This window comes from Megascapheus bottae, chromosome 3 (genome assembly GCF_031878675.1).
Source record: "Megascapheus bottae isolate mThoBot1 chromosome 3, mThoBot2.hap1, whole genome shotgun sequence".
Classification (NCBI taxonomy): Eukaryota; Metazoa; Chordata; class Mammalia; order Rodentia; family Geomyidae; genus Megascapheus; species Megascapheus bottae.
Window position 1 is genome coordinate 22,000,817 of NC_143511.1, and position 72,089 is coordinate 22,072,905.

The 72,089-nt window shown below is 35.7% G+C and overlaps 1 protein-coding gene and 1 non-coding gene across 2 annotated transcripts; both read left to right on the forward strand.

Annotated features, from left to right (window-relative positions):
• Positions 1–12,937: 12,937 nt before the first annotated feature.
• Positions 12,938–57,292, forward strand: LOC150065052 (aldehyde dehydrogenase, cytosolic 1). Its single transcript, XM_090329634.1, has 13 exons — positions 12,938–13,063; positions 22,142–22,246; positions 29,060–29,200; positions 32,227–32,356; positions 34,241–34,302; positions 35,896–36,024; positions 37,589–37,702; positions 41,220–41,322; positions 43,714–43,898; positions 46,532–46,696; positions 48,989–49,146; positions 51,051–51,125; positions 56,295–57,292. The coding sequence occupies exons 1-13, from the start codon at positions 13,001–13,003 to the stop codon at positions 56,365–56,367; spliced, it is 1,503 nt and encodes a 500-aa protein (XP_090185760.1). The 5' UTR covers positions 12,938–13,000; the 3' UTR covers positions 56,368–57,292.
• Positions 29,423–29,529, forward strand: LOC150065053 (U6 spliceosomal RNA). Its single transcript, XR_016535077.1, has one exon. It is a non-coding gene; the product is annotated as a U6 spliceosomal RNA (small nuclear RNA).
• Positions 57,293–72,089: the final 14,797 nt, after the last annotated feature.

Sequence of the window (72,089 nt, forward strand, 5' to 3'; positions counted from 1 at the left end):
AGCTCCCTGGCAGTTAACCAATGGGAAGAAGCAGAGACTGTGTATGCACCCTTCCCATGGGCTCCCAGAGCCAGGTTCCAAGCTTCATGTCAACAAATCCCACAGTGCAGGAGGAGGGTGAGTTGTTATGCTAAGCCTCTGTACGAGCACTTTGAGTAAAATAGAAACTTAAACCTTCATCTTTGAAGTAGTTTTTGTGGGTAACTCCAAGCTAGACAGTAATTCTATCTGCTGTTCCCAGAGGTATAAATGATAGTGGCTTCTGAGAGATGATGTCACTTTCCAGCCAGAATGCAGCTGGGAAAGGGCTCCATGGCCTTTTCTCAAATACACAGGATTTTTCAAGTATGGTTTGTGTCCTCTGAAAGAAATAACTGAGGCAAGCTTAAAACAAATAACACTCCCAGGAGGAAAACTATGTATTATTTTTATAGGTCTGAAACACTGAAGAGCTGGTTTAAATAGTGATGTCAACACCAAGACATTGCGGTAAAGAAAGAAGTGTGTTGGTACACATTCCAGCCATACTGGAGGTATAGGTTCGAGGATCTTGGCTGAGATGAGCTCTAAGTAAAATACAGTCTATTCAAACATAAATAAAGAAAATAATGTCTGGGGGCATAGCTCAAGCGGAAGAGTGCCTACTTATAAATTGTGAAATACAAAGTTATAACCCTCGTACCACCCCAAAGAAGGAAAGTAGTCACAGTTTTGGAAATAGAAAAACAATACCAAAAAAGTGTGATATGTTGTTTAAACATATATATTTGTACACCGTAGTTAAATAAAATAACCCAGCATAAGCAAAATAATTTTCATATTAAGTTTGAATTCAAAATTAAGTAAGACTGAAATAAGAAAGGAAGAGTTATTTAATAAATATTGCTTGGACAGCAAAAATGCAAAATCAATTCTAGATAAATTATAATTATGGTATGTATACCTTTTTTGGAGATATCTTAGGAATAAGTTTTATGGACTTAGGACAGCAATGTCACACTTAAAATTACACAAAGTGCATTTATAATAAAAATGATGTAATTGTTCTCATAAATATAGGGAATTTTTGTTAACTGAAAGATACCCTCAGAGTAAGTTTGAAAGGTCCAAAATGAAGAAATAAATACTTGCAACACAAAAATATTTGCAAAGGATTAGTGCAGTTTTTAAAAAAGTAAATGGTGAGACAAAGAATGAACCAATTCTGCAGTGAAACCCAACTTTGAGTGGAGAGGAACCGGGAGAGGAAACACTGGGTGTGAATTGGGACAGGGGTGACCCTGTTCAAAAGGAAATGTACTCAGTACCTGACTCAGTAATTTTAACCCCTCTGTTTACTACCCTGACAAGAAAAAAGAGTTAAGAACAAAAGTCATAAACACACTTTACAGATGAAGAAAAATAATCATTCAACAAATCAAATAAGTATCAAACTTGTGAGTCCTCAAGCCACATTTTTTTACATTAAAATGATATTGAGAAATGTTTCAGATCACAGTTGCTATATCCAGCTCCCTGGCTTGAATATGGCTCATTTCAGAGGTCACCATCCATTGTTGTCTGCTATGAAGCAGCCCTACAAGTTGCCAGTGAATTGGTCTTATTTCCTAACCACTCACTGCTGAAACCTAAATGTCCTTTGCAGGAGATTTTGACAAGGATGCAAAACAACTGGATCCACGATTACTGTGCATTAAAGTAAAAACTGGCCCAACTCCTTCAAACACAGTAATCATCTTCAATGACTGAGTAGGAGACTCTAAAGAGATTAAATGGGTTGATTAGGAATGAACAAAAACAATGTGTGGTGATCCAGTAATATTCCTGGTAGAAAGGATGAAGCAGCATCCCTAGAAATGATATTTTTCAGATGTACTTACTAACTGGTAGCCAAGATGAAGAAAACAGGACAAGAAATACTAATATATAGATTGTCATAGCAAGTAATGTTCAAATACTGGATCACTCCACAATTGAAGACACAGGGAGAAGTGAAGTGAAAATAATTATCCTGTAAGTATATGAAAGCTATGGTTCAACAAACGACAACATTTAAGCTAAATCTCTCTCTAAAGCTGTTCTTGTAAATAAAGTTTATTGTAACATAGCCATAACTCATTCATGTCCATAAAGCTTGTACTTGTGTTTTCTTTTTTAATAACCAGAAAAGTCAATAAGCTAGCAATGTATCATCCTCATTTACTAATGCTGTTAGAGATGAAGGTGATAGGTTTTGGTGAGAGTCTTGTTTCTAACAAAGGGATGGATGCCAGTGTATCTACACACACTACAGAAACCTAAAAAGCGTGATTCCATTGAGGGAGATCATAATATAAATTAATTACTGTTGCTTAGAAGAAAATCTATCAGAAAAAATTTATTCAGGGCTTTCTTTTTTGTAAATGGAGTGATGAGAGCAATTTTATTGCAAAATCAAATTGATTCACTTCTATAGGACAAGTCTTTTGTTGACAAGTCTACAAAAGTAGGGATATTGGGAAGGCTTGAGATGGCAGCAAGAATTCCAAGATACTATTAATACCAAATATTAGTATTCTTCTCTGTCCAACATGAAAGTTAATTATTAGTATTCACCAAGCTTTGTGCAACGCTTAGAGCAGAATTGTGCTCATAATAATTACAAATAAATCTAGGTATCATAGTGACATTTTGTGACAGTCAATAGAATGCTTTGAAAGTCTGACTGTGAATAATGAACAATATTCCAACTACTGAAAATGATGGGATGTGGAACCCAATGGTGAAGGCCTGGAAGCCTCAGATATTTTGAGAGGGTGGGTTCAGAATGCAGCAGGATTTAGCATGGATTTAAAAAGCCAAATGCCTTTCTTAATCCAGAAGCTTATGTGGAATTCTGAGGTACTAGGGACTTTTGAACTTGATTCTATATTTAGAAATAATCGTTTGTTTATCCAAATTAAAAAAAAATTCCTCTTTTACCCATTAGAGGGAGAAGTCCACCATCTTCTTTGTATATGACTGTGTCAACTAATTTTGCTACAAACTTTAATATTGATAATCCAGATATGGAATCTCATGGAAAGAAGAGCAATTGTTGAATATCCTTTTAATACCCCACTTGAAGTGGTACACTTGAGTCAATTGATGAAGAACGAATAATACACAATTTTATGGATGCAAAGTGTTATCTATACTCTCAGTGCTTAAATTCCAAGGAAATTATGTTTGGCCTCACCTGAGTGATTCTTAGAATTTTTCAGTTTGGAGAGATTGAATTGCAGACCTAATTTCATATTTAAACAGCAACAACAACAACAACAACAACAAAAAACAAATCACCTAGTAAACGCTAAATAAGCTTTCCATACTCTTTCCAGAACTTTGAACTCTTGAATGTCATTTCCACGAGCAAACAGTTTGGATGGCTCAAAGATTCATTTCTGCAAGCAAACGATTTGGATGGCTCACAGATACTTCTAGGAAATTGTATATGTTCATGACCCATGCATTTGGAGAAACTAGTTTTTCTACAGGAATGTACAGAAAAGAAATGTTTCATCGTTTTCCTGGAAGGAAAGTTATATCATTGTAGAACTATCCCTCCATGGCTCAAAGGAGCTTTTGAAATCTGGGTCCAGGATGAACCATGATACCATCTCCTAGAAAAAAAAAATTCTATTTCCTATGTTTACACACCATTTGTTTTTAAAATGTTTGAAGTCTGACAATTAAATTGCTGTTCTATGGTGTAAAGTTATAGTGGTTTAACTTCAAACATTCATGATTCTCAGGGTATTACCCAAAACCTTTCAAAAACTAATCAGGGCCAGTGGATAATGTTTTCAATTAATAGCTACTTTTGTTTCTCTAGAAAGGAATAATATAAGGGAAATCCTCTCATATCCTTTAGACTATGCTCAGAAACAATGAGGAAAATATACAAATGTTTTCTTTGCAGAATATTCTTGGGGGGCTATCCAATAGGGTAATTGTTATTTAGGATGTCTCAGCATCTTACAGCTATAAATGAAACAATTGTGCATGGCAGCAACATATATTAAGTGCTGTGAAATTCATATTTCCCAAAGGCATCTACTAATTCCCAGGTCAGGTTGAATGTAGTAAAAACAAATTATGTCTTAGATGAGCCTGGTGATATATGCGTGTAATCCTAGCTAATCAGGAGGCAGAGATCTTAAGAACCATAGTTTTGGAACCAATTTAAGCAAAAGGTTAGGGAAGACTTAAATGAATCAGGCATGGTAGCTGTTCTGTAATTCTCGACATGATGGCAGCGGAGATAGGAATAATATTGCTCTCCTATTTAATTAGTATTATAGGATTATATTTTTGTGTTTAAAATACATAAAATAAGATTATGTGTTTATAAAAGTATAGTTCTGATTTCCATTATATATTTACAGTTATATATTTAATATGTTTATACAACATATGTTTATATATGTTGATTATTTACAAAAATAAGGCTGGACTGTGGGAACAAAGTGCTTCAGAAGGGCTATCTATTCAAGGGAAAGTTTTTAAACAAGTTTATACTTTCCCACTCTGGAACTTAGGTGAGGTTTTGCTTTGCTCCCAGCCTTCCTTAATGCTCCTCCATTCTCCCCTTTAGAAATGTTTATTTACTCTGAAGCATTTATGTTGGAAATCTGTCTAATCTGTTTTTAACATTGTAGTACATTATTAGCATTTTAGAGGCAATTAAGACTAATCTGTAAAGATTCAAAACAAAGAAAAACAAAAAAATAATGATGTGAGCATGGCCTAGTGATTGCTTAGCATGCATGAAGCCCTGGGTTCATTCCTCAGTACTACCTATACAGGAGCAAGCCAGAAGTGGTGCTGTGGCTCAAATGATAGAGCCCTAGCCTTGAGAAAAACCCAAGGGTGATGCCCAGGCCCCGAGTTCAAGCCCTGGGAGCAAAGAAAATGGATTTAAAATAATTCAGCTGCATTTGTAGCAGTTGCAGTGTGGGGTACCTATTACACTTTCATGCTCTTTACTTTGCCCTTTATTTGGATGGTTTCTTTGTATTTGTTGGTCCCTACCTACACTCTCCACCTCCTGAAAATCCTGTGTCATCTGCTTCATCCATTACATTTAGTAAAAAATTGACCAGGCTTTTGCTTTTCCATAAAAATCATCTGGCAACACCCAGATATTGCCATTTAGAATATCCTTGAGATACTACCAGATCTAAGAGCACAGTCTCTCTTGGTGGTCACTAAGCCCCCACTCATTATCCCTCTGCATTCTTGCTGCTGTACTATGTCCTCTGGATGTCCTCTCTGCTGATCATTACTGCAGTCTCATATCTCTGCCACTATAAGCGAAATGCACAAGTTTTCAAAAAAATACCAATAAGAATGTGTTTCCTATTTCATTTGCCATCTTTAAGCCACTGAAGGGAGATAACATCTGTCTTTCTTTTCGACTTTCTCATATCCTGTGGGCATCAGATACATTGAATAAAATGCTTCTTATCAATTAACTTTCTATTACTTCATTTCCTTCTACTCTATTCTAGTCCCATCACTGTGATCAGAGACCATGTTTGGAAGAGGAACACTGGCTCAGAAGCAAATATCAATTGTAGGTGTCCAAATGGAATTAGATTCAACTTCATCTCTGATATACAAAACATTATTGAAGGTTAAGTGCACTTGTATGACACTGCGTATACTTCCAGAGTGACAATTCTGAGAAGCTGGTCTTCCCTTCCTTAAAAATACTCCTGATAGCCTAGCACTGAAGGCTCTTTACTGTAATCCTAGCTACTTAGGGAAATGTGATATGCACATCAGAGCTCTAAGCCAGACAGGACAACAAAGTATCTGAGATACTTACTACAAAATAAGGAGCAAAAAGACAGACATGGAACTATGGCTCAAATGGTAAAGTGCCAATCTTAAGCATTAAAGCTAAAGAACAGTGCACAGGTCCTGATCTCAAGCCCCCATACTGGCACCAAAAAACTAAAAGTGTAATTACTACTAATTATGCCTGGACACATCCAAAAATTATAACATCATAGTGGATTTTCATTTGAATTAAGTTCAACCTAGATCTTTAAATATAACACTAGATAAAGTAACAAACATGATTTTGTAATATTAAGTGGACTGAGTATCCGTGAAAGGGAAGAACTGAAATGGCTCAAATTCATATTGAGAGAGGTACTTCAACACACACAGACCGAGATATAGACACACACACACACACACACACACACACACACACACACACACACACACACCACACCATCTATTCATGTAAGCAAAAGATAGGCCCAAACAAATTAAAATGTGGAATAGTAAATATCTCTTTAGAAATGGATTGATATTTGTAAGGAAAACATGCAAAATTAAAAATGTGAAAAACTAAAAAATGAATAAACCATAGAAATCTGGTTTTATGAACCACTCAAGTTATTTTTAATGACTATGGGTTCTCTTCTGATTGAAAAAAATTTACTTTGGTTTTATATAACATAAGAATTTGGCTTCTAAAACACAACTAATATAATGGTATGAATTTCATTAGTAGCTATCAAATGTACATTTGGTCCATTAAAAATAAGGAGAAATCTTCAGCTGGCCAGAGAACAATGATAAAACTAAAAATTAGGAGGTAAACAAGCTGTTTCTGTCATTGAGAATTTGCAGTCCAGATAAAGTAAGGTTTTAATAGCCAAAAAGAAATAGAAATCAAGTTTCTTTTACTAGGAGAGGAGTCCTACATTGATCAATGACTAGGACCCACTGAGCAATATGAGAGAAAAATGTTTTTGAATGCCTGGATAGGGAAGCAACATTATGTAGATGGAAAATAATCTTCCTTCTTGTTATTATATAAACAAAGCTTAAAATCCATTACCTGTCTTTTAGCACTTAGAGTTTAAATTGTAGTCTTTCCCACCTGAAAGATATGATAAACATATATTCTTTTTTCCCATACAGTGAGAGAGTTATAGATACATAATTTCATATGTTGCACTTAGGTTGGACAAAGAGATAAGTTGACAGCATTTAGGAACATCTCAATACATTTCTCCCTTCACTCATGGAGACCACCAGTATTGAAACAGATTTTAGTCTTGCCCAATTTGCTAATACATTCCCTCAGAAGTTTAATTATAATGAATGAGCAATCTAAAAGCATTCACACTTTAGAGAGGCTTAAACTAAGGGCCTGGGCACTGTGCTTAGCATTCTACCATTTGAGCCAGAGCTCTCCTTCCAATTTGGGGGGTAGTTAATTGGAAATAAGAGTCTCACAGGAATTCCTTTTTTTCTTTTTTTTTTTTGTTTGCCAGTCGTAGGCTTGGGCTCAGGGCCTGAGCACTGACCTTGGACTTTCTCAAGGCTAGAGCTCTACTGCTTGAGCCACAGCACCACTTCTGGCTTTTTTCAATGTATGTGGTACTGAGGAATCGAACCTGGATCTTAGTGCATGCTAGGCAAGCACTCTACCACTAGGCCAAACTCCTAGAATTTTTAAATAAATACAATCACATAGAGTTTAGGGTGAGAAGAGCCAATGTATATGTAATAGAAATGAAAACTTCAGTCTACAAAAGCAGCAAAGGTAATTAGACATAAATTTACGTATCGAAATGAATCCTAAAACAGACATTAATGAAGTATACTTTTAGGCATGGCCTAATAAAGATGGTAATATCATCTGTAAAATAATATCATCATTTGTAAAATGGCTGAAAAGCAGTACAATAGTAACATACAATTATCATTTACTCTCAATTTTGTTTCCAGAAAATTTCAGGACAACACAAGAATATTTTCTCAACTTCCATTTCTACTAATGGCAGAATCTATAACTTCCACTGGATGTCCTGGAAAAAAACTGCTAGAATAACCAGTCAAACTGTGTCTACAACAAGCAAATGGTAGTAATGCATAAAGGTGTGTCATTGGCCAACTAGACAGTGAAGTTTTTCTTAACCATATTCTAGGTTGCATAGCCGTTCAAACACGGAATCCCATTGTTTAGGCTGATTTTCCCTTGGGTGTTTTCTGGTTGTAAAAAACAAAGTTGAGAAGGTTCAAGGCTGTGTTAAACAACACCTTGTGGTATCAAAACATTTCAAGTGGATCATAGTCCTGATTTGAGGCTCCATCTTTGATCCTGGCACACTAAGGTCCACTGTTGTTTGAAAGAGCTAGATGTTATAATACCAAGTCCCATTAAAAAGAAAATAGAGGCTGAAGGCATGGCTCAACTGGTAGAGTATGGGGTGTAAGCAAGAAGATAGAAGAATGTATTTCTGCTTCCAACCAAGATGAAAGAAAAAGATTTAATCTGCCTTCTGGCCTCTGCTAAGTTAATCTTCAGATAATATAGCAAAAATACTTGACATATTCTACTTGAAAGGAGAAAATGGTTATTGGGGCTTGCATTTTGGGACTGTGCATGCCCGTGGTTGACTGGCTTCACTGCTTTTAATCTTATGACAAGGTAGTAGGTCTTGGCAGGAGTGTGTAGAAGAGGAAGCTGCTCAGGAAGTGAAAGAAATGCAGGAAAAGGAAGTGGACAGGACTCCCCCAATCACATTTTAAAGGCATACATTCTAGACCTCATACTTCATCTTGTTAAAATTTCTACTTCCTGTCAATAGTGCCAAGCTGGATACTAAGCCTTCGCATGAGCCTGTAAAGTATTCTACACACAAACTATAGTAAACCTTTTATTTTAATTTATTCTATTTTAGTCAGTCTTGAGGCTTGAACTCTGGGTCTGGGCAGTATCCTCAGGTTCTTCAGCTCTAAGATAACACTCCACCACTCTAAGCCACAGCACCACTTCTGGTTTTCGGGTGGAAAAGTGGAGGTAAGAGGCTCATGAATTTTGAATTTTCTGAATTTCCCTGTCCTGGGTTGGTATTCTATGTGATATGCAGAGGGGTTACAGTTACATAAGTCAGGTAACTAGTGTATTTCTTTTTGAGTAGTGTCACCCTCCCTTTTTTTCCTTCCAGTTTTTTCCTCCCAAGTCCCTCCCCCAAGCTGTATAGTTCATTTCCAACATAGTATCTAGTGAGTATCACTTCTTAATTGGTTCCTTCTTTGTCAAGTAGGCCTTTTACAAACAAATTTATAATTCCTATAGAAAGTTAAAGAGAATAGAATATATGAAATTGATTTTCTTAAGCAAAGATCATTCTTGATGTTTAAAAAGAGGAGAATGAAGACAAAGAAAAGCCCAACAAAGACACATCAGAAAAAGAAAGAAAGGAAGGAAGAAGGAAGGACAAAAAGAAAGAAAAAGAGAGGAAGGAAGGAAGGAAGGAAGGAAGGAAGGAAGGAAGGAAGGAAGGAAGGAAGGAAGGAAGGAGGGAGGGAGGGGGGAGGGAAGGAGGAGGAAAGAAGAGAGAGGAAAAGACAAAAAACTGCAGACCAATATCCTTCTGAAACAGGATGCATAACATTAGGAATACAATTATAATCCCAGCACTTGAGAGACTGGGAAAGGTGGTGAATTTGAAGCCAACCTGGGCTACATATTGAGTTCCAGACCAGTCTGTCTACATAATATAACAGTTTTAAGCCAAAACAAAACAAAATGAAACAACAACAAAAAGCAACCAAAAGACAAAAGATCTTTTTTTTTAAATTTTTTTCTTTTGTACAGAATAAGTGTACTTGAGATATTACTACTCTTCGTAGTTATTTTTTGTTGTTGTTAAGTATTTATCAACACACCACAGGACCTACATATAAAAAAGTATACTCTTCCAGTAGCAACTACAGTTAATCATTATATGAGAGCATGTATATATGGATATATTTACCCATGGAACAAGTTGAAAAATTAGCATTATTTGAATCAAAATCTTCTCAGATTAAAAAAGCGAGGATTATTTCAAGATGATTTCTGATATATACATTAAAAACTTAAAGTTAGTAATATCAAGATAGTAAGTACTATTAATGATAAATGTAGGAACATATTTCTGAAATATCCACTATCATCATCATCGTCACCCTCACAGATAAGTTGTCATTTTCTCCCACAATTAATTATGTTTCTCCCTGTTTTTTTAAGTGTTAGCCTATGTAAACTGTACAAAAGAATTTCACTGAGGTGTGAAACCACATCAGTTCACTCTCTGTATATGTATATATACATATATGTGTGTATGTGTGCATGTGTGTATGTATATATGTGCATATATGTGTGTATATATATGTGTGTGTTTGTGTTTATGTATGTAATTGTATGCTGGGTATACCTTGAAAATGCAAGTTATCTCAAGATTCCTGATTTAAAAACTTTATTTTGCCATGTAACATTCTGTTTCCCAGATTTGGAGAGGTGCAGGTGCAATAGTCAGTCTGGTAAATTGTATAAAACCTACACATTGTCATCACACCATTTTTTTTTGTCCAGACATGAATTTAGAATGTCAGAAGTAACACTGAAGTAGAATTTTAGTGATTTGAAGCAGAGGGAAAACTGATTAAACTCTTCTACTTGTTTCTTTAGTTACTTGATTTATGGCTGGCTTTCAAAATCACTAGTATTGGCAGTCACACACTTGAATGATATGTGATTCATAGCCCACTGGTTTTGCGGTAGATCATAACTCTCATGTGTGCCCTTGTTGATAAAGAGGCATGAGGTAATGGATTTTTACAAGTGCACACATCGAGATTGCTTCATCTCCTGACACCTGCCTCTAGGCCTTTAATCACCCTACTTCTTTATGCTGTGACTACCATCAAATCCTTCCTGCAGGAGATGCACTCAAGTCGTGTATTTTCATAGCCAGATATGGCCAATTTAAGGAATAATTTCTCCCACATAGGACAGAAAAACAGACACACTTTGTTAACACATTTAACTTTTCAGTTAATGAGGTTGAAAGTGAAAGAGAAATTGAAGATATGGGCAAAATACCAAGAAGTCACATAATTTCTTCATATCTTGTAAATAGTATACAAGTTTATGAATTGCTTTTAAACAGTCTGAGAAAATAATCACAAAAATTTGCAAAGGTTCTCCAAAATAGTTGCTTACTCTTTTTTTTTTCTAAATCAGGATTTAATTTACCACCTGAATATTTTCCAGTGTTAAAAACAGTATTAAAATTGATGACTGGAGGCTCACATCTGTAATACTAGCTCCTCAGGAGGCTGAGATCTGAGGATCAAGGTTAAAAGCTAGCCTAGGCACAAAATAGGCAGTGTGAATCCACGAACAACTGTGAGGCTGGGAGCAGAAGAAAGCAAGAAAACACAGATGTTAGGGTGGCTGGAGTGCTATTCTGCCTGTTACGTAACAGCTCTTGTGTAAATGTGCAGTTAACTCAAAACATATTTGTGAAAAAGAAACCAATCAGTTTACTTTTTAAAGAAAAGGAATTGAGAGGGAGAATAGGAAATGTTAAATGAGGTATAGCATAGTCAAGGACATTGAAAATGCATTGCCTTAAAAGCTATAGGACTGTTCCTTGCACTCATGTTTGGCCTCACCAATTGTTTCTTTTTTTCTTTTCTTTTGGGGGAGGCATAGAATTTTATTTAGAAACTGACTCATATATTAACTTGCCTACTGTTGATAGTTTCTTTTAACCAGACTGGCAAAAATTGCAACAGAGATTATCCATCCGAGAAAGATGAAAATAATTTACTTGTTCTGTCCTGAAAGTTTTCTAATCTCAGCCTTTGATGAAATAAAAGCTTATGTCTAAGGATCTGGCTATCCACTTATGGAGCAGAGGGAAAACAGGAAAGGATGAGTGCAGTTTTGGGAATTGGTGTGGGCTATAAGGAGATGTTGCCCTTATTAAACTTTTTACATCTGTGATCATATATAAGCTGCTCTGCTTGTCAAAATCTATAAAATGACAGTAGCAAATGAAGAGAAAGAGAAACTGAGGCTTCAACACTTGATTCTTAGTTTCCTCACCTGAGTTTCATATTCCCAGAGCTGCCAATTTTTATCAGAAAAAAAGTTGTTATGATTCAGCAGAACACCCAGAGAATTTTATGTTCCCTTTGTAACTTTTGCTGAAGCTTCAACACAAGAGAACATTGTACTTAAAATGGGAGTAATACTGTTACAAGTCACTGGCTCTGAAAGTTCCCATCTTGAAACATTTAAGTTATTGGGGAGTGTTGGCTTAATTCTTTCTTATACAGTTGTGACTGGCAAATACAGATTACCTTCCCAAATCATAAGTTATTTTCATTTTACTTGAATTTTTTTCAAATGACACTGCCATGTTAATTGCTACCTACAGTGACTGTATATTACTGTGTTCTCTAAGTTTCCTAGCAGCCCTGGTCTCTTTTCTTTTATAGTATGAAAAATAAAAAACAATTGAGAGCCTCTGAAATCACACCAGCCCATTTACTCAGCACTGAAAAGACTGATATATTTTGGTTTCTTGTTTGATTGTTTGTTTGTTTGTTTTTAACTGTTTTAGGGTCAGGTCTAGATAGAGGGTATCTCTTTTCCCACCCTCAGCTAACTTTATGGATCAATAGATAGATCAATGTGCTGACAGTTTTACCTTAAGACTCTAGAATCATCTCCTCCTCTATACAAGAGCCCCTGTACAATCACTTCTGAAATTCTCTGATTCCAAGTCTGTCAGCATGAAAAAAAGCATAAAAAGCTAAACTAAATCATAATATAACTGGCTTTATTGGCCAGAACAGCTGCATCCCACTTTCTTATCACAGTCTTCAGTTTTATAAATTAATTCATCTGTAAATAATGCAATAGTCTCCAGATGCAACTTCAGAGCTTTTGGTTTCTTAAGGATTTACATTTAAAGGCAAAGGCTTTCTGCCCCTAGGGGTTACAAATAAGTGTGTCCTTTCTCTTCTGCCTGACTCTGTTCATCCAATCCCATCCCAATATGCAAATAAACCTTAGTCCATGCAGATAAAAAGGAACAAATAAAGCCAAGTGTTCTATCAGAAACAAATTGCTGATCCAGTTACCTGTACTCCAGGAGCCATATCAGAAATGTTCTCAGCAAAACCAGACATACCTGCTCCACTCGACAACGTGAAGTATCAATACACTAAGGTCAGTATAACTTGTACATGCTGCTTTGCCTTGGGTTTGTAAAAAGTTCATCTCTTTAAAGAGCATTAAAAGGCTCGGTAAAGAGCCCTTTGTAAATATAAGGAGAAAAACAAAAGGCTTACAAACTACTGGAATGGTAACTTTATATCCCATCAAACTACTTGTCATAAATTCACTTCCTACAATTTCTCCAAATGATAGTAAATCTGTTGTGTGTGAAAGGTTCTTCTACCAGAAGTCAGCAGACTTTGAAAGGCAGTTCTGTTAACTTCAGTGCAGCGTACACTTATGATAAGTCAGCAAATCTGAAGAACTTGCTAAATAGAGCCAAAGGAATGAGAAATATTAGCTTTTATAAATGGAGAAATAAAGCTCACTTTTCAATATGTTTAATAAAAGCACTGTAAGAATCAGAGGATTTAAGGCTGAAAATAGAATGAAGACTTTTAAAATGAACTTGTATAATTTTGCATATTTGGAAAAGAAAGAATGCTTCGTTTTCCAGTTAATTTGTTGCTATTGGAGTGGTTGTCTAATTGTTATTAGCTGATAAATATTTAGAGTGACAAGACCAAGAGCCAGAACTAGACTTCAGACTCTGCAGCTAGGGAGAAACAGCAAATAGATTCTGCTGAGGTTGAGAGTAACTCTTACTTCAATTATGTGCCTGCTTTCCTCACACATCCCAGCATTTCAAAACAAAGAAATAGAATAAAAAGCAATCTAACTCAAACTATTTAAAATTAGCATTACAGTGTGCATAAAGAAAGGAAAAGTAATTCAACTCAAGGGAGAGTTATTTTGCTTTCTGAACTAACCAATGCAAAACTAAGACCATTAAACTCCATGATAAAGTATAAATCACCAGTTTTAGATACTTACTTCATTTTATGTAACTAATACTTGTATTTTGAAGCACAATGAATGTGGAAGCTGCTCAGCTCTTTCGCTCTTTTCCTCAGGACAATGTCAGCAAATATAAAGTTGTATATTTATCATGGTAAACATGAAGTTATGAAGAATATTTTGGTATTACTTCTCCATGTTTTACTAGCAGGAAGATTCCTTGCCAACTAATTGCATTGTGAGTGGGAACATGAAAATTACAGTGAGACTTATTCTCAAACAATTTTTCTTTTGACCAATATATGTCCAAAATATCCCAGGATTCTACTCTTCTCTCTGTCTTCTCCCAAGTTTGTCATTTACAGGAAGTTTTATTTCCAAGTAGGTACATTTAAAATTATTATCTCATGAAGATGGTAATTATTAATGATGATTATAGGGAGTACATTTTCCTGTGATTCTACCTAGAAAACAATTTTGACCTTTTAGGTGCCCCTTCGCCCTGTATTAAATTTGGCTTTGTAGAATTTTGCAAAGTCATCCTTGTTAATATATTTTTTTCAGGAAAGCTTTACTATGAAATAGCCTTTTCAGTGAATTACTTTTAACAGCCATAATTAAACCTATAAATAAAAACACTAGACAAAGTAGATGTTACATAAAATCTGAGGTATAAAAAAGGAACTATGGATTCCTTAAGAGAAGTTGTGTTTTAAAGTTGAGATCTCTTTATCAGTCATTGTGCAAGATCTTTCTTTGGTGGAAAGTGACTAACCTAAGTGTTTAAAAAGGAGGAAGATGTTAAGTGTAAGATATGTGTTCTCTAAACAGCTGATTCCTGTGGATCTTTTCCAGTGGAATTTTATTGTGTGACCCTAGGATGCAATGTTGTCACACTTGGAAATTTACCAATTATGTATGTTTTTTAATAAATGGGTGGTTTTTTAAAATGCCTTTGCATTTACTTTTTACTATGTACCACCAAAATTGCACTTGCAAAAGGAGCTGGAAAAATGGTGACTATTAACTGAGCTTTCTGTTTGCAAACCAATGAAAGAAACTTTTTGTAATATCTAAGTAATTGGCTTTTCTGACCATCCTCTAAACATCTATATTCGTTTTTCTTAATTATTTTAATGTCCTTCTTTTTCATTGTTGCAATATTTTGGTCCTTGGGGCAAAAATGGGAGAATAGACCAACAGAATTTGACAACAACAATAAAATACAGCTAAAATAGTAAAGCTATATACTCTTCAGCTTGACAAAAAGCAAAAGAATTCATTGATGCTTAGATTTTGTATGTCTTACTTTCTAGTAAGGGAAGATTTATTGTTTTTTAAGGTAGATGGAATAGAGCTTTAAAAATGTTTTCTAAAGAGAGACATAGCTGGACACCAGTGACTCACACCTGTAATCCTAATTACTCAGGAGGCTGTGATCTGAGAATTGTGATTAAAGCCAGTCTGGGAAGAAAAGTCTGTGAGACTCTTAACTACAATTAACTAATAAAACAATAGAAGCAGAATGGTGAGTCACATGTTAGAATGCTATTGCACAAAAGAAGCTCAGGAACAGCACTGAGTTCAGTCTCTTGAACTGGCACAAGCACGTGCAAAACACAAGACACACACACATTTATGTGTCGACATTCTCATTCCCCTTTAATTTCCATACCAGCTCATTGTTGGTATTGAGCATTTACGTGAAGCACTACATTAAAAGGTATGTGGCGCTTGTTTCCTTTTAAATAAAATGTGGATTATCAAGGTACCAATTTTTTTTTTGCCAATCCAGGGCTTGAACTCAGGGTCTGACCACTGTCCTTGGACTTTCTGAATGTTAGAGCTCTACTACAAGAGCCTCAGCACCACTTATTGGCATTTTTCTATGCATGTAGTACCAAGGAATCAAAGCCAGGTCTTTGTGCATGCTAGGTAAACAGTTTACCATTAGGCCAAACTCCCCGCCCAAGGTACCCATTTTTGAAGGTGAGTGGAAGTATTTAAGGAATTTAATGCCTGTGAAGCAGTGGAATTCATGCCTAGTACATGGGGAATGATTGACTAACATTAACTGTCCTCAGCTTCGTTGTTTTTCTGAATTCTTTCCAGTTATGAAACAGGTTATGAAACAGTACCTTGTTCATGCAGAAAAAGATCTGATCAGTGAATGATGTTTTATACACATATACACACACAGGAAATGAAAGCTAAAACTTACCAGGTTTACTCGGCCAGGGATTGTTTGGCTCTTTACAGTGATCTCAAGTGGGTCTCCCATGTAAACTTCTGAGGAGGTTATGGTTCTCTTTAAGCTTATAAGGACATTCTCAGGGAAACAATGACAAAATAACTTGCCTAAATTACACATATAACTAAACTTAGTATGCAAGCAGGCTGAACCCTCATAGATTTAGATTAATACCACTGCATTGGGACTTGTTGGCCTGGTGATAGGCAAAACAAAATACATTTACCAGCAATTTTGAAAAAAATAAGGGGGGGAAGGGATGATTGAATGGAATTGTGGAATACACCAGGGGTAGAGAACCAGTGGCAATGCCCCTGACCAGCTCCAGCAAGTTAAAGGTTCAAACTTTAGTAGTGCACAGAGAGAGAGAGAGAGAGAGAGAGAGAGAGAGAGAGAGAGAGAGAGAGAGAGAGAGAGAGAGAGAGAGAGAGAGAGAGAGAGAGAGAGAGAGAGAGAGGGAGGGAGGGAGGGAGGGAGGGAGGGAGGGAGGGAGGGAGGGGGGGGGAGGGAGGGAGGGAGGGAGAGGGAGAGGGAGAGAGGGAGAGAGGGAGAGAGGGAGAGAGGGAGAGAGGGAGAGAGGGAGAGAGGGAGAGAGGGAGAGAGGGAGAGAGGAGAATGGAGAGGAAGGAAGGAAGCAAGGAAGGAAGGAAGGAAAGAAGCAAGGAAGGAAGGAAGGGAGGAGAGGAAGAAAGGAAGATGAGGAAGGGAAGAAAGGAGAAATATAATCCTGTGTGAGGTGTGTGGGGGTTGTTTTCCTAGACCATGTGTGGAAACAGAACACAAGCAAGCAGGAGAATGGTCAGAAATGATATGTTAAAAGAATGCAATCAAAAGTTCAAAGACTCCAAGAAGAGCTAACTTTGAATGTGGGTGTTACAGAAAAATCCTGTTAGAAGGGAAATTTGGTATAAGCCTGATGAGGTGTCCCTGAAGCCTGGGAAGAACAAAGATACAGAAATAATAGCACATTTAAAGTCCCTGTGATGAGAACTGGTATGTTCAAAGAACTGTCACTAATGTAATATTACTGAAATCAAGTGAATAAAGGATAGAGAAGGTGGAATGAGACTAGAGATTTACTCTGGGACCACATTGGCTGATGGAGTCTATTTTCAAGAAACCATGAGTCGTTGAGACAAGATATGACTTGTGTTAAAGGCAGAGGTGATTGTGCTGTAAGACTGATGACATTTGAGAAACACTCTTTTTTAATATTTTTATTGTGATTAATAGAAGGGTTGCATTATATTCACTCGATAGAAGGTGCATAACTTCACAAACATTGATACCCTTTCACATGACATGGTCCCCATTTCCCTCCCACCCTCCCCTGCTTATCTTGATTTTCCCCCTTCCCTATCCAATTTCAAATAACCAATTAAACACATATAAAATATATCAGATAACAAGGTGAAATATTGTAACAATATGAGATAACCAAGGGATGGCAAAAGAGAGGAGCGATAACATAGTACATTAAGGACAACAGTCACTCATTATGTGGCTTTTGTTTCCTTATCCTGGAGGTGCTTACATTTAGTGTCTTACTATTTGGCCTAATGTCTCTAGATTTTGTTCTATTGTAAATCTAAGAAATACTCTTTAACCTCTGACTGAAGCAAGATTTAGTTTGTGGCTTGGAGATAGATGAGAAAGAATAACTGAGTATCAGCAAGGGTAAAAGCTTAACAAACTAATACTGGATTTAGTTTCAAACTTTTATACTTATTTACTAAAATAAGCTTGTCCAACAAGTTCTGAAATCCTTAAGTTTGATGTCCCCTGTCTCTGAACTAACAATATTAGCAATGCTTTGAAAAGCCGTTGTGAAAACCAACTTACTGGGACATTTTGTAGTAGTTTGTGGGAAATACATTGTCCTCAATAACTATGTACTCCTTCTTTCTTTTTTTCTTTCTTTCTTTCTTTCTTTTTTTCTTTCTTTCCTTCCTTCCTTCCTTCCTTCCTTCCTTCCTTCCTTCCTTCCTTCCTTCCTTCCTTCCTTCCTTCCTTCCTTCTTTCTTTCTTCTTTTTCTTCCTCTCTCTCTCTCTCTCTCTCTCTCTCTCTCTCTCTCTCTCTCTCTCTCTCTCTCTCTCTCTCTCTCTCTCTCTCATTCTCAAGACAACCACTCTACCCTTGAGCACAGCACCCACCACTTCTGCCTTTTTCTGTGTATGTGGTACCAAGGAATCAAACCCAGTGCTCTGTGCATGGTAGGCAAGCACTCTACCACTAGGCTACACTCCAGACCAATGATCCATTCTTAAACATTCTTTTATAAGAGAGTTCCTGGAGTTCTGACATGATTCAGCTCTTATTGTTAGAGGAGTCTATATGTGTACTTATCACTGTTCAAAATTAATTTCATGTTTTAACTTCATTAGAGGTTCAGAATTAACTTATGGAAAGGAGTTGGTAAAGATAGTATTATCCTAATACTATTGTTAATTCTTATTATATTATTAATGTTATTCCAATGCTATTGTTATTCTAATGCTATTGTTATTGCTTATTATTATATTATTAATGTTATTCTAATGCTATTGTTAAGCTCAGCAATCTGAACTCAGAGAGCATGCCTGGCTTAGTAAGGATTGCTCAGCATTTTATATATGAAAGCTCAGTAGACTGGATTCTGATCCTTGCCATTTCAGATCTCACACTTCTCCATTATAGCTCTTTTCTTAACTCCTTAAAACAATAATAATCTTACTCATGAAAACTTAGTGAACAGCAATATCAAAATAAATACAATATTCCTATTCTATAAGTGTTCTCCATATTAGAAGTCTTTAGCACACACTTGGATTTCATTTACTAAATCTCTCATTCTATGCCTCAGTGGGAAGACTACGTGAAAAACACTCTCAAATAGTGTGAAAAGGCTGTGCTGTTGTCTCACATTTGTAAACGTAGCTACTCAGGAGGTTAAGACTATGGTTCAAAGCCAGCCTGGAAAGGAAAGCTTGTGACACTTATCTCCAATAAACTCTCAGGAAACCAGAAGTGAACATGTGGCTCAAAATGGTAAAGTACTAGCCATGAGAAAAAGAACTCAAGGAGCACTCATGCTTCACGATTGATTAAAAAAAAAATAGAGAGTAGAGTGGGTGTGTCAAACTCCCTGAAGAGCAATCCAAGCTAGATTTTAGACCTCAAAAAAGGCTCAGGTAATGTATACCATGACAACACTATTTGGTAAGGAAGAAAGGTCGTGAGAATGCAGACACTGATGAAATAAGAAATCTCTCCCTGACTTACATGTGGTTATCTGGTTCAAGGTAGTGAAATGTGGAGGCAGTTTGGGTCTTTATGATGCGATTGTGGTGAGGAGATGCATGAGACATTTTCTAAACTTAAATAGCAACTCAGACAGAGCCATAATCAAAGGAACTCAAGCAAATGGTTGTATCATAATTAAATGTTTAATAGTAATAATCTAACAAAGAAAATCCTTAAAATAAATAAAGTGGACTCCCTGAGTCCCAGGATTGTTTTCTAGTTTCACTTATCTGGAGTTAGCCAATTTAAGAAATATTAAGTAAAAGTTTCATAATGTTTAAATTTTATATCTATAGGAGAGGTATGATGAAATCCCGCATCATTTTACACTGTCCCATTGAGAAGTGACTCATTTCTTTCTTAGGTGTCCATGTTATATACAGTACATGCACTTACTCATTTCCCACCACCCAGTACACCAGATCACTGATCAGTGTGCAAGGAGCCCTTGTTTTGCTTTAAAAAAGATCTCAAAGTGCAAAGGCCAGGATGCTGTCAGTTTTCGTGGTACAGAAAAAGGTCAGAGCCTGGTACCACACTCACACCTTTAATTCTTACTTCTCAGGAGGTTTGAGATATGAGGATCATGGTTCAAAGCCAGCACAGGCAGGAGAGTCTATGAGACTGTATCTCCAATTAACCACCAGAAAACCAGAAGGGGAGCAGTGACTGAAAGATGTAGAGTGCTAAACTTGAGGAGAAAAGCACAGAGAAAAGAAATGAGACTCTGATGTGAAGCTCTAGGACCAACAAAGAAATAAAAAAGAAAGAAAGAAAGAAAGAAAGAAAGAAAGAAAGAAAGAAAGAAAGAAAGATAGATAGAAAGAAAGAAAGATAGAAAGAAAGAAAAAGAAAGAAAGGAGAAAAAATGATTAGAAAAGTATTCCTTTAAGTACACAGTTGAAAATGAAGTGAGATATTTTGAGAGATGTCATCCATGTAACTCTTATTAGAAGGTAGTACTTTAATTATTCTGCATTGTAAATTTCTTCCTTTGCCTAATTTCTAAATGGAAATTTGTCATACATGTATATATAGATAGATAGATAGATATTCAGTGTGCCTATATCTATATCTACCTATATAAGTATATATCCCTAACTATGGGATATATATTTCCCTATCTATGGGAAAATGTCTTAGCATCTATAGGCTTAGCATTACTGATGGCTCCAGGCATTCCATGAAATACTGCTAAATATTGTGTATAGAATCTTTTACGTTTCCATAGTCAAAACTCTTTGACACAGAGTATGTGTGGTCTAGCATGTCTGTACAATGCAATGACAATGTGACCTTGGTAAGTGCAGTACTGTCTTTTCTCTATTCCTGTATGAAGTAACAAGACCGAAGGAGCTTTAAAGAAACAAAAAGCATATTCATATATTCATTTAATTTAAGAAAGACTGTTAGAATTGCTTACCTCTCCATCCCTTTATTATTTATTTTAATATCCCTGGTTATTTAAATTTTGAAATAGTCATAAGTAGAGGAAGTTATACATTTCAAATTTTTGTGAGGCTTGTAAAATTATGAAATAACCCATTTAATTTTGAATAATTTCACATTTATATATACTTTGTTAAAGGAAGTTTGAATTATGCCCTATGTTAGCAGCTTAACTTTTTATTCACAATCCCCCTCTCTTCATTGATATTTAAGAACCTTGCAGAGGTTGGCCTAGTGGTAGAGTGCTTGCCTAGCATGCACGAAGGCCCCAGTTTGATTCCTCGGTATCATATACATAGAAAAAAAGCCGGAAGTGATGCTGTGGTTCAAGAAATAGAGCTCTAGCCTTGAGAGAATCTAAGGACAGTGCTCAGGCCCTTTGTTCATGGTTCAGCTGTGAGGAGGAATATACTAAGACATCACTCCCCTAAGGCTTAAGTTGGTTGCTATATTAAATGCAAGTCACTTAGTTATTAGCAAGTATCACTTAATTATTAAAAATTCCACAGTGATAGCTATCAGGATTATAATTCTGCAAACGAGATATTTGGGATTGGTTATAAAATGGGGTGGATAAAAGCTTCTTTGCTAGCTTTTTTGCTCCACAATAATTATTTACAACACAGTGCTATTCTTTGTGTGTTAAAGTGTTCAGGGACTATAGCATAGACTTGGCCAGAAGAAGAAAAGGGTATGAAAGGAGGATAGAGTCCAATGTACTTAGATGCAGGGAGTGCTGTGGAGAAATATAGAGTATACCCAGATGTGGAAAGAATAACTCCAAGTCAATCCTTACTTCTCTGGCAGATTGAATATAGGCCATAGATGAGAAAATTCGTCTTGTCCTGACTAAGATAAATTCTGCTGAAAGTGCCAAATTACACAATGTTTCTTAGAGTGAATCAGCACAAATTTCCTAAGCAAGGTTTTATTTTTTTTTAATCATAAGTCAAAGCTTTAAAGAAGTAACATAAGGAAGGCATTAGATAAATAATCAGCCATTAGTCACAAACTGTAGTGAGTGTGTTATAACACGTGTTTTTGTGTACATGTGTGTGTGCTTGTGTGTTGGAAGCGTGCATCTTCATATGTAAAATGTCAGAAACAACCAGGTATTTTGAGAGAGCTAGGGATATGCAATATCAAGGCATGTTGTGGTAATTATCCAAGTTTAAGTTCATAATATTTTCCAAAATTTTGTGGACCCATTTAAATGAGTGCTTACCTCCTTTCTCTTTTGTATCAACAGATCTTCATCAACAATGAGTGGCATGATGCTGTGAGTGGCAAGACATTTCCTGTCTTCAATCCTGCAACTGAAGAGGAGATCTGCCAGGTAGCAGAGGGGGATAAGGTAAGTTTAGAACATGATTTCTATTCCATGTCTGGTTTCTTTGTTTCTCACCCTTCTAAGTTCCTATACCCCACTAGAAGTTGAATATATCATGAAAAGATAGATAAACAGGCAGTCTGGGAAAATTTTACACAGCATCTTTGATACAGAAAGGACATATAGCATTCATGTAATAACCATGACTAGGAATTATTTTTTCCTGATTATTTTTCCATTCAAATATTGTCTGTTTTTTCCAATATACAATATATTACTGAACTGATCTTATGAGAGCTGATCAAATGAGATTATATAAAATAAGATGATTATCTATATTCATATCATATAAATAGATAATAGGAGATAGTTTTATATATGAAAAAGTGATCACATGAGAACTGATGAAATGAGAAATCATTTATATAAAATTATCCTTTTTAAGTTGCTAGATAAAAATAAAACTAATATAGAACTATTGGAAATAATAGCATACCAAGTTATTTATATAAAAGTCATGGAATTAACATTAATTGATGCCTTGAAACTGAATATGTCATTATGAACTTGTTATATTTGGGGCTAATAATCACAACAGAAACAAAAGTCAGATTCATTTAATGTCTCTTATTTTATTCTCAGTGCTTTTTTGATTTGGTACTTAAGGCAATCATACAAAGAAGATACTATTTTTAGCTGCATTCTAAAATGATATTAAAATGGTGGGATACATAAATTTACTCAGTGACCTTGTAAAATAAGTCTTGAAATTAACACTTGAACATTGTTCTGCTAAGCTAAGAGCCTATCATGAGCAAGATTACTAATTTTCCTTGTGATTATCATAAAAGTGAGGCAGGATAGTATTAAATACGTTGAGGTATAAGAAGATGCAGGCCTCCTGAACTTTGATTTCAACTGTATGTCAAAATGTATCTAATTTCTTATGATTTGTCTGCTATCAATGTGAATCTCTGAGATCTCAAATCACAAACACAGACTAAGCCAGACAGGCCTACTCTCAGCCAGAGAACTCAGGGAGTTTTACCTGGTATGTAGAAGGCAAAAAATTCATTCAGATTTCAACATTATCAGGATATAACACCTGGGCTTTGGGAGTCAACAAAGTAAAGAAGTGAGAAACAGAATCTAATTATCATGTGTCACTCACTTTCCAATTTTATTTCTGGGTATATTGAAGAATTCACTGGAATTCTTCATTCAGGTTCTCACTGACTCAGGGGAAAAGTTCTCAGACAAAGTTCTTTGTACTATTACTCAACCCTTTTTTTTTGTTTTGTTTTTAATGGCTTCAGTCCCAGGCCATCTCATCAACCAAATAATTCCAACTTCATCCCGCCCAGCGTCCCAAATATTACTTGCTTGTCTCTGCCTCTGTGTCGATCCAGTGTGGGCGTCAGGAACAGGGCCAAGTCACCATCTGCAGGAAGAGTTCACAGGTCCCACATTGGTTTTGTACTCGGTTTCTTTGTACTCTCCTCTGCATAAACCAAGAAAACAGAAAAAGATACTTGGAGCACTGATCACAATACAGGAAGATCTTCAGAATACTAGACACAGGAAGCCTCAAGCCTCAATCATTATGTTTTCAAACTTTTTCCAAGTCTGTCTGGACAGAGCCATTCTTTCCTGCATCATCCTATAACATTGTATTGGTCTCTGATCTCTAGTGGTTGTAGTTTATCCATTGAAGAAGCCTCAGATAATTCTCCATAATGATTACTTTATATTTCCACCAAAAGTGTATTAAGATATCATCTTTTATTCACACCTTTACTGGCATTATGTCTGATAAGAGCCAGTTGCTTTATGGTAAGGTGATATCAATAAAATATAATTTTTAATTGTACTTCTCTGATTACTGGTGATATTGAACAAAATTTGGTTTTACTGGTTTACCAATGATAGATCTTCTTCTGAGAAACATTCTTTTCAGATCATTGCTGCCTTCCCTTATTTAAAAAAAAAAAATAATTGGGAATTGAACTGAGGAACTTTTGTATACTAGAGACACAAATTCTGTGTGCTTGATTTTTCAGATGGGATCTTAAGCTTTGATATGGCCCAGCCATAGACCACAATCTTTCTATCTCCACTTCCCATGTAGTGGGAACAGGAATATACCTCCCCACACCCAACACCTTCATTTACTTGTTTTTCTTTGGTACATTTTGCTATATATTCTGGATATTAAGTATTGTCACATGGTCTGCAGCTTTTTTCATTTATTTTATAGGCTTCCTCTTCACTTATTTGCTCTGCAAACTCTGAGTTTGACATAAAAATATTTATTTTGTTTTCTTATTTTGCAGTATGAGAGTAAAAACAAACAATGCCCATACCCCTATCACAGTAAATATCCCTATAGTTTCTAATAGTAGTCACATAGCTTTATATCTTCTATTCAGGTTTCTTTTTGAGTTGATTTTTGTATTCAATGAATGATTAAATGTTTGATTACCAATTCTTCCAACACCATTGATTGAAGAGTTGATCCATCCTTTTTTCTTTGTACATTTCTGATATCTTTGTTGAATATTAATAAGTTATAGAGGCATGAATAAAATAAAAGCCTAGATGTGGACAAAATGGCTAGTGTGTCATTCACACAAACATAAATAAAAAGGCTGCAGCGTTATTTATTAATGACAATTAAAGAAATTTTTACTTTTTTTTTTGGTCGGTTGTGGTGTTTGAACTCTGGAGGTTACAAAGCAAAGTACAAATATGGTGGGAACTGTTTTCTTTTCACTTCAGTGGCTCTTTTGGCTAATCCTGAAAATGCTTTTTTAAATAATATAGCATGACATAACAAATAATTGGTAGAGATAAAAGTAAATGTCTATTAAAGTAAGTGCTTATGATAGGTGTAATAGTAAAACTGGTCTGATAACTATGTTCTCCATTCATTCTATGAATAAGTTTAATTTGGGAATTACTGAAAAATTCAGTTCTTTCTTAACTAGGCCTAAGAACCATTGGCTGTCATAAATATTTATACCACCTTCACATTATCAGATTGTGATTATGGGCACTTATTTTTAAAATAAAAAACACTTTAAATAGCATAGACCACAGTGCTAGAATGATAGCCAGTGTATCAAATTTATTTATGGTTAATTCAAAAACTATTTCCTTGGCAATGCCAGTCTTTGAATAAAATGATAGCCTTTCAATTAAACAAAACCAAAACCTTTTCTGTGCCTATATATTGGGATCAGTAAAGCTTGATCAAAACTAACTGTAAATAAATTATCTAAGATGCACACTTGCATTACCATAGTGTTTTATGATAGGTTGATAAGAAAGATAACCAACTGTGCACATGGGCTCACACCTGTAATCCTAGCTACTCAGGAGGCTGAGATCTGAGGCTCAAGGTTCAAAGCCATCTCAGGCACAAAAGGACCTTAAGACTCTTATCTCCAATAAAGTGGAAGTGGGGAAGTAGGGCTTGGCTCAAGGGCAGGATGGTAGCCTTAGACTGAAGAGCTCAGGGATAATGCCCAGGCCCAGAGGTAGGGTGACAGCCTTGAGCTGAAGAGCTCATGAACAGCACCCAGGCCCAGAGTACAAACTTCAAGACCCAAAAAAAGAGAAAAATAACAGCAGTTTTCCTATTACTCATATAGACTAAGTGATTAGGCCTGCTGTAGTTGTGTTGATAATGAATGTATATATGTATATGCAAATATATATGTATATATCTGTGTGTGTGAATGTTTTGTCATTTTTTCTAAGTAATATAATATGGCATCTACTTACTTTTTGAATAGTATCAGTTAATCTAAATAATCAAGACATGATTTAAACATATGAGAGGATACATGTACTTTATATGCAATATAAAAGATCATTCAGCAAGTTAGTTTATCTGCAAGGGGATCTTGAAATAAATTCCTCGTAGATGATGAGAATGGCTGTATTTTTGCCATTTGATAGAACATTTTAGGAGACTCTCTTCATGTTACCATTTCCTCATTAGAAAACTGGGAATAGTGTTATAAAATGATTTTTTATTAAAATCTTAAGTGGATAAATGAGCAGAAGCAACCAGATTTCAGAACTGCCTTATATTGTTCTAAAACAATGTTGTTACCCCAGTTCTAATCCTGTAATATTAAATAAAAACTGTGGGAAAAGGAAAAATTCAAATGACATAGATATAAGAAAACCTGAATTTGTACCAGAGTTCTCTAGGGATCTGTTTCTTATATAGCAGAATTATTTGACTTAGAGCCAGATTCTCCACATCATTTTGGGAGACCAGCAATCCCGTATTTGGCTAAGGCCCATGGCAGAAGAATTCAAATGAAATCTGTGTCATAGGGCTCTGTTTAAACAAAGAGCTGTATGTATTTTATAAGCCAAGGAAACCACAAATCATGCTGGCAATCGAATTCTTGGTCATTTCCCCTCCCCCAAATAGTACTGTGTTGAATTCAATTTGGAAAAGGTTAAAACATGTTGGTCAGAACAATATTTAAATACAAAACTTAAAAATATTTATAATTAATGGAATAACCGAACATGTGCTTTCTATTTATTTTATACAAAAACAAGTGATAAATACACCTATTTTATTGCAAGTATTCATTTTTCTCCCAAAAGTTTGACAGTGATGTAAACCAATGTTTGATGTAGCATAATGAAAGAATCTTTGCATATAGCCAGTAAGTATTAGCAACAAATCAAACCAGTTTCTAGTCTTTAAAACATTTCTTGCACTAGTTCATAAGAGTTTGATAGTAAACAGGGGTGGTCTCTGATTCACTAAGCTTTTTTCAACTAATAATTTTTTAGCTTTAATCAAATGAGATAGCAATACACAATTAGTATAATATCAATGGATTATTTTTCATATGTTGATCTTATTTAGGTTAGTGGTATGTCATATTGTACTCTTTTTTTTGTTTTGTTTTTTTGGTTGGTCATAGAACGTGAACTGTGGTCCCCTGGGCACTATCTCTGAACTCTTCAGCTCGAGGCTACCACATTACCCCTTGAGCAACAGCACCACTTCCAATTTTCTAGAGCTTAATTTTAGATAAGAGTCTCATGGACTTTAGTGCCCAAGGTAGCTTTGAACCATGATCCTTAGATCTCAGTCTCCTGATTAGCTAAGATTATAGGGGTGAACCACCATACCCTGCTTGTATTGTACTCTTGTGTTGCTGGGGAAATGCTCCCATTTTACCACACAATCACAAGTGTAAAAACCAATATTGTGACACACAATGTAGTATATTCAAATTAAGTAAGGGTCTCAAAACTGTATCATAAATGTTGGTTCTCTATGTGCAGAACAGCTAATATCTGGTGTTTGAGTGTGTTACATGCACATTTCTTATTGTTTTTTTTGTGTGTGGGGATTTAACTCAGTTATAAATCAAGGAGAATCTATGTTATAAAAAAGTGTATTTGGAACCAGGAGTTTGGCCTAGTTGTAAAGTGCTTGCCTAGCTTGCACAAAGACCTGGGTTTGATTCCTCGGTATTTGCATTTTAATTTTCAAACTTGTATGACTGATACTTCCCAATGGAATATAACCTAAGGACAGGTATATAAATTTTAATTTCATGCCTTTCCAAAGGAATGCTTCATTGTAAACTACTTCAAACATTTAGTTCTTTATTTTTCTCGTATCATAATTTGCAAAGTAAATTATGCTCCTGCCAAAACTTACCACTTACTGATCTATTGTATTTTTATGATGGATAGATTTCCATGTATTGGTCAGTCCTATGTACAAAAAATATAAGACTAGAATGAAATATGCCTTTAAGATATTTGCAACTAACCTGATGAGAGAAATCCCATGTTACTAGTAATAAAAGAAGTGTTAGACTTGTAGTAAGTACATTCTTTAGGAGATGAGTCTGAACAGAGGTCTATAAGAGAGGAGAGAATCAAGGCAAAGTTTGAGGAAGTAAAGATGTACACTTAATTTAGAAAAACAATAGAAGTTCCAACTTCTTAATATAAATGTGGACTTACTCTGTTGGTGGATATTTTCTTAAATCAGTGTAGTTTTAAGCTGAATATTATTAGAAAAAAATAGCTTTACTTAGTTGAGAATGAAAAGGATTAGGCAATCAATTTGGAAATGAGGGCTTAACACAGGCAGACTCTTCTATAGATTAATCTGTTCTGCCTAGTACCTTTTTATCTCTTTTCCCTCTGCATATAATGAATTAGTGCAAGGCCATAATCCTTTACGGCAATGAAGTTCAAATTCACTCTTCTGAGAACTCTTCCAGAACATGTATGGATGATAGAGTCTCTGGAGTCACTAGAATAGATTTGCTATTTGGGCTCTTAAGCCTTCTACATTACCCTTCTAACCAAAAGAGGAAAAGAAATTGTCTATAGATGGTCTACATTTAAAACTTAGTTCAACAACTTTTGGGTTATGTACCATCTCTCTCTCTGTCTCTCTCTTTCTGTCTTTCTGTCTCTCTGTCTCTCTGTCTCTGTCTCTCTTTTTCTCACACACAAAACATGCACCCAACACACACACACTTAGGGAATAAATTTGTCTTATATTATTACTGAGAAATAAACGACTGAATATGTGTGAAGTGTAGCAAAGAATCTTACAGATGTATGATTAACACATAATCTAGGAAAGCAAATATTAATAAGGTATGGAGTTTATCTTTCTAAAATTATTTATTCATCAGGAATCATTCCATCTCACAATGGTGGTAGGGAATGGATTAAATGTGAAGCATGATCTATTTTATAGAGTTGTTGCTATTACATTATACAAATAAATATGTAAGCCTATTGAATTGAATTCCTGATAACTTACAGGCAGATGTGGACAAAGCTGTGAAGGCCGCAAGACAGGCTTTCCAGACTGGTTCTCCATGGCGTACTATGGATGCTTCAGAGAGGGGACGCCTACTCTTCAAGCTGGCAGACCTGATTGAAAGAGATCGTTTGGTGCTAGCAGTGAGTAGAATCCAAATTGGATGATATCCAAACTGGGACCTCTCAAAAAACATTCAGAATTGATTCATTCTTTGTCTTTTGTTATTGTCCTTCTTTAAACCAGATAAACATGTTCAAAACACAGGGCACCAAAATTTAAAACAGTGACAATAGGAAAAACCAAAAGGGGGGGGAATAAAAGAAAAAATAAGTTCACATAGGATATTTAAAAAAGAAAAAGATGTGCTCGTTTCAGCAGCATATATACTAAAATTGGAACGATACAGAGAAGATTAGCATGGCCCCTGAGCAAGGACATCACACAAATTCGTGAAGCATTCCATACTTTTTTCTAGAGACATAAGGCCAAATAGTATGACACTAAATGTAAGGACATCCAGGATAAGGAAACAAAAGCCATATAATGAGTGATGTTACCCTTAATGTACTATTTTATCTCTTATCCCTTTTGCTATCCCTTGGTTATCTCATATTGTTACAATATTTTACCTTGTTATCTGATATATTTTATATGTGCTTAATTAGTTATTTGAAATTGATAGGGAAGGGAAGAAACCAAGATGAGAGGAAGTGTGGGGAATGGAAATGGGGACCATCACATGAGAAAGGGTATCAATGTTTTGAAGTAATGCACCTTCTATCTGGTAAATACAATGTAACCCTTTTGTTAATTACAGTAAAAAATCTAAATATAAAAAACAATCAAAATAAGACAAAAAGGTGAACCAATGCAACAACAATACTCACAAGGCATTATGTTGGAATGAACTTTAAAAGTTCTGGAGGGATCAAAACTTTACAGGAAGGAATGGGAGATACACTAGTTCTCCTTAGTACAGGTCAAAAGTTTTTTAAAAATGTCCAGAAAAACAACAAATTAAAGAATTTTTTTCAAATGGAACAGCATTAAACTGCAGAGCTTCTGTATGGCAAAGGACTTAGCTAGCAAGTTAAATAGAAAGCACACAGAGTGGGAGAAGAACTTCACTAGCCATGCAGCAGACAAGGGCCTCATATCTAAAATATACCTACCGCTCCAAAAAAATTTTATTTCTTAAAAAAAAAAATCCTCAAAGAAACAACCATCCAGCTTAAAGGCCTAGGCTAAAGACTTGAAGAGAGACTTCCCTGAAGAGGAAATAAGAATGGCCAATAGACACATGAAGAAATGTTTAACATCTCTGACTATAAATGAAATGAGATTCCACCTCACTCCAATTAGAATGGTCATGATCAAGAAATCTAATAACAACAGAAACGGGTGGGGATATGGCCAGGAGGGATCATTTCTACACTGTTGGTGGGAGTGTAAACTTGTTCATCAACTATGGAAAGCAGTATGACAATTCCTCAAAACAGCTCCCATATGACCCAGCAATCTCACACCTTGGCATTTACCCAAATGTCCAGAAGCAAGGCCATACTAAAGCTACTAGCACTACCATGTTCATTGCAGTAATATTTACCATTGCTAAGATAGGAAATCAACCTAGATGTTCCTCAGTAGATGAATGGATCAAAAAGACGTGGTGCTTGGCTAATTCAGCAAAAGATTTCACAAATGGCCATCTTTTCTTTTCTTAGATATGTCTGAACACAATGTTCACAAAAAGTTTTATTTCCTTTTCTTTTTTTTTCTTTTTCTTTTTTTTTTGCCAATCCTGTGCTTGAGGTCAGGGCCTGAGCACTGTCCTTGGACTTTTTCAAGGCTAGAGCTCTACCACTTGAGCCTCATCACCACTTGCGGCTTTTTTTTTGTTTTTCTTTTTCCTATGTATGTGGGGCCGAGGAATCGAACCTGGGTCTTGGAGTGCATCCTAGGCAAGCATTCAACCCCTAGGCCAAACACCCAGCCCATTTTCTCTCTTTTTCAAAGGCAAAATAAACAATAAAGACAGAAAATCATAGTTTAGAGAAATTACATTTTAATGTCTACCAGTTGTGTTTATCAATTTTATCAGTTATATGAATCAGCACAATACATAAGTTGGAGAAGGCATTTCTCCCTTGTCTTTTTGAGCCAGGCACTATAATCGAGCCAGTTTAACACAAACTAATACTCAGCTTCAATTTCAGGAAAAGGAATGTTACCTTCAGGATATTAAAGTGGCAGTAACAGGAGTGCTTTATTATATTTGAAGAAATTAGCAATTACAATCAAATGATAATTTCTTACTTGGATATACAGAATAATTCAAATTAAGCCAAAATATAAAACCAGAAGCTACTTACAATAAAACTATCCTGGGCTAACATGTTTTAAAAGCAAAAAAGGCTTTGGTAAATTTTGACTTCCCTTATTTATCTGATATATAGTGTTTAAGTATTAACTACCTCTGTTAGCATGAGTCCTTTATGAGGACAACAAACACAGACACACAAAATCATTATTGTTTTAATTTTGGGATAGTTTAGTTTAGTACAGAGGCAGAATAACTTTAATAATTAATCATTTATACACTTCTGCAAGTGACCACCCCAGAGAACATAACACCCTAACGAGCTCAAGAGAAAAAGAAAGGGAAGAAAGTCAATCTAAAACGACTACTAGACCAGAAGATGTTTACATTTGCAGCTTGACTCTTGAAATGATAATGTGGGGAATAGTACATAGCTTTAAAAGTCTACAGAAAATGTATAGATTAAAAAAAACATGTTAAGTTTGTATGAATAGAATACTTATATCTATGCATAATATGAAAATTAAACATCATTGTCAAATAATGAGGAATATCCAATTATACTATCATCACAGAATACCTAGAAAAGTTGTTAGCTGGAGATAATCAAGATTCTGATAGAAAATACTATCCACCCACCTCACTACTATCTTGCTCTCTGACCAAAATCAGCTTAATATGTCACTCTTTTTAGGTCTCCCTTTTTAAAAGAAGACTTAGACAAGATGATTTAAGATTCCTTCCAGTTCCAAAATGCTCTAGCACATAAAGACTCATATTATTGACCATATAGTTTTTCTTCTGATTTTTTGTGAAATTTTAGTTATGGAAGGATTTGCTTTTCAGACAATAGAGTCCATCAATGGAGGAAAATTATTTTCTAACGCTTACCTGATGGACTTAGACATGGGCATCAAGGCATTGCGCTACAGTGCTGGCTGGGCTGATAAAATCCATGGCTCCACCATACCAAGTGGTAAGTAAATTGGGGAAACCACCAGGGTTATGTGTAGTGGAGAGAGTGTTATAGACCTGAATTCTTTGAAGATGCTAACCAAATAAATCTTAATTAGTTTTGCCTTTATTTTAAGCCAACAAATTTTGTGTGTGGGGGGGGTGAGGGGCTTGAATTCAGGACCTGGTCGCTGTCCTTGAGCTTTTTCAAGGCTAGTACTCTACCCCTTTAAGCCACAGCATCACTTCTGGTTTTTCTGTGTATGTGGTACTGAGAAATCGAACCCAGGGCTTCATGGGTGCTAGGAAAGTACTCTATCAACTGCTAGGCCATGCTCCTGGCCTCACATTTTTGAATTTATAAGTTAAATTTAGATTAAACAAATTATTTTTAAAGTTGGGTATAATCATGCAGAAGACAGGACTATGGGTAGTTTAGAAAACATTCAATTAAGAAGATTCTTTCGTTATTGTCAGCCTTTTTGGGTGGTTAATTAGTGAGAAAAGTCTCACTCACTTCCCTGCCTGGGAGGCCTTCTAACTGCAATTCTCAGCTTCATGTGGAGCTAGAATTACAGATATGAGCCACAGATGCCTGGTGAGAATATTCTTTATAGTTTCAATTATTGAGTTAAGTAAATTGTCCCTCAAAGGGCTAGAACTTTTTAACACTGCCTTCTGAAATTATTTGAATTCTATTTCCATAGTGACTTTTACATCCTTGCTCTAATGTAATTATTTAGTCTTCCTTTCATGTTCCATTATAAGTCTGTCATGGTCCACTGTGCCTGTTCAGACTCAGTAGAAGTATACCAGACCAATTAAGCAAACTCCTGATTTGGTTCAAGTAGTCCAAAGTAAGATGAGACTGTACTTACAGCTAGATTTAATCATCTCTGTATATGTCTTTGCTCCTATCCGATATTTAATGGGGTATGTACATTACAAATTCAATATAAAAATATTTCACATAAGCAAGCATTTGGGAAACATTAAGGATAGAATTTAAGCTGTGTAAATATAAATCGATTCCTCCAGGACTGAACCTGCTATGCATTCTTTAATCTAATTAGAACATTCAGTTGGTTAGAAGTGCCAGCTTGAAAGTTAAAAGAATAGACAATGGTTGTGCCAAAAAGTATATTTATTTTCATGTGATAATTTTATTACGTTCATAATTTTTACTTTCCAAAGTCATGGGAAAGCTACTGAAAGAGATGGGTCTTGAGAAGAAGAATTGTTGTAATAGCAAGAACCTCCCATGGGAACTAAAACCCGAACTGAACACAGAAAACAAAACTCTCAGAATGGCTATGAAACATTCCCATGATTTCGTGACATTGAAAAGCATAGAAATGTCTTTCACTTTCAGCATTAAAAAAGGAACATTTTAGAACAAAGTCACAGACAGTCTTCTTACTGATAGACATTTTACTATTTTAAAACCATAGTACCCTTTTAGGAAGAGATTATACCGCTACCAGAACAATGAGCTGCTGTAAATGCATTTGAATATGGTTCTTCTTTTACCTAGAGATAACTCATGTTCTCTGTCATTCTTTGTCGATAAACTTTGAAAATAAGGATAAATATTAAGTTATTGTTCAGTTTATCTTACTGTCCTCTATCTTTATTTTCACTTTTTTTCTGCATGTGGTTTCTAACATTCCAATTTGCGCTCTTTTTCTTGGGGGGAGTAGGAAGGTGTCATATATTTCTTGGCAAAGCAAAAATTCTTTCTCTGTTTCTTTCTCTTTATCTCTCTTTTCTTTCTATCCTTCTTTATTGCTTTTCCTTCCTTCCTTTTAAATTAGTGTTAACATAGTCCTTTGACATTAATTTTAAACCCCTTTCATGAGTGTCAAATGCATTTGCCTATAGAAGTGGCTTATGCCTTATTTTCCAGATGGAAACCTTTTCACTTATACAAGACGTGAACCAATTGGAGTTTGTGGCCAAATAATTCCTGTAAGTTATTCTTCCAGATGATTTTCTCTGGGGGTGAGGGAGGGAAGGGATCAAAGTCTTTTGCTCTTTCTAATTTAAATGCATTCTGATATGTGCAACAAGTAGGACATGTTGAATTTGATCTTGCTTTACTAACCTTGGATATCAATTAGAGAATCCAGAAAAACAGCCTAGTGTTACTTAGTGTTTATGAACAGTTTACTGTTTAAGACATGTACTATGTACTCATTATTAAGAGCTTGCATTACAGCCAGTCTCCTCAGTGTTCACACAGGCTCCTCAGCTGTGCGACTTCAGTGGGACCTTCTGTGGCCTACTACTGTTTCTGCTTTACATTCCTTAGCTTGGACAACAGGAGGAAGCAGAGTTTTCAGATGCTGAAACACATTTTTAATTAAAACAGAGGAATGAATTCCAGAGATGGAATACTGTACAGAATACATCTTTAGAGAACAGACTTGGGATACTATGGTCTCCTCTGTGTTTTTGTGAAATCAGGATGATTTACTTTTTAGAAAAAAGATAAGGAGAACATCTAAATATGAGAGACATACTGAAAAGAAAAGCTAAAGATCAGACATGATGAAGCATTCTATAGTTTCACAATTTCAATGAAATTGCAGTACAATTATACTGATATTTTTAGTAAAATTGCTCATTAATTCAAAAGCTAAGCAGGGTGTTGAAACCTGAGCCATCCCTTTCTTTGTTTTTTGGTTTTTAGGGTTTTTTTTTTTGGCAGTTATGGCACTAGAACTTTGGTGGGCCTGAGCTCTGTCCTTGAGCTCTTCAGCTCAAGGAAAATACTCTACTTTGAACTATAGCACCATTTCCAGATTTCTGGTGGTTAAATCGAGATAAGTGTCTCACAGACTTTTATGCCCAGAATGGCTTTGAACCACAATCCTTAGATCTCAGCCTCCTAAGCAGCTAGGATTACAGGCATGAGCCACCAGCACCCTGACCAGTTGTTTTTCTATTTCCAATAATCCTCAATATTTTATCAGAAATCATCCATAATAAACTCTTATACAAAAAACAAGTCATTTCTCTTATTCACATAGCTGCTGGTGATTTTGCTAATATCTGAACTCAGCACTCCACCTCTAGACCCTAGATATTACATTTTGTCTCTAATAGTACTTGTCCTAAGTATTGTTCAGAGAAAAAGCACATATCTGCATGAAAAAGGCCCTGTTTTATTTAACACACACATGTTGCCCTAGACATCAATACTGCTAATAATAATACTGAATGTGTTATAAGTCATCAAAGGACAGGAAAGAGTTCGTACTTTTGAATACAGATAGCTTACAACACAAAAATCCATGCAGTAAATTTTCCTGGTAGGAAAAAAAATGACAGTATTTGAGTATATTTGGGTGCTCACCTTTCATTTTTCTATCTGATTTCTGCAGAACTAGTTATCATTTACCACTTGTTATAACCATAATTTAGAATAAAATGGATGATTACACCAAACTAGGAAATTATTATTTAACATCTACACCGAATACCTCTAATGTTAGAAGTGTCATCAGCACATGTGGCTTTGAGTAACACAACGCTCTATTGTAAAATATTGTTTCCTAGTGGAATGGCCCGCTGGTTATGTTCCTTTGGAAGATAGGGCCAGCCCTGAGCTGTGGAAACACTGTGGTTGTCAAACCAGCTGAGCAAACCCCCCTCACTGCTCTTTACATGGGATCTTTAATAAAGGAGGTAAGTTTCCTGCATAGACACACACAGTGACTAATAGAAGGACCTCACTGAGTGCAACAGTAATCTGTCCTTTTTACAAGTGGCTCCTATGTGGTACATGTAGAGATTCATGTAGCAAGAGCTCTGGCTGGAATTTCTGGCAGCCAGCCCGATGAAAGCTGTCCAAATGCATAATAGGAGGGTAGAATCAAAGGCTTAGAGTCAATCACCTGGTGACCAATTCTTTCTTTTGTTTAGATGTCATACTCATAAACTCATAGTGAAATGAAGGCACCTTTTTAAAATGTTATAATGTTAGGCTTGTTGGAGTTTACCACTGACGGCCTGGTAGCTTTTACAAGTTAGTTTAAGGTTAGTTTAAACTTAAAGGAATATTTGACCCATATGGTAATATGCTTGCTTATAATTCTTAGCCACATTTTTGTATGTGCATATATCTCGATGAATCAATAATTTAGATCCCCTTTCCCATCATTGTTTATATTTTACTTCTTGTTCAGAGTGAAAAGGGGCACATGAAACTGATTATCATCAACTATCCTAATTGAGAGGATATACCATGCCTTGAAAGCAATCTCTTGTCTTTTCATTCTTCATCAAAATCAAAACAATGTCATCACTGGAAGCATAAAATTTAGAAACTATGCAGGAACTCTTAACACATGACTTCAAAATGTTCTTTATGTCAAATTAAAAATAAGCAAAAGAGATGTCAAAATCAGGGAAAATAATATAAATAACATTAAATTGGTAAGAGCCTGAGACTGATGTCTGTGAAATTTCATCCTAAATATGTAACTATGGCTTACCTAATATTTTACTGATTAAATGATATAAATGGGGATTTGCAAACCAATTCTTTTTTTCTTTATAGATTTTTATTGTGCTTAATAGAAGGATTACATTATATTCACCAGATAGAAGGTGCATTACTTCACAAACATTGATACTCTTTCTCATTTCTTGGTCCCCATTTCTCTCCCTCAACCCCCACCATTCATCTTGCTTTCCCCCCTTCCCTATTCTATTTCAAATAACCAAGTAAACATATATACAATATAAGCACTGATCAATGACAGCCTTGAGCTAAAAATGTGGATCCCTTTTAATCTTTTAATTTCATAGAAGAGGATAAGTGTATTATCTTTTATTTCTTTTAAGTATTTTAATAATTCCCTTTAATTTATTGGAGGTGAGGAGGCAATGGGAATGGAATTCAAAGCCTCGTACTTACTAGTCTATTTTGGTTATACTTCCTTTCCTAGAGTATGTTTTTAAGCTGTATCGTGAAATTCAGAGATGCTATTATTCACATGAAGATACAGTAATCCACAGATTTATCCTTAGGAGAAAGTGTGCCTCAATAATGCATCCTTTGAAGTTATCTTATGTGAGCTAAAAAAATAAGATATGAAGAAGAAAGGAAGATAAACACATACATGTAAATTTCTCGGTAGAACAAGGCAGAACCTTAGCATATAGAAGTTGTCTCTATCCTCTACTCATTTTACAATGAAAATCTGATGGTTTTTTATTGTCACTACTTTGCATTTTTACCTCATAGGCAGGGTTTCCTCCTGGCGTGGTAAACATTGTTCCTGGTTATGGACCTACTGCAGGAGCAGCCATCTCTTCTCACATGGATATTAACAAAGTAGCTTTCACTGGATCAACCGAGGTATGTTACCATGTAATTAGCCAGTACCTCTAACCATCACCGGGGTGTTCTATGTAACTCTATTTAAGCGTACATTGTACATTGCCTTCTAACGAAACTTCTTTTTAATGATTTGTTCTTGTTTCTAGCTTTCTAATATGTTTATACTGCATAACCAGCAGTAGAATGAAGGAAATGAAACACTTCTTACAAAGCCAGAAGGACTGAATGAACTGAATGGGTTTCTTAGTTTCTCTTGGGAGAAGTACAGGCACTGAGCCTATGTCATGGGATTGGTGAAGTTTATGATAGAAAACATAAATTAGACCACAGAGATTTGTATGAATGAAGGCAACTGCCTTGTATAGGTTATGAAAATTAAACAGTAGCGCCTCAATCTGAGTTACTTATTTGGGATTATTTCTTCCCTGTATGTCCTGAAGGGAACCAGAAACCCAGTTTTCTTGATGCTACCAATGGCCTGGCCTACCTTTTCTCCCTGGTTCCTGTTTTGACAGATATAAAGACAAAAATAAGACAACAACCATGGGTAGTACAAAAGAAGAAAAAAGTCGGGGAAGAGGATGGGAGGGGGTGAAAAAGAGCATTCTAGTTGCTTGGCTCTTACATTTTAAGAACTCATTTCCATTGTTTCTTTCCTCCCCAAAGTCTTTACTTTTTACATTAGTTTAGCAAGTATGACAGCAAAGTGTCTCTACTCTACATGCCTTCTCACTTCCTCATTATTCCATATATCATTTCACTTCCCTAGGCTTTCACTTTTACGTAAGCCAAAACTACTCTACCATGACTACCCCATGTTTCCCTCTCCAGCTTACACCTTGTTTCTGTTATCCTAAGAACATTCTAAATATGGAGTCTTTTCTTTTGTGCTTCTGTTGTCTTTGGTAAACAGTTTGAGAGTGCATAGCAACTCCTACTTATTTCTATCTCTTACCGGAGTCTTCTCAAAGGCCACCTTCATTGTTCTTCAGAAAGCAACAGGACAAGAACTTCTTACTGAAATACTGAAGACTTAAATACCAACACTGATTTTAGAAGCCACACACATCAAACTGTGCATTGTTCATAATCCCCACTTGAATACTCCTATGCATCTATTTGAGGGTTCTCATTTGGCTTTGAGTCTGTTGCTTGGCTTACATTAGGAAACTTGCCAAATTCTCTTCTAAGAAAAAAAATAAATCAGCATTGTTTTATCAATGAGACACATTCTAGTAAGTTAATCACTTCATGGTAGCACTAGATTGGGTTAAAATAAAATCCTGAAGACATAAGATGAGATACAGTGAGTGAGAACATTTGCAATAGAGTTTGTATTTCTGCTCTCCAAGGCCAGGCCACAATGTCCTGGAGCACCTTGCTTACCTTCCAGTCTCAGTTCTTATCTTTATCTTCAACACAGTGGAGGAAAATAATGGTGAGACTTTTTGCCAAGTAAAAGAAAGATATCATGGTAAAAAAATTATGATTGCCTTGTTCTTCCCCTAGCTACTTTTGTGGGAAAATTCAAGCCAACCTTTCATTTGTAAAATGCTCTCTTATTCTTGGCTCCTATTTCTGTCCAGGTTTGTGTTGGTTCTTAGACATCTGTAGCTTTTGCCAAGGCAAAGTGGATTTGTTTCCATAGGGTTTTTTCAATAACCCTAACTCTAACTAGGAAAGGTATAAAAAGCAGGAGTGCAGGGGTGGGGAGCAGAGAAAAATCAGGGACAGTCCAAAGGGGGAAGAACAAAATATTTCATGTCAAAATGGAAAATGCTTCATTATTTTGGTTAGCAAATGGTCCTCAGAAACCCATTGTGGAGGCTGGGTGTGTTGATCTACTCCTATAAGACCAATACTAGGGAGGAAGAAATCGAAGCAACACAGGTACTAGGCCTACCTGGGCTATAGAGAAAGATACCATCAAATAAAGAATGGAAGAGAAGGAATGAAGAGGGAGAGAGAGAAGAGGGAGAGAGTGAAAGAAGAAATAAGGGAGAGAAGGGAGACATGGAAGATAGAAAGAGGGAAGGAGAGAGGGAGAGAGGAAGGGAAGGAAGAATAAAGGAAGGAAAAGAAGGGAAAACATAAGTTGTGAAAGTAAGTGTAAATTTCAAACAGATTTTTTTCCAATGAAAAATGACTTTTATATTATTCTTACAAACCTAGCTTTTGGAATTTGACTTAACCCCATGACATATTGAAATAAAACAAAATATTAATGATCCATTCTCTAATGTATAGCAACAGTTAGATGAGTACCCATGCAAACTGTAAATTTTTATTTATTTGAAATAAAACCATTTTATTAAAAATCCTATATAAAATTTAGGAATAAACACTAAGAATAACAGATGGAAAATAAATAATTGTCCCTAAAAATAAAAAAAAAACAAAAAGGCAAAAATCATGCTATTAGATTGTCGGTAAATACAATAAAGAATATGTAATTATTGAAACACATCAAGTTTTAGAGACAGAAAAACAGAAACAGAAGAAAATATTCTTAATGAAAAGTAATACAGAAATAGAAAAAAATGTCTTTTTCTGCAAAGGAATAGTTAGCATAAAAGAAGAAAACAAAATTACAGGACTTCAGTACATTCAGTAATAACATATAGCACAGATCCAATTTTTCTTCTATCCCATTGACCTAAACTGTGTTGGAGAAAATGGTGAGCAATTAGAGAAATATAAATATGTGATACGGTATATATGTGTGTGTTGTATGTATGTATGTATGTATGTATAGTACAATTCAATGCAGGCTCTGGCAATCTCTATGTTATCCTTTAGAAAATCATGAGTCATGTCAACAAACTGCAAGAAAAAGCTAGGGTATGGGGGCACTGGAAAGGGAATATGAGAGAGAGAGACAGAAACAGAGAGAGACAGAGACTGATAGAGAGAGACAGTGAGAGAGAGACAGAGACAGAGACTCCTGAACATTAGTAGAAGAATAAAATATAAAATAGATACATTGCAGCCGAACCCGGCTCATGCCAACAATTTTAGCTACTTACACTGAAATACGATAATCATGGTTCAAATCCACCCTGGGTGTTAAAGAACGTGAGACTTTTATCTCCAATTAATCACTAGAAAACAGGAAGTGGGGCTGTGACTCAAGGGGTATTGAGCTGGAGAACTCAGGGACAGTGCCCAGACCCATAGTTCAAGCCCCATGACCCACTCCCCCCAAAATAGATACATTGCAGTTGTGTCATGACATGTCTAGTCAATTCACAGATGAAGTTCTAATGACAAGGAAATAACCTCCTGCCAAACATATAGTTCACTATTATGTTCACTATTATCCACTCTCTTGCCTGTGAGCATTTTTCTCATTCATCTCATGTGTGTAAACTTGGAAGAGGGAGCCTTTTATACACAAAGGTGCTAAATCTTTGAAAATGCTACTCCATGCGTCTCAACACATCTTAGAATGGCACAGACATGATATAAATTTTAAATATTAAATGAACCTTTCTTTAGACAGGTGGACTAAACCTTTAGCAATGATCCATTTCAGGTTGGCAAACTAATCAAAGAAGCTGCTGGGAAAAGCAATCTGAAGAGGGTCACCCTGGAGCTGGGGGGGAAGAGCCCCTGCATTGTGTTTGCTGATGCAGACTGTGAGTAGCCACCCCTTTGTTCATTTTTCATCTTTCTTCCTCTCCTGAAATCAGATCAAACAATAGAGTGAATTTGAATGTTACAAATGAGGTTGCTTTGGGCTCTACTAGCAGAGATCTGCAATAGAGCAAAATCTTGATACATAAGGCCATATAGTATGAAGCTAATTGAAAAGACCTCCGGGATATTGAAACAAAAGCCATATAATGAATGATTGTTGTCCTTAATGTACTATGTTGTCTCTCATCTCCTTTGCTGTCCCTTGGTTATCTCATATTGTTACAGTATCTCACCTTGTTATCTGATATATTGAATTTATTTGTATTTGGTTATTTTAAATTTGATAGGGAAGGGGGGAAAACCAAGATGGGTGGGAAGTGTGGGGGGGGAGGGTAATGGGTACCAAGACATGTGAAAGGGTATCAATGTATGTGAATTAATGCACCTTCTGTCTGGCAAATATCATGTAACTCTTTTACTAATCACAATAAAAAAAACAAATGAGGTTGCTTGGAAAAGTAACAAATTAACCATAGTCCATATCAACTCAAAAGTTTTTCACCTAAACACACATATAATCATGTGGAGAATAGGATGTGATATCATCATATGTACCTTAAATAAAATAAGGGTTGCACTTTTAGTAATTCTAAGTCTTTAATTATTAGCATTGCTTTAGGTAAGATGAGGGATACCAGACATATTGGGTTGAGAACAGGGAGACAGTGATTTCATATTTTTTCTTGGTCCATTTGCCCTGGGTCGTGTGTGCATTAAATGAAAAGGCCAAAAGTAAATGAAACCTATTTACAAACATTTTTCCTATCTCCAATAATTGAGTTTACATATTTGAAGTCTACAGCAGTGGTACAATCCAACATTTATTATTGTAGGTTCATTGTTGTTATATTACCAGATAGAATTTTCATAATTCCTTTGTAAATAGGAACTCAGTTGTCAAAATAGATGGTCAAATATCTCTGTGCATTATTGATATGAGGCTAAAAGTAGAAGGTTTCAAGTGTTTTGTGGAATCAGATTCTATTGTGATATTAGTTGAAGGGTTTTTTAAAAAATAATTACTACCACTTAATCATTCTGTAAATATAACAAGAATTCTAATTCACCAAACTTGTCTATAAAACACTTTTGTGTACCTTAGTTGCTTTAATGTTGAATTGACTTGCAGAATTAGGGTCAAGAAGTCTCCCATTGATCAAGATGACTGATCAAGACACACACACATACACAAACACACACACACACACACACACGAAGTGTTTATAGGTATTCATACTAAAATATGTGTGATTTTACACTGATTTTGAAAATGTTTTCCTTACCAATAAAACCATAAGTTGGAAGAGTGATTGTAAATATCAGTTGCTATTGCCGTTACTTTTTCAGGCCTATCACTTGTGCTAATCACCAAAATATTTAAGAATATTTCAAAATTATTTGAGACATTAGACAGTTCAGATTTTTTGTTAACTAGGTAAAAGTAGAACCTCAAGTAAACTTATATTTAGGCAAAAATATTGCATCCATGCTTAGTTAACTTACATGTTATAACAATGGAGTATATTCACAGCAATGGAGTATGAACATATTTATTACCTATCAACAGATAGTTGTAAAAATATTTTGTAAAATAATTCTTTGTAATAACATTCAATTTTAGTATAAAAATTCACATTCTTAGTGATGTTCATATTAAGCCATAATAATTACTGCCTTTTCTTTCAGGTCATAGTAATTTTTTTTGCCAGTCCTGGGCTTGAGCTCAGGGCCTAAGTCCTGTCCTTGGTCTTTCTCAAGGCTAGAACTCTACCACTTGATCCTCAGCACCACTTCCAGCTTTTTTCTATGCATGTGGTACCTTGGAATCAGACCTGGGTCTTCGTGCATGCTAGGCAAGCGTTCTACCACTAGGCCAAACTCCTGGCCCCTAGTAATTATTTTTTGCCAGTCCTGGGCTTGATCTCAGGGTCTGAGCACTGTCCTTGGCCTTTCTCAAGGCTAGAGCTCTACCACTTGAGCCTCAACACCACTTCCGGCTTTTTCCTATGTATATGGTACCAAGGTGTTGAACTCAGGTCTTCATGCATGATAGGCAAGCATTCTACCACAAGTCCAAACTCCCAGCCCAGGTTCTAGTATTTTTTGCTGCTGTTTTCATAGTAAATACAGGACCACAATAATTAATTTTTACCTTACTTATAAGAAGTGGGCTAAATTAATTCTATGTTTGACTATACCATATGTCACTTTTCTGTAACACTGTATTGCCTGTGAGAAATATGTATATATATACATATATATATATATAATATACATGTATAAGATCTTTAGAAAGTATTTCTTCTTCACTGTGACTGTTTTTATTATAGTGGACGCTGCCGTAGAATTTGCACACCAGGGGGTGTTCTTCCACCAGGGCCAGATCTGTATAGCTGCTTCCAGGCTTTTTGTGGAAGAATCCATTTATGATGAGTTTGTGAGAAGGAGTGTTGAACGGGCTAAGAAATATGTTCTTGGTAATCCTCTGAATCCAGGAATAACTCAAGGTCCACAGGTGAGTTTTGAAAACTCACAGGAGGAATGGCATTTCAAGAGACAAGAACAAGACAAATCTATTTTAGTTGCCAATTTTGATTATATTTGGTAGCTTTTCAAAACAATGTCAGGGACTCTACTTCCACTATAAATTAATATCACTTTCCCCAAAAGAATTTTAGTATATATTCTGGTATAATTGTTTCTTTCTAAAAACCTACATGTTTATATAAATATGAAGTCCTATCTCTTTACCGACAAATAAGAAACATACATATATACATACATACATACATAAAATAAGAAGAGAAAACTCCAAGATCTTTCACATTGAAGTTTTACTAGCCAATGTTTTCTCCCAACGGAGAATATATATATATATATATATATATATATATATATATATATATATTTAAACCACAGTTTATAAAACTGAGCTGAAATAAATCCCTTTTAAGAGAAAGAGTTAGAATCATGTTTTATAATCCTGGTTTATACAATTCTAAAATAAATAATCCATTGATCTAATTTATTAAGGTAAGATTTTAATCTCTGGAAGTGAATATAGTTTTATGACAGTTTGATCTGACTAAGTAGGATAAGTAGGTATTTTAGAACCTTGAGAAACAAAAGACTAATTCTTCTTCAGGACTTACACACCCTACAGTTATCCATTTTTTGTTGTAAGAAGGCACTTATGGAAAAATATACTCGTTGAAGTGTTAGCCTTGTGCTTAATCTACTGTGATTTAGTAATAGTCTTTTAAAATATAGCTACAGGCTCTTTGTCATAAATGTCAAAAGAAAGTCATTATTTAGAGAAAATCATGGCCTAGCATATTTGTAATTTTAAATATTTTTTTCTTATTTTAGAGGACACATTCAGGGTATTTGAATGTTAGAGCAACTGCAATATAGTTGGATATTATTCATCATATATATTCATATGTATATTTTCCTCCATTTTTGGAGTGATTTTTCTGTTTGACTTTATAGATTCAAATATGTACTTAAAAACTTCAAAACTACGTTTTAATTTAAAAAGGCATTGAGTCTACATAAAATGTCTGACTTCAGCAAAATAGTATTTTCTCATGGTTTTGAGTAATAGATTTTTAAATTTCTGGCCATTTTTAAAAGTCTGACTTCTCTCATATTCTGTTTCCTCTTCCATGAGTGTCCATAGTAATATAAATCTTGGGATTTTGGAATCATGGTAAATAAATAGATATAGAGATGAGTGATTTATATACCTATTCTCTCAACCCATCCAATATAAGGAATCAAAGAAAATATACAGAATTTCTAGAAATTCTAGCTACTCAGGAGACTGGGACCTAAAATTAATGGTTTGAAGCCAACCCCAGCAAGAAAAACAGTGAGACACTTGTTGCCAATTGACCACCAAAAAGGCAGAAGTGGAAGTGTAGTTGAAGTGGTAGGCTGCCACTCTTGAGCAAATAAGATAAGAGATAGCAGTCAGGCCCTGACTTCATCCCATCAGTGCAAGCTTCAGTACTGATACACCAGTACAAAAAGGATGACAAGAAGAAAGGAACAGAAAAAGGGAGGGCAAGATAGAAAGAGGGAAGGAGGAAAGAAAAGAAGGGAAGGAGGAAAGGAAGGAAAAGAAAAATGTACAAATTGATTATCTGAACTATGCAATCAGCTCTTAGATTTTATACTGTAGTACACAAGCTGATGACTTGTCTAGTGGTAAGATCTCCTGCATTGTGCAAACATGATTGGATAGTGGCTTTAAAAAAAAAAGCCAAATTCTTTAGCCTATCTGAAAACATCTAAAAACCGCATGTGTTTATGGTAAAGTGAAATTTACCAGACTAAACCAAATGTGTCCTTAAAAACAGACAAAATTTTTTGCCCAGAGTTATGCCTCCATCTTTCCTAGAAATTTATCAGGCCTAGGGAGAAGACTGAAAAGTCCATACTTTTTTCAGTCATTCTACAAGCTTTCCCACCATTTTTTTTCCAGTCCTGGGGCTTAAATTATGGCCTGAACATTGTCTTTGGGCTTTCTCAAGGCTAATGCTCTGCCACTGGAGCCACAGAACCACTTCTGTTTTGTTTTGTTTTGTTTTTCTACATATGTGGTACCTAGGGATTGAACCTGGACTTCATGCATGCTAAGCAAGCACTCTATACCACTAGGCCAAACTCCCGGGCCCTAACAATTTTTTTTTCAGTCTCTTTCTCATACACACATGCAGAATTTGGATTCTTATCAGTGTATATACTGGTCACAGAAAGGAAAACCCTATGACTTGAAATAGATAATCTCATGATTTTAAAGTCAATGTCTGATTAACAACTTCTAATAGAAGCTTTATGTGGAGTTATGTAACCAAACCTCTTTTTCAGTCAAATAAGTAAGATCATGACTAAACCTTACTATCAAATTGAGCTAATTGATCCTAGTGCCAACATGTGTTTCCTATAATCTTATATCCCAAATGTAAATATTCTCCATGTTTTTTCCCTAAAAATTCATGAGAAATAAATTTACCCAAGAATGAATAGGCACTGCTCTGAATTCTATGGGTATTCAACATTAGAATGATTAACAAGTATCCTACATTTTCATGGCCCAATCATTTATGTTTAACTTTATGTATATGATAATCTTTCAAATAGGTGGACAAGGAGCAGCATAATAAAATCCTTGATCTTATTGAGAGTGGGAAGAAAGAAGGAGCCAAACTGGAATGTGGAGGAGGACGCTGGGGAAATAAAGGCTATTTTGTCCAACCCACAGTTTTCTCTAATGTTACAGATGAGATGCGCATTGCCAAAGAGGAGGTAAATTGTCTGTTGTTTCTTTCTGCTCTGTCCCTTCGGTTACTCTCTCTGTCTTGTTGCTATATACTTCTCTCCTGCTTTCTTTCTCTCTTCCTCCCCTTCTCTCTGAAAATATTCTCATGTCTTTGATATCTTTCTCAGTAAATACTCTTAAAGTTAGATCCATAAAGGCTTATTTATGGTTAATGCCACATGTAATAAGGAACAAGAATTTCTAGTCAAATCCTGAGCAAGATGACCAACAGTCTCTGGGTGTTGTTCAGAGCTTGAAACTAACTGATACAATAGGAATTCTGTTACATATGTAATAACCAAATACACACAGAGGACACTACCTTACATGAAATAGGCTGGGAATAGGAAAACACATACTAAATGATATATCACAATTATGGGTGGCATGTGGTCAAGACAGCTTCACCGAACCAGAGAGGAGAATGGTGGCTACCAGGGTGTTTGTGAGAGAAGTGAAGGGGGAAGTAATGAGATGGTGACTAAAAGACACATATTTGCATTAGGCACAAGAAATATGTTCAGATACATACTGTACAGTATGATAACTATAATTAGCAACAATTTGTCATATTCCTGAACATTGTGAAGGAAAGATTTTAAGTATTCTTACCACAAGTAAATGAATAAAAAAAATGCTTGAGTTCTGTTTTCTGAGAGGTAAGAGCCCATGTTTTCTTTTCTCATTTTTTCTACATGTGAGCCATTCAGCCCCACCTTCTGCGTGTTCTCAACAGTATACTTTACACCTATGTGTGTATAAATTATAAATATATAATGTATATGTCTATATAGTTATTAGTTGCCAAATATTAGTAACATTCACAATATTAGGAAGTCTAATTAGCTAAAAACATGCCTGAAGCCACATACATAAAAAAGCAGAAGTTTTAAATATATAAATAACATATTTACTAGTATATATGATGTAGCATTATATTGTTTAACACATTGTCTATTTTGGTTAAATAGTAGGTGAGATTAAATAAGTTGATGACAAATATTTTCTACAGATATAATATATAATAAGGTTACATTTAGAAGAGGTAAGTAATTTATCTTGTAGACTCTGAGGACTTTGAAACAGAGTTTGATAAAGATAAGCTGGCTTTGTATTGTGAATGAGCTCTATCATACACTAAGATAAAAATAGCAGCAGCTCCAAGATATGAAATCATAATCCTTCCCTTAAGTAAAGTTGTACTTTGTACTTTATGTCCATAATATGAAAGAGAGCTTATGTTTATTTATTTATTTGTTTTGTATGTGTGTGTGATTCCTTTTTCCTTGCTTTCTTTTGGCTCTTTGGTTTGTTTTTGTTGTTACTTATGATTTGCTTGTTTGTTTTACAAACCTGGTGGTTTTACTGAGAACATCTCATTTGCAAAGAATGAAATCTATCACCTTAGCCATTTCACAAGGTTTTCATTGAGTTATTTCTTGGAAAGGGTCTTGTGTTTTTGCCAAAAGGAAGTTTTAGACCAGTTCCTTCTATCTTGTCTAGATGCTGTACTTACACATGCATCAAACTTGATTGAGCTGAGTCCTCAACTGTCTTCCTTCCTGATAACTGAGATTTCAGACAAGTGTCACAACACCCAGCTGTGAAGTTATTTTCTCTATACCTTGCATGTTGTCAATCTAAGGAATAAGGCATAATCAAGTTCCCGTAAAGAACAAATATACAAATAGACCAGGTTGTGTGGCTAATGCATGGAATCCTAGCATCTCAGAAGGCAGAAATTGGGAGAGTCGCTGGGCACAGTGACTAACACCTGTAATCCTAACTACTCAGGAGGCTGAGATCTGAGGATCAAGGTTTCAAGCCAGACTGGGCACAAAAGGACCTGAGACCCTTATCTCCAATTAACCTCTAGAAAACGGAAAGTGGGGCTTGGCTAAGGCTGGTAACCTTGACCTGAAGAACTCAGGGACAGAGCCCAGGCCAAGTTCAAGCCCCATGACTCACAAAAGAAAAAGAAAGAAAGAGAGAGAGAGAGAGAGAGAGAGAGAGAGAGAGAGAGAGAGAGAGAGAGAGAGAGAGAGAGAGAGAGAAAGAGAGAGAGAAAGAAGAAGAGAGAGAAAGAAAGGAAGAAAGAAATTGAGATAATCACTTTCTGAGTCAGCCAAAAGAAAAAACGAATTGAAACCATCATTTCCACAGAAATAGTTTGACACAAATTCTACACAGAGAAGGGTAGGAGAACCTATCTATGCCTTCATTTGAAATGCTGAGTTTAAATCTGCTTTTATTTATTGTTTTCATTTTTCCTGATATAGATATTTGGACCAGTGCAACAGATCATGAAGTTCAAAACTGTAGATGAAGTGATCAAGAGAGCAAACAATACTAGCTATGGCTTAGCCGCAGGGATCTTTACCAAGGACCTTGATAAAGCTCTAACCGTCTCCTCTGCTCTGCAAGCGGGAGTAGTGTGGTAAGTCAAAGTATAAAAATGTATACTCCTGTCCCTACTCCCAAACTAGTTATATGCTTCATTTTCAGCATAATGTCTAGTGAGTATCACTTCCACATTTGTCCATCCATCATCCCACCATTTGTTTGCTCCCTTTACCCTGCTCCAAACAGATAAACATGCATACAAGACAGAAAGTAGAGAAATCAAAAACAGCAACGAAGAAGAACAAAGGAAAAGCAAAAATATAAAGCAAAATAACAAAAAAACTCTTCATTTCTTGGGATTCATATCAATAAACAACATCCTATATGATTATATGCACAAAGCTACTGAGCATCCATGATCCTCTTCTAAGAATATCCTCCTTCACTTTCACTGTGTGAACACTTAGTGTCTTGTAGTAGCTGTCAGGTCAAAGTGAATTTTTTGTCTTTTACCATCCAGTGTATTTACTTGCAGATTTATAGATACTTTCTAGTTACAACAGATGAAGAAAATGATGCAATTGTAGTCCTTTGGGTCTGGTTTACTTCACTTATTATACTTTTTTGCAAGTCTTTCCGCTTATGAAAGGTGCAATATCATTCTTTCTGATGGAAGCATAGAATTCCATTGTCTATATACTGCATTTTCTTGATCCATTTGTTCACTAAGGGACATCTGTGTTGAGTTCTTATCTACGGTTATAGTGCTGCAATGAGTATGATTGTGCTGGTAGGTTTAATGTGGCCTCATTTGTGTTCTGTTGGATAAATGCTCAGGAATAGAATTTCTTGATAATGGCCACTCTAACAGGGGTAAGGTGGACTTTCAATGTAGTTTTGATTTGCATTTAAAAACCAGACGTGGTGCCTTGGCTCAAGTGGTAGAGGACTAGCCTTGAACAAAAAGAATCACAGGGAGGCTGGGAGTTTGGCCTAGTGGTAGAGTGCTTGCCTTACATGCACAAAGACCCAGGCACAATTCCTGGAAGTGGTGCTGTGGCTCAAGTGATAGAGCTGTCACATTGAGAAAGCCCAAGGACTGCTCAGGCTTTGAGTTGAAGGATCATGACTGGCAAACACACACACACACACACACACACACACACACACACACACATAAATAAATAAACAAAACAAAAACAAACAAAAAAAGATACTCAGGGATAATGCCCCTGTCCTGAGTTTGAGTTTAAGTCCCTGAGACAGCCAAAAAAAAAATGAAAAGAAATGGAAAGGAAAGAAAAGTCCTTTATCTAGATGGATTTATCTGTCAACATTGGATACTAGGATATTTGAAGCTAAACAAATTATTCATGGAATGCACAACTATCTCCCCACCAGAGAAGACCCTTTTTCTTAATCTTGTTTAAAAAATTTGACTTTATTCATATTTTGCAATTCAATTTTTGTATAAACATCAAGACTTTAGGATATCTGATAAATTGACAATCAGTCTAATTCCTGTTAACATCTGTGTTACTGAGCCAGGTTACTGAGCAGGTTACTGAGCCAGATAATAAAAACAAAATTTAGTATCATTTGGATTATAAGTACAATAAAGTTGATTTTAGCCTACTAAGTATATAAACATTAAGAAAATCATGAAGCTTATGGATTATTGGTGGTAAAGAACACAATACAATAAATTCTATTCTCCAATAAATGCCTATCCTTCCCTTCATATCATATTTGTCATTTACCATCTATTCACATATGTGGTTGTATGATTGTATTCATTTGTGAGTAATATATGGATATACATACTGTCTGTACTGTATTTCATGATGTTTCTTATATTTTGTTATACTGAAATTCAAGTAAATGGAATTCCTATAAAATTTTATCAATTTCTACAATTCACAGTTTAGAAGTTATTTCATAGGTTCAATATTGCCTATACATTACAGAAAAAAGCATTACTTTTTTGTTTTCTTTTAGGGTAAATTGCTATCTTATGGTACCTCCCCAGTGCCCTTTTGGTGGCTTCAAGATGTCTGGAAATGGACGAGAATTGTAAGAATAACATTTTATGAAGATAAATACTAATTTTGATGAAAATAGTTGTAACTCTCAGGGAATTAATCCATGTTTGTCTCTTTAAATAAGTGTGCTTCTATTCTTTCCTGCAAATTTATAAATAGCATATTATAGATTGTTTATCTCTTGATGTGTAGAAAGGCAACAGCACAATGAAAGGTAATTTATTATTAAGGTCCTGTGGTTGATAGGGACCATATTATGTACTTTATGTTACTGGTGGTCAATAGACTATTTTCCAAATTTATTATTAAATAGCTGATGTAACCCATCTGGGATATACTTCCAGAATGGAGGTGAATTTTAAAAGGAATATGTAAATAGAAGAATGATCTAGTTCCTTAAATATACCCCTTAAATAACACAATTATCTCCCTTATCCCAAAAACTATTTAGTATTCAGATGAATGATTTTAATGCATTAAATGATTATTTATATAGACTCTAAAATTTAAATTACCTGAATGAGTTATTTAGGTTATTAAAAATCAATAGAAGGCTGGTAATTTGGCCTAGTGGTGCAGTGCTTGCCTAGCATGCACAAAGACCTGGTTAGGATTCATCGGTACCACATACATAGAAAAAAGTCAGAAATTGTTCTGTGGCTCAAGTGGTAGAGTGCTAGCCTGGAAAAAGCCAAAGGACAGTGCCCAGGCCCTGAGTTCAAGGCCCAGGAAGTGGTAGAGTGCTAGGCTGGAAAAAGCCAAAGGACAGTGCCCAGGCCCTGAGTTCAAGGCCAAGGACTGGCAAAAAAAATAGAATAAAATTTTTAAAAATCAACATAAATCCAGAGGAAAATTTGATTCAGGAAATCTGATTTTATGGTTGTGACTAGATTGAGAATATTGGTACATAAATGTTTTTATAAGATTTCAGTTGCTTTTGAAACCAAGATGCATAGACATCTTAAAATATACCCACATATGTACACACAAAAATCACTGACATTGTATTTAATGTGCATGTACCTTTCTGCTCTTAGAATTTTTACTAAATAAATGAATATATTCATTAAGAAAAGAAGGGGTAGTCAGATATGAAATCAAACAAAGGAATGCTTACCATTTGATAATAGCAAGTAAAATAAATCTTAGTTTTGAGCCAGAGAGATGACAAAATATTCTATCCACTTCTCAATATTTATTAACTGTGTACTTGCTATGAATAAAGCTCTAGGAATCTCAGAAGCCTGAGACTATGGCTTATCTTCTGTATCATTTTGTTGGCAGAAACACTAGGTTAAAAAAAACACACAGAGTGGAACATAGATATACAACACACAGAATGAAATAAGTCATAATGGACTAGTTTAACTAATAAAGTTAGGGAAGCACTTAAAGTCCAAACTGTTGAAAGGTCAGAAAATCTGGCTTCTAGTAAATAGAGCATTCAGGCAACATGTTTTTAACAATCATGATGCGCATCTATTAAAGATGGATAAGGCTTATGTGACAATAAAAAAGGAAGTCAATTTTTGAGATTCTTTGCATGCTAAAATTTCTCTGGTTTGAACTCCAATAACAATGCAGTGCATGAAATATTAATGGTAGCTGCGTATTGATAGGTCATGCTTGTAAATTCTAGCTATGCAGGAGGCTGAGATCTGAGGATCACAATCAGAACTAGCCAGGGCAGAAAAGTCCATGAAACTCTATCTTCAATACATTGCAGAAGTGGCACTGTGGCTCAGGTGGTAGACAGCTAAAGCAGCTCACAGACAGTTAAATATATTAGAAAGCCCAGAATCCACAAAAATTGGCTTGGATCTGCTTATGGGAATAATGAGAAGCTATGGATATCTTCTATTGAAAATTCAGCTGGTAAGCAGTGTACATACACGCAACAGAGGACATATAGTCACGAAACTGTATTTCAGCCTTGACTCTAACACTGGCAGACCACATGGCCTAGCTTCTGTTGTCTGACTCTTGAGCCTGTTTCTTTATATTTCAAATGGAGATTGCATGCCATTTGATTTTAAGATGCTCAGTTTCTATTCCTCTTACAACTATTCAAATGAGGATATTTTTTCTTTACTTTCTTCATTGCTACTCTTTATATTTTTTATTACTGCAAGATTTATGGACAGAACTAATTACTTTCTACAAAAAATTATTAAAAAGTTAGACTACTTTAAGGGGCAGTTCATGCATTACTGGCCCAGGTATGTAACAAATTTGCATGGAAATAAAGGCAAAATATAAAAAGGATAAACAATTAGAAAAAATATATCCATTTTGTGATAAATAATTTTGTCAGACTTTAACATAAGTCATAAGGAAATGAAATAGGAAGACTAAAGGCCAAAATCTCCCATCCATATATTTTCCTTAAAGTTCACAATTTTGGTCTAAATAATTTCATTCAATAACATACAAAGAAGAAGATTAGATTATAGTTTTTACTTCAGAAATTCCAGCTGCGATTGCTACTATGAGATTCCCAGTAAAACTGGAGAAATAAACCAGTCATTTACTGTATGATATTTAAACAGTACTTAACTGATAACCTCAAACCCTCTAGAGTTAAATTATAATACAAGTTCAAAGGTATAAAAACAGAATTCATCAGTTGAAAGGAGAGTCCTGAAGAAGCCAAAACTAATGCCATGTAGATCCTAGACTGTTTAATGGTAATATGGAAGGCCTAGACCAATTTTTGAATCTTTAACCATGTATTGCTACTGGGCTGAATGACAGAAAACACTCCCTGGTACAATCCTGATATTTTCATGAAGATTAACTTCATTTACTTGAGCTTGGCCAGGAGGACATTTCAAATTTTATGACCCTCAATCCTTTCCACTATTTCCCTTCCTCCCTTTCTTCTTTCCTTGCTCCTTCCCTTCCTCCCTCTCCCTCCCTCTCTCTCCTCCTTTTCTTCCTTCCTTCCTTCCCTCCCTTCCTTCCTTCCTTCCTTCCTTCCTTCCTTCCTTCCTTCCTTCCTTCCTTCCTTCCTTCCTTCCTTCCTTCCTTCCTTCCTTCCTTCTTTCCTGTGCAGGAACTAATGCTTGAAATTAGAACCTACATGCTATCCTATAGCTTTTACTCAATCACTTGAGCCACCACTCCACTTTCACCTTGCGGGTTTTTAATTCAAAATGAGTCTCATAGACTTTCCTGCCTGGCTTCAAATCATGATCCTAGATCTCAGATTCCTGAGTAACTAGGAATATACATGTCTGAGCCACCAACACCCAGCTAGCTATCACTTTCCCTTGCTTCCTTCAACAAAGGTAGTGCAAGGCAATGTTGGGAATGACTGGGTTTAGAGCAAGAAATCAAATGAACAATTTTGTGTGACTATATTTAACAATTCAGTTCAGCAAATATTTCCATTTTCTTCTTTCTTCATTAGAACAAAGCTCATTTCTAGGCACAGAGGGGAAAAGAAAGATAAGTTGGAAAGTGGAATTCTATTAGAAATGCAGTCTCACTCCAGAACTACTGAATCCAAATCAGCCTTTGCATAAAGTCCCAGGTGACTTTTAGAGCACAAAACTATTAACTCTTAGGCTCAGTAAGAAAGCAAAATGGCAGCACGTGTTCTTGTGATCCAACACAGATAAAATGTGTGTACAGGAATCCTACTGAAAAGCACCTAGTAGCAGCATGAATGTGATAAATTTCATTTATAATCCTCCCCAAAGTCTCCAATGTTCTTATAACTCAAACTACAATGGAAATTCTATTATTGAAAAATCGAGGGTGAATTTATGAACCTTTAGAAATAAAATATTACCGTTTAGTGGCCTTCAGACAGCTGAGTCTCAACCCTTTAATTATTTTGAATAACATGATCATTGAAGCTTTTACAAAGGTATTTTCTAAAGCTTAATTATCCAAGAAAATAATCGGTGTAAGGAGATTAGGTTTCTGGGGGCAGGGTGTGGGGGGTGAATTGTCTTCAGCATACCTGCCTACAGCACAAAAAAAAAGGGGGGGGGAAAGGATCAAGATCTTATTCTTCTGCAAACCTACATGTGTGCTGATTTTATGATTTTTAAGAATGATTGTATGTAAATGTCATTTCATCTTCTTATCAAAATAATATAGGAGATACCTGAATTTAATCCTTCTAGTTATCACTTCAACAAAGTCTAAATCACACTTTCTAAAACTGGTCAGAAGAATAAATCTGATGAGAAGATACAGTACACAGCAGCTTGGCATGTTACTTTTGGTACTTGATATAGCCTTAGAGATATATGAGAAAGTGATTGAGAAAAAAGAGGTCATTTAAAGTGGGAATAAAACACGTGCAAAACTATGATAGGTAGAAGTTAGACTAATCTTTATTTCTTACTTCTCTAATACACGTAAGAAATCTAAAAAGAAAGAAAAGCCTATGGATAAGCATTAAGGTTGGGCCGGGAGTTTGGCCTAGTGGTAGAGTGCTTGCCTAGCATGCACGAAGACCCGGGTTCGATTCCTCAGTTGCACATACATAGAAAAAAGCTGGAAGTGGTGCTGAGGCTCAAGTGGTAGGGCTCTAGCCTTGAGAAAGTCAAAGGACAGTGGTCAGGCCCTGAGCTCAAGCCCAGGATTGGCAAAAAAAAACCCAAAACATTAAGGTTTATTTTATTTTTTTTTGCTGTGAATCCAATGATATTCTTCAAACTATGGTTGCAAAAGATGAGAGAAATTTTGGAACATGAAAGTGACATTGTTTCTTCCCCTTTACAATCTTTGCTGATGGAAGTGATAAATATAAGCTTCACTTTAGCTTGCAGTTTTTTTGTGTGTGTTATTGCTGAGTGATTACATAACCCAATTGCCCTTATATTACCTCTTGCTTGTTTATATGACCCTAATCCAAGAATGATGCAATCTTTGTTGAATTGAATTGTCTTCAGAGTAGTTAGAACTTTAATAGACAAGTTACATTAAAAGTGGATAGATTCTGGAAAGCCACCTGAAAGCATTCAATTATTTAGGAGGAAAGATGTTTTAAAGAAATTTCCTATACAAATAGGTTCATTTTTCTCAGAACAACTTCTGATCAGCTAGCTTTTGTGTGAAATTTTCTGCACACAGAACGTATCTTCTATTGCCTGTAGTCCAATAAGCAAAAAAGAGACGTGCAGTATTTAGGAGTAGCTCTTTCTCCACAGTGGTGTTTAAAGATATTTTTCCTTCTCTTTAGGGGAGAATATGGTCTACATGAATATACTGAAGTCAAGACAGTTGCCATAAAAATCTCTGAGAAGAATTCCTAAGAGAACTACTACAAAAGTAAAGACACTTCTTCAATGTCTAAGCATATTCTAGAGTTACTAATACAGTTAGATTTAAGTATAAACTCATTTGTTTTTGATTTTAAAAAAACATAGCTAATCACTAGTGCTAATACTGTGGGGCACGTCACATCAGGGAAATGGAAAGGAGTCCTACCTCGTGTCCTAGTGCTCATTTCATGGTTTTGGGACCCAACCTGCCTGTCACCTGGTTGGAAGGCTTGGCTGTGGTTTGTGTTGTAAAGTAAGGCTACCTCTGGGATTGGCCCGGAACACTTCCGCCTTGTTGGACAGCACCTGATTCCCCTTCTTTACCTACCTCCCCTTGCCCTGTCCACCTTTGTGCTGATTGGCTCCTGCATCCTATATTAGCTAAATGTACTTCCTCAATAAACGAGTTCCTGCCTTGTCAGGTCTCTCTGACACATCTTATTGTCTTCCGACGAGGAAGGGCTGGGGAGCCATCAGTTGGCCCTCTTCTTTCTAGGCTGGTCAGAGTCAGGGCTTGTTCTCTCAATCCCTCCTGCAGATGGCAAGAGACCGAGGACTAAAAACCTGGGCAATTACTACACATGGGAACCATGTTGTGAATTCTGAAACCATGAAACCATGTAGTGCATTCCTTTTCATTTATGATCCTTATTCCTATCCTAAATAAAAAGGACGGATTTGAGTAAAAGATAGCTCATATGCATTCCACTATAGCTACATATCTAAAATAATCACTTTATAGGAAAAGATCTTTAGTTCTTTAGGTTTTTGTATCCCATCCTGACTTCTTGATGTACCTAATGAACATTAATCACACAGTAAATTGCTCAAAATGTTTCCTACAATGTCATGCCTGCTTGTCAAATGAAATACTTAGCTGTATCTGAATGCAAAGCATAATAAACGTAATCTTGAATGATTGTTTTTTCTGTTTGATTTTTTTGACAAAAGTTTGAATTATGGTGTCTCTCAAAACATCATTTTATGAAGCATACAATTGCCCTAAAAATAAACATCCAATCCAGTACTCTTCACGTGCGTAAAGAAATATTTTAATTTCCAGAGGAATCCTTGAAAATCAATAGTGCACATTTGGGATGAGTCCTTTGTAGACAGTGCCTTTCCATGTCACTATAGGCAGAAATAGTACACAGAACAAGCAAACACTAAGTGATCTGTAAATGGAAGTGAATTCTTTTACTAGAGAACAAAGACACAATCCCTACTATGCTTAATAGCAGGCATAAACAAAATAATGTTTCTATAAACCATAAAACTGAATGATCTGCCCAAAGAGTAATGATGAGGTCTAGTCTAGGGAATTTTGAATGGTTTAATAAAGATTTTTATACCAGATATTACCCTTAGTGTTGATGTGGTTTACAGCAACACAGCCCATCAGGATATATCTCTTTAAAACAGCTGTATCATTCTGTGCAACATATTCCCTTCTTGAACAATATATTCTAGGTGTTTAAAGACTAAAACCTGTTTAAGTTTTGTTAATTTGAGGCTAGTTTTTCTACTTAAATTTTTATTACAAAGGATTTGCCATTTAAAAAAAGTGTTTATGAATGTAATTTGTCTTTATCAAAGTCACGCCTTTACCATTTTCATCCATCCTTCTCCTACTTGCTCCTTCTCTCTCTCTCTTCTTAATTTTGCAGGAAATAGATTGAAATGTTGGATTGAATTTTGTTTTAATATAAATTTTTCTACGATTCCCCTTAGTTGTGAGATTATCTTTCCCCTGGCCTCCTTTAACACACTTGACCATTAAGGAAACCTGAATGATGCTGAATGATGCTTTGATGGTGGTCACATATGAAAATCACATATATTGTTTGTAAACCTAAGTTTTGCAAGTTTCTATTATACCCTCAAAACAAAGACTGTTCATTCTGCTGTCTTCTCCTGCAGGAAGCAAGTTAGACCCAAGTAAAAGCAAGTGAAGATTTATGTATTCTTATGACATAGTCTTAGTACAACAACTTAAAGTTTAAGCTAAGTAATCTTTAGGATAGCTTTAACTCCAAATTCAGAACTTATATAAATTAATTTTAATCTTATTGTTTAATTAGTTAGACAAAGAACTTACCTTTTAACAAAGGAGTTTATAAATACAATATATCTTGATCAGTGTCATCTCTTGCAACATTCTCACCCATCTTTCCCCTACCACACCTTTCTTTACTTTTAATAATCTTGGATTCTTGGATGCCTTCTCTCCTTCCTCTCTTTATTTACCTATACCTTGACCCCATCTCACCCCATTTGAGGAAATGTAAACATCTGGAAAATTATGTTAAGTGAAATAATTCAGGACCAAAGAGACCAAGGCTGTCTGTTTTTCCTTATATATGGAAGTGAATACATAAGGTGGTATGCAAGTGTACACAAATGGATTAAGTGAAATACAGTTGATTCAAGAAAAACTAAATCAGTAAAATTCCTTTGAAAGGCAAAATCAACATTCACAAAATAAACTTATTTAGTTTTAATATTTTACAGTTATTAATGCCCTAGTGACTCTGATATTGTCTCACCGTAATGGTGACTGATAGATAGGGTGAGCAATGTAACAATATGTAAAATCCATTCACGTCTTTGACATGAAATAATTTGTCCCAATTTTGAGGTCCTCAAACTTATGCAAATCTATTAAATCTCCAATTTGAAATGTCTTGTAAGATTTAAGACATAATTGTCATCTGAAACTAGTAAATTTAAAGCATTCACCAGAACTGCAAGTCTTTAGCTCTTTAGAAAGAAACATATCCAAATACAGAGAAGGGCTGAGTTTTCCTAAAACCAAAGAGTGTCTACATTTTAAGAGATATGTTTAAAACCATGTGAAAATAAATTAATTGGTTGATATGATACTATTGCAATAGAATTCCACCAGGACATCTTCTAATGTATAACAATGAGTGCCGAACAGAAAACATGATGAAAACCAAAAGCAATGTTAAATATTTGAAAATTAAATCTTTATTGTATAAATAGGACCTTATAAGATTAAACAGAAAAAATATCTGTTTTATATTAGCTCATCCTGAATTTCTGGACATTATTGTATTCATCCCATTATTTATATAAAAGACATACTGGCAATAGCCTTTAAAACGTGAACATTTAGTGTACTTTTTGCCAGTCTTGAGGGTTGAACTAAGGGTCTGTGTCATTACTTGTGGGCTCTGCCGCCATCTTACCCCCACCACATGGGCGCCAAAGAGGGATGCTCACAGCTCATGATACCTCTGTTATATATCACCTATACCAGACTCAACTCTCCCCCTATCATTGAAAAAGAATGGTTTTTCCAGTGTGCAGTAAAGTGGTGATAATAGCTATATAACATTCTGCAACGTTTAAACTACTGCCTACTGATTTGCAAAGGCAAAATATTATCTGGGTTTGTATGCTACAAAAAACAAGGGAATGGAAGTTATAAGCAAAACATAGTGAAGATAAAGGTGAAGGAAGGAAGCCCTTCAATTAAGAATTTTCACATAGTTAAGTCATAACTAAGGGAAATAGTCCAACTAGAGCTTGGAGGAATAAGGAATGAGAGAATAATAACACTGTACACACAAGTACCAAATGAGTACAAAAAAATGTACTTAATCACAGTGATAATGCTGAGGCTGTGTCTTTCAGACTGGATTTGGCACTTGTGGCTCATGCTTATAATCCTAGCTATACCGGAAGTAGGGTGTGAAGAAACCAGACCAGGCAGATAAAATATACATACTCTTTTCTCCAATTAAGTCAAATAATGAGTATATTTCCTTTTAAACAATGTCACCCCTGCCCTCATCCTTTCCAAATTTATTCCCTCCTAATTCTCCTCCCCCAAATTGTATAGCTCATTTCCAGCATAGTGCCTAGTGGGTTTCACTGCTGAATTAGTTCACCCTGAGCCCCATCATTTCTCTTTTATCATATATTTTATTGTAATTAATAGAAGGGTTGCACTATATTCACCAGATAGATGGTGCATTGCTTCACAAACACTGATACATTTTTTTCATATCTTGGTCCCCATTTCCCTCCCCTCAACCCTGCCCCTCATCTTGTTTCCCCCACTTCCTTACTATGCTTTTCTTCTCCTCCCTCAGGTCTGATATATGCAGCAAAGAAACCAGACACACATCTTATAAATTTGTTCTGGGCTCAGTTCATTTTCCTAAAAGGAATAAAAATTTTCGTACAGTGGAGCTGTCACACACACACACACACACACACACACACACACACAAACAGAACAAACAAACAAACAAAAAACTGGAAGAGGAAGACAGAAACTGTGGAGATGGTGGCTCAAGAGTAGAAGTGGCCAAGATAAAGAGGAATGGCTGAATGAGGCAGAATGTGCCACAGAGTAGATTGCTAGAGCAGGAAGAAAATCAGAAGGCTGTAAAGAGCCAGAAGGGAAGCTGGGACCTAGTTACTGGAAGATTAAATTTGAAGAGCTTTCATACGCCCTGCCACTGTTGAGCCCTAAGCTCCAAGGGCCATAGTCACAGTATCCAGGGTCTGCACAAGAGCTTCTACACTAGAAGGCACCATTTATTGATGCCCACTGTTCTTGCTGCTGCCACCCACTGAGGATGACAGAAGCTATCCGGGTGCCCAGAAATGCTTTGCCACTTATAGTTACCTACAAGTTTCTATTTGGTAACTGGTAATACCAAGAATGAAGTTAGTATCTCACAGGACAGTTTATGGATAGCCTGTCTATCTGAGCATCTCTGAGTCTCTGAGGTGTTCTTGGCACATTTGCTCTGGATATCTTCAGCATCATAAAAGGAAACAGCAGCATTATGTAGTAAATGTAACAATAAAACACGATGGCCATTTCTGTCAAGGAAGGATAGAATCTCAATGAAGGGGTATGAATCCAACTGACAGAGAAAGAGACAAACAGTAGCAGACAGACTGACAGGAAGAATAGAATAATGGTTATACAGAACTCAGAAGACATCAAGTAGTACGTGGTCTCCCCTGCTGTCTGCCCATTCTGTATACACAGGAAAATGTTCAGGGCTTTGAGAGTTCTTTGTGCATCTTTAGAGTTCCCTCCATATTCCTGGTAAAACCAATATGCAAAACTATTAGGATTCTTTAATTGCTCATGGAGGTGAACTGATAATGTCTGAAGATATTTTTTGGTGGTCACAACTGGATAGGAAATGCTAATGGCATCAACTGTATCAAGACCAAGGAAGTTACAAACACTCAAATTTGTAGGACAGCCTCTACCAACAGAGAATTCCCTAGTTCAGCATTGTAATAGTGCCAAGATTGAGAAACCTTGCTTTAAAGAAAAGGTTGAGAAAGATAGCCTTTACTAATCATGTGCTTATCTTATTAAAGAGGTAATTGGGTGTCTAGCAGAAAAATATTTCATGCTGTTACCTTACTCAGAAAATATAAATTTCCTTTTCAGCTAAAATGCATCCTTCTTTCAAGATGCAGTCTAAAGTGAAGATTAATAATTTCTAAGACACATTTTCTTCTCCAATTGTAAAATGTATATAAAAGATATATTATATTCTGAAATGACATAAGGAAATTTTAATCAGTTTTAACTATTCATATCAGCTCTACTAAATTGATTATTTGACTTCATCACACCATGTTACGTTTTCTTCTCTGTGTTCAGCACCAATGCAAATACCCAGGAGAGTGTAAATGGAGACTTCCCATTGTTTCCAAATAGAGCAATTACTCAGACACAGGAAAAAATATCACTAGGATTTGGCATGATATTAATAACATAATTAGATATGAATCACTATTGTACTTACCACATAGAAAATGATGATAGCATGGGTGCCAATGCCTCAAACCTATAATCCTCCTACTAAGGAGGCTGAGATTAGAAGGATTGAAGTTCACGGTGAGCCCACATAGAAAGGACTACAAGATTCCAGCCCCAAAATAATCAGCAAAAAGTAGGACTGAAAGCATAGTGGAACACCTGCTATGCAAGTACAAGGTAAGTTCAAGCTCTAGTACTGCAAAATAGTAATTATTTTCCATATATTTTATTGTAATTAATAGAAGAGTTGCATTATATTTGCCAGATAGAAGGTGCATTAATTCACATACATTGATACCCTTTCTCATGTCTTGGTCCCTATTTCCCACCCCCGCCATGATAGAACATCAGCTAAGCAAGTACAAGGTAAGTTCAAGCTCTATTATTTCAAAATAATAATTATTATTACTATATCAACTTGTAGAAACACATATAAAAGAACAATTTTTGCTATAATATGTTGTAAAATTGCAATTGTTTCTTGAAGTTTGTAACTAGACAGTGATTATAGCACTTATTTTTCTGCATACGAACATCAAAGCATTACGTTTTATGTACTTTGCTGATAAGAGGAAAAAAGGCATATAAATACCTCAATGTTTTTGATTATCTAATTTTTAGAAATACATCATTTTCTTTATATAAACACCATCTGTCCACTATGTTGTTTGTTGAGCCCTGGCTTGCCCTAGATCTCACTTACCAAGTTCATTTATTTACCTGACCTCCAACTTTTTACTTTTACCTAAATATTATTTCAAAAAAAATAGCATAGACAGAGTAGTTCAGCTCCCTTTCCTCTGCTGACTTTAGGCTTGTCTTAATACTTTACCAAAGGCTTTCTTAGCACATCAATTTAAAATTTTCATTAAATTTTGGAACAATATTAATCCAGGATTAAATACCAACACTCCCAATTATGGAATTTTAGGAATTACAATGTCTTCAATTATTTTTCTCTCCTGGATCCTACTTTGGTAATACTTTGGTATCAGAAATGATCAAACACAACTTTGCTATGTTTTAACCCTTTACATAAATCTTCCTTCCTTATCAAACTCTTCTAAGTGAATCATAATTAGAAAAAATACACAAATGCTTTCACTGACCTTTCCAAATGTTTCTATGGTAGCAATATTATTCTTATAATCATTTTCACTATAATCAGTTATTTTACATGTCGATTTCTACCATAACATCAATAAATATGAGGAAAAAAGATGTGAAGAATTCATGAATAGGTACCACAAAATAAGGTGTATTTGTTTCTAATTTCCTCTAAGGAACGGTGCTTAGAGAACAGTGAATGCAGACTACATTAATCAGTTTTCCTCCACTGCCAAAAATACAGTTAAAGCCACTATTTATAAGAGAGATTTAAAGGACCAGGAGTTTGGCATTGTGGTACAGTGCCTGCCTCGCATCCACAAACACCTAGATTCAACTCTGGTACTACATACATAGAAATAGCCAGAAGTGGTACTGTGACTTGAGTGGTAGAGCTCTAGCCTTGAGAAAGCCAAAGGACAGTTCTCAGGCTCTGAGTTCAAGCTACGGCTGGCAAAAAAAAAAGAAGAAAAGAAAAACACAAAAAGAAAAGATGTAATTTGGGGGCCTGCTTCTAGAAGTTCTGGCCCAAAATTGATCTAGTTCTATCACTCCAGGCTTCTGACAAGAGCAGCCTATCATACCAAAAGCAAACAGCCCTAGGAATGAGCCAGGAAGCAGGAAGATACTAGATTCCCACAATCTCCTTTAAGGCCATTTTTCTCAATAAGCTAGATATATTCTTCCTGCTTCCCATGAATCTATCTTCCAAAGATTCTATCTCTTCCCAACTCTGGGAACGAAGACTTGAATGTGTGAAACTTAGGCGAACACATTTAACAACTTAACTTGCACATAAACGGAGACTCTTAGGAATTCTCTTGTTCCTTAAAGATGAATTCTGGTAAGGAAATTTGATTTTCATTAACCCACTCCTGAGAATTTTATCAATTAGGAAAGAAGAATTCACACTGCATACAGACACATTTGTAGGAAGTGATTGCCCTTACTAATTTGACTATTCTTGACCTACTGTTGCCTATTCTTCAGACTAATTCAGATAACACATTTTGTCTCCACACCAATAAGTATTTATTCACCACTCATTTCTTCCACTTAGCTCTCACACAATCTGTAGGATTTCCACACCCATTAATTTGAAGTCTCTTTCTATACCTCAATTTGCTCTGTCATCTTCCATTACCCACCCCAATGTTTATTTATTATAGATGCAAAAATGAAATACCACAAACTAGGTGGCTACATAACACAAATGTTTTGTCTCTAAGTCTTGTGGCTCATGCCTGTAATACTAGCTACTCAGGAGGTTGAGATCTGAGAAACACAGTGGGAAGTGCATGAGTCTCTTGTCTCCAGTTAACTTTCAGAAAGCCAGAAGTGTGGCTGTGAGAGCTCTAGCCCCAAGTTGAACAAAGTTCCACAGGCCCCAGGATCATCATCATCAACAACAACAACAATAACAAATATCCAATGTCAAAGTGTTGACAGGTTTGTTTTCTTCCCCAGCTGTTAGTAGCAATCTTCAGTTTTTGTTATCTTTATCTTCATCTGTGGACACAGTCATATTGAAACATCGCAATCCAGAATAATAGGGGAGAAGAAGAGAATCAACTAGAAAACATAGAATAAAGTTGTACCCTTATACAACACACACTCAGCAACAAAATGAGTCATTGACTCTTTCCTGCAGGATTACTCAACTTTGGCACTGTTTACCTCTTGGGCTTTATAAGTCTTCCTTGTGTAGAGGGTGTGGAGTGGGGACACAGCCCGAACTGTGACTTACTTACAAGCTACTCTGAATTCCTTTCTACTGATACCATTTTGTACCCTGGGGATGAGAACCAAAGTCGTGCCAAACTGAGATTCACTATTTTAGCAACATGGTTTGGTAAAAATAAGCAATAAAACAAAATCACGGGCAATCAAGAATGTTATCTACTTTTCATAAGGAATTATTTTCCCACCATCTAGTTTAGAAACTTGATCATGTTCCATTCTCATTATTTTCTCCTGGTGTGTACCAACTGGAACAATGCCCATTTTATAGGTAAGGGCACTGAGGCACAAAGGCTGAATTGACAGGGTTGCACAATCATAATTAGGAATACTGCAATCTGAATCCTGGCTGTCATCTTAATCACAGCCCAGAGCTATGAGAAGTAGTTTTTCAACTGTTGTTTGACTCATTCATTTTGTCTACATAACTACAGACAGAAGCTGGAGGCATGAAAAGAAAAGAATTTCCAATTTTTCTTATACTGTTGTCATTTCTGTGAATATTTTTATCCATTCCATCCTGTACCTAATTAGCCCAATTTAAAAGGGAAGATTTGGTTGTATAAATATTGCTCATGAATCCAGAAAAAAACACATAAGCTAATTTTGAAAAATGGGGTACATTTTTAATCTTTTTTCATATAATTTTATTGTAATTAATAGAAGGGTTACATTATATTCGCCAGATAGAAGGTACATTCCTTCACATATATTGAAACCCTGTCTCATGTCTTGGTCCCCATTTCCCTCTCCCCCATCCCCACCCCTCATCTTGTTTTCCCCCCTTCCCTATCCAATTTCAAATAACGAAATACAAGTATATCCGATATGTCAGATAACAAAGTGAGATACTGTAACAATATGAGATAACCAAGGGACAGCAAAAGAGATGAGAGATAACATAGTACATTAAGGACAACAATCACTCATTATATGGCTTTTCTTTCTATATCCCAGAGGTCCTTTCATTTAGTGTCATACTGTATGGTCTTATGTATCTAGGTTTTGCTCTATTGCAGATCTCTGCTAGGAGAGCCCAAGGTTTCTACTCAATATGACAAATGAGGGAAACCATTGAGCCTATGTTCTTTTGAGTCTGGCTAACTTCACTTAATAGGATTTTTTTCTAAGTCTTTCCATTTCCTAACAAAATGGGGCGATGTCATTTTTCTGCAGCAGCATAGAATTCCATCGTGTACAAATAACACATCTTGTTGATTCACTCATCAACTGATGGACATCTGGGTTGGTTCCATATCTTTGCTATGGTAAATAGTGATGCAATGAACATTGTTGTGCTAGTGGGTTTAGTATGTCCTTGTTTCTGGGTGGTTGGGTAAATGCCAAGTAGTGGAATGGCTGGGTCATAGGGGAGCTTTATGTTTAGTCTTTTGAGGAACTGCCATACTGCTTTCCATAGTGGTTGAACGAGTTTGCACTCCCAACAACAGTGTAGAAGTGATCCCTTCTGGCCACATCCCCTCCAGCATCTGTTGTAGTAGTCATCCCTCCTTGCCATTCTTACTGGAGTGAGGTGGAATCTCTAACTCCAAATGGATCAATGACCTCAAGGTAAAAGCCAACATGCTGAAAACTTTACCAGAAGGAATAGGAGATACACTAGGCCTCTTTGACACATGTCAAAGCTTTCTTAATAGGGACCAGAATCACAACAAATCAGAGAAAGGCTGGATAAGTGGGGCTGCATTAAACTGCAGAGCTTTTGTATGGCAAAGGACATAGCTGGTAAATTAATTAGGAAGCCTACAGAATGGGAGAAGATCTTCACTAACTATACAATGGACAAAGGCCTTGTATCTCAAATATATCAACAGCTCAAAAAATTGAACCACTCCAAAACTAATCTCCAAAGAAACAACCATCCCATGAAAAGATGGGCCAAAGACTTGAAGAGAGTCTTCTCTGAAGAAGAAATAAAAATGGCCTATAGACACATGAAGAAATGCTAGGCATTTCTGGTCATAAAAGAAAAAACTCTGAGATTCTACATTTTTAATCTTACCTTTGGAAGTCTAGTTACACTGTGGAATCAAAAATAAGTTCTGATGTTTAATAAAATATTATGGACTAAGACCAGATACATCCAGTTATTTCTAATGGAGTGTCTCCATAGCAGACAAAAGCAGATTTGAATACTGTCTTCTTTCTTTTCATTAAAAATATTCCAAAAGTTTTGAATTTAGAACAAAAGTTTTAATTTACATTACAAATTTTATAGTTTATTCAGAAAATTGTAAATGGTTTATGCATGTGCAAACAGGATCCTTATAGAGTTCATTCACTTCAATAGCTTGGCTTTATAGTGTAGTTATTATTTTATATCCATTCTTTTACTCCAATATTAGATTCTGCTTCTATTCAGTCTTAGATGTCTGTGTTCTGCATTATTCCAAATCCAGGAAATACTTGAACATCAACATAGGAATCAGGATTGTTATTAAATCCCTAATAATTCACCACATTTCCCTGTGGATAGTTCTTGGTGAAATCAGGAGTGAGAATGGAAGTAAAGCCATGAACCAGATTCTCTGTGTAGCTCACTGGCACTTATGATTAAATTGAGACACAGGAAAGGTTGGGAGGCTGTGAGGACTATTAGAGTGAATTATGCATCATTGTGCTTAGTTATGTCCCAGATGCTGCTGGTCAAGTGGTGTTTTGTAGTCCTGATGGCCTGATTTAAATGAAATATCCTGTGGAGTTATAACACTATTTTTAGTTCTTTATGCTATTTAAGAGGTGAGAAAGATATCCATATCTGCTAGTTAGTGGGGATTAATCTTCCTACAAGAAGCCAAAAGATCAACTCACTTAAAATGTAAGGCAAGTTGCCTTTATGCACTTGCAAATTATAATAGTCTTGAAAATATTGGGCAGATAATAAATGTACAATTTCTACCTTGAGTAACTAACAGTTAATAATTATAAATAGTCTAAGTGTAACCAACCCATTAATATTCCCCAGCTTTCTACATCAATGAATTTCTACTAATTCTGTTAAAATTTCCTCCATTTACCTTAAATTCACCTCCATTCCATATTAAATCATTGACCTATTTAACTAATTAGCCTTTTGCTTATGCATGGAGACATAAGAGATAAGTTATTTCTGGTTTGACCGCTTGATGACATATGTAACTACTTATTCCATTCTCCCACTGGCCAAGTCCTACTCATGGTTTGGGGTCTGATTATAAATGTCACATTGAATACAGGTTTTTACTAAATCTTTTAATCAAATGTCAGTGTTACATATTGTCCTTAAGGTTATATTGTTGCCACGTGCTACTTATACCTGTAATCCTAGCTAGTCAGGAGACTACAAGCTCAAGATTGATATTTATAAGGAGAAAGCAAGAGTAGGCAATAAAGGCTGTGAGACTCTTATTCCCATTAACCAGCAAAGAGCTAGAGGTGTAGCTGTGGCACAGTGATAAAGTAGCAATCTTAGTTAAAAATGCTAAGCATGAGCATGAGGCCTTAATTACAAGCAACACACACACACACACACACACACACACACACACACACACACAAATAGCTATAATGTTATATGTAGAAATGTATACATTGGTATAAGCTTATTTGTTTAAAGTCTATTTTCTCATTTGATGTCATTTATTCCCTCTTATCTCGGCCTAGCACGATAGTGGAGACTCCATGTATATTTAATGAATGAATATTGAATATAAGGACAATAATAATAAGAATAGCCATATCTTGATTAGGACAAGCAAAGAATCGGCCCCTGATCCTGGTATGCTCAGCAGGTATTTTATTCCTCTTCCACAAATATCTATGATATCCTTGTTCCATATTTATAATAACATCCTTTTTCTTGAGTCAGCTGGAATGACTCTGCTACTTGTGCCACGAATGTCCTAAGTCATAGCTAGAGAATGGAGACGCAGTGACTCAACAGTCATAGCAAATATAAAAATAACATGGTAACATTCCAGCAAGAACATCCATTGGAAGGAATTAGTGTTATAAGTGTTTATGAAAGTATATATATAAAGTATATATATATATATATATATATATATATATATATATATACTCTTCCCCAAGCTGACACAGAAACCATTAACCAAATTTAGGCTTGAAATTTAACCCTTTATTAAAATGGCCTCTGCCTCCACGTGGTGGTGATACAACAACCTGTTGGGAGAACAAGATGCAAATAAAGATCAAAAGCCATTTAATAGTGTTTCTTTTCCATAAAAATAAGTCTATGAAACTCTTACCGCCAATGAACAGAAAACTGGAAATTTCTCTGGATCAAGATGGCAGAGCCCTAGCCCTGAATCAAAGGCTGAATGCAGGCTCTGTGTTCAAGCTCTCCAACCATGAGTGAAGGGGGGGGGTAGGGAGACCGAGAGGGAGAGGGAGAGGGAAAGGGGAATAGAATGGTTTAGAACAAAAATTTTCTTCTTGCTAGTAGTCTCTATTTAGAAGTCTAAGGATTTTAAGAAAATGTTTCATTTTCTTACAAACTAATTTCTGTCTGTGTGCTTTTCCGGTAGGAAAGACAGGTCAGAATTTCAAAGAAAGGAGAAGGGAGAAGAGATTTGATTTCTGTTTTAGATTCTATTGACATTAAAAAATTTAGCAGAAAGAGGGTCTGTCTACCTTTTGCCCTTAGTTTATACTACTCTGTTATATGTCAAACAGTATCAGTTTATAGAGTATTATTTATAGAGTAGTATAATTTTATAAGTATATTAATCATTTAAATGTTTTTGTTAATTGTATATCACATTCTCTGCCCATTTCTATTAAATTGTTTTTATTTTCTTATTGGTATACAAACATGTTATATAACTGGATATCAGTGGCTCATAACTCTAATCCTAGCTACTCAGAAAACTGAGATTTAAGAATCATGGCTCCACTTTTATGCCAACAAATTTGAGAAGAAATGGATGATTTCCTAGCCAATATTAACATACCCACACTGCACCAGGAAGACCTAATCTAACTAAACAAAACTATTTCAAGCACTGAAATAAAAATGGCAAGAGACCTTCCAGCTAAGAAAAGCCCAGGGTCAGATGGATTCACAGCTGAATTCTATAAGGTCTTCAAAGCAGAGCTCACACCAATACTCCTCAACATCAAATGTTCCTCTATTTCTTTGTTTTCCATAACCCAAGGTGAAGTTCTATAATCCTGAACATTTAAATTTGTTCTTGCTTTAAGAATCTTGCTTTTCTTTATAAATCATTTTATAGTAGTGACTTTTTCCACATTTCCTCAAATTATTTATCAAATATCTCGTTTATGTGTTATGGATATAGCACTGAAGAGAAGCAATAGAGTTTTCTACCTTCTTGGATCATGTAACCACAGTATGTGTATGTTCATGTGCATGCACTTGTGCTTGTATAAGATAAGGAATATAGAATGAACACGAGATGATGGATTGAAAGCTATAAAAATTTCATACAAGCCAGGTGCGGTTGGCTCACGTCTGTAATCCTAGCTACTCAGGAGGCTGAGATCTGAGGATCACCATTCAAAGATAGCCCAGGCACAGAAGTCCATGAGCCTCATCTGCAATCAACCACCAGAAAGCTGGGAGTGGTGATGTGGCTCAAGTGAGCACTAGTTTTGAGCTGAAGTGCTCAGGGACAGCACCCAGGCCCAGAGTTCAAGCTCCACAACCAACTGAAAGAAAAAGTTTATTCTTTTTTTGTTCTTTAAGGAAATTTAAGGAAAGTTATTACCTACACTTTTCCAGATTAAATTTTGTAAAGTTCTTTAGTGTATGCCATTTTCATACTTTAATATATTAAACAATCATTCATTTATTAAATAAATATGATAAACACCACATTAACTGAAGATTTTATAGTCAGGACTGAACTACTCTATTTTTTCGTGGGTCATGGGGCTTGAACTCTGGGCCTGGGAATTGTCCCTGAGCTCTTCAGCTCAAGGCTGCCGCTCTACCCCTGGAGCCACAGCCCCATTTCCCCTTTTCTAGTGATTAATTCGAGATAAATGTCTCATGGTCTTTAGTGTCCAGGCTGGCTTTAAACTGCGATCCTGAGATAACAGCCTCCTGAGTAGCTAGAATTACAGGTGTGAGCCACTGCGCCTGACTGAACTACTCATTCTTACCTTTAGTCTACAAACATAGAAGTAAGGAGAATACTCTTTAACTTCCTACCATTTGAGGTTTTTTGGTTAATTCCACATTTACCTGCAGCAAATTTTAGTTCCCAGTTCAAAATTCCCTTTCTGTCTTCATTAGAATATGCTCCCCATTGCAAATATTCAGGATTACATAGAACATACAGCCTCATAATTGATTGTCTCCTGGTTCTTGTTTATAATCTTTCTGATTAATCAAGAACACAATTATGTCACTTTATGATATTCTCTCTTGCAAAATGGTTTTCTTACAAACTTGTTTTTCTTAAGTGTTTACTGAGAAATTAGGCAAATTTGATCCTACTGAGATTTTGTGAGTATGTACCACAGTTTATCCTTTTTCTTAGTGACATGGGCCCACACCTGAGAGGGAGTCATCCTCAGATGACTGGTCCACAGATGTTATTTACTTCCCACACTGAAAGGCACTGTGTTATCGTAATCCAAACATCTTAAAGTGATTCTAGGGTCAAATGCCCTTCTTTGACTGGATGTCAGCTTACCACTCTTGCCACAAGGAAGAGCAATAGTTCTTTGCCAGGGACCAGAAATACTCCATGGCTGGATTTTTCTCTTACTAACCAACCTGACATTTATTCTCTTTCTGTTCTTCTACTTTCAATTTTTCCCATCATGTTTCTACTTTTCCCACAACCAATGTGTTCTACTCAGATTCCAAATTTCTTACTTTTGTAGAAGTACATATCTAAAATTCTTTCAAAAACCTTTTGGAAAATATTATTCCTGAAAACTTGTCTTCCAAGAAACCAGAAATGGATTTAGAAGAAAATTCTGAACTATACAGAAGATGACAACATACATTTTTGTCCCTCACATTGCCCAGATTTGAATACAGATG

Coding starts and splice junctions, on each gene's coding strand:
- LOC150065052 (XM_090329634.1), top strand. CDS start 13,001: ATGTTCTCAGCAAAACCAGACATACCTGCTCCACTCGACAACGTGAAG. Junction 34,303..35,895: donor TTTGTGGCCAAATAATTCCT/GTAAGTTATTCT, acceptor ATTGTTTCCTAG/TGGAATGGCCCGCTGGTTAT. Junction 49,147..51,050: donor CTGCAAGCGGGAGTAGTGTG/GTAAGTCAAAGT, acceptor GTTTTCTTTTAG/GGTAAATTGCTATCTTATGG.